This window comes from Pelophylax lessonae (genome assembly GCF_965119305.1).
Source record: "Pelophylax lessonae genome assembly, chromosome: 4".
NCBI classification, from domain to species: Eukaryota; Metazoa; Chordata; class Amphibia; order Anura; family Ranidae; genus Pelophylax; species Pelophylax lessonae.
Window position 1 is genome coordinate 9,817,568 of NC_138771.1, and position 72,089 is coordinate 9,889,656.

Below are 72,089 nucleotides of genomic sequence, written 5' to 3' on the forward strand. Positions count from 1 at the left end.
TCATTTATACTTGCTCGCAGCTGTAATGTATTGTCAGCTTCCAGCAATACAGATAAAAAAACATAAAAAAAACTGCGTGGGGTCCCCCCCCCAGTCCTTATCAGGCTCTTTGGGTCTAGTATGTATTATGAGGGGAACCCCACGCACAAATGTAAAAAACAAGGGCATGGGGTCCCCCAAAATCCATAACAGATCCTTATCTGAGCATGCAGGATAGGGCAGGATGAGCGGGTGCCCCCCCTCCTGAACCATACCGGGCCACTTGCACTCAACATGGGGAGGGTGTTTTGGGGTGCCCCCCCAAAGCACCTTGTCCCCATGTTAATGGGGACAAGGGTCTCTTCCCGGCAACTCCCGGCTGTGGTTGTGGGGGTCTGCAGGTGGGGGGCTTATCAGAATCTGGAAGCCCCCTTTAACAAAGGGGGCCCCCAGATCCCGCCCCCCCCCATGGGAATGGGTATCGGGTACATTGTACCCCTACCCATTCACCAAAAAAATAAACACAATAGCCAGTTTTGACAAGTCCTTTATTCAAAAGTAAAAGTATAAAAATAGTGTCCCCCCAATATAAATCCATCATCAATCACGTACCCGAAAAATAGAAGAAAACAAAAACGCTCCTGCCTCTTCTGAGGCCTCCCGGCGAAAGAGGCACTTGAGCTGTGACAGCTCTTTTGTAGGCAAGGGGCGGGGACACCCGGTTACATCACCCGGTGGTACCGCCCCTTCTGACGTCACGTGACGTCAGAAGGGGGGCGGTGCCCCTGGGTGACGTAATCGGGTGACCCCCGCCTCTTGTCTATAAAAGAGCTGTCACAGCTCAATCGCATAATTCAGCTGAAAATTATTACTCCAACTGTTTTAATGAAACCTTGAGGCAGTCATTAAGGGCTTTGGATATACCAGATGAGTGCAATGAAACACTACTGTCTAGACACTGTCTAGACACTGACATAAAGTACAATGGGCCCGTGAAGGAGTTGGTAGACTCAGAACTAAAAAGTGTTGTAGCAAGAGTCTTGCCTAATCCATACTACTTTGTGTGTGTAGAAAAGCAAGAAAAAGCCCGCCTCATAAAGCTAATGGTACCTGTATAACAGCAGAACTTATTTATGCCACTTGGCCTGTAAATATGTTGGAAATGTTAAAAGAACATAGGGGAGGTAGACAAAAGGGATCTACGGAGAGTAAGGTCTACTCAATAAGGGTTCTACAGATGACATGACTGACATTGCACAGAAGTATAACATATAATATTTGGGGAAGCATTTAAAGCATGGACTTATGCTCCATCCTTTTCTGGAAATGTTAGTACCTGAGGAAGACATAGACCTTGTGGGAATAATGGAAACTTGGTTTCGACCCCTCACATGACTGGCTGGCCAATATCCAAGGGTATTCGATGTACCGGAAGGACAGGGTAGGAAAAAGAGGGGGAGGGGTATGTCTCTATGTCAAGAATAGATAGGAGTGATATTAAGGAAGGGATGAGTATGGAGTTAGAATCCGTGTGGGTAGAACTCCATAGGGGAGAAGTAAAGGGAAAAGTAATTGTGGGGGTTTGCTATAGGCCACCCAACCAAAGGGAGGAGGTAGATCCGGGATATTAATATCACTGTTGGGTAAAGTGGGAAAAGTTGGGATCAGTCATCATATTGGGGGACTTCAATTATCCCGACATTGTCTGGGAAGAGGGGACTACACACTCACAGAAGGCCCGTCTCTTCATGGAAACCTTACAGGACAACTACATGTCTCAGTTGGTGGATTCTCCTACTAGAGAAAATGCAGTCCTGGATCTATTGATCACTAATGACCCAGACCTAATCTCGGAAGTAGGAGTTCAGGACAACCTGGGCTCTAGCGATCACAGGATGATCACATTTAGCGTAAATAACAATATAACAAGGCAAGAGGGGAACATAAGAACCCTAAAGTTCAGAAGGGCAAACTTTCCAAAATTGTGCTCAATGATGGAAAGGGTAAACTTGGACCAAACCCTGGGATCACTGACCACGGAGGAGAAATGGGAATGCTTTCGGAACATATTAAACAAATGCATCTTGCAGTGCATTCATATGGGAAATAAATTTAGAAGAGCCAAAGCCAAACCTCGCTGGCTAAACCGTAATGTTAAAAAATGTATTAGGGGTAAAAAAATGGCCTTCAAGAAATATAAATCAGAGGGCACAGTATCGGCTTTCGAGCAAGGAGGCAAATAAAAAAAGTAAATACGAAATCAAGATGGCTAAAATCAACTTTGAGAGACAAATAGCGGAGGATAGTAAAAAGAACCCAAAGAAATTCTTTAAATATATCAACAGCAAAAAACTAGGGCAGAGCATATTGCACACATAATTAGGGTTGAGCGGACACCTAGATGTCCGTGTTCGACGGGTTCGGCCGAACTTTAAAAAAAAGTCCGGGTCCGTGTCCCGGACTTTTACCGAACTTTTCCCGGACACCGAACCCCATTGAAGTCAATGGGGACCCGAACTTTAAGGCACTAAAATGGCTCTAAAACACCAAAGGAAAGGGCTAGAGTGCTGCAAATGGCAGCAAAACGTAATTAAGAGCATGGCAAGTGCTCTGCAAACAAATGTGGATAGGGAAATAACTTAAAACAACAAAAAAAAACAGAAAAATAAAACAATGTTCTTCTTCATCTCTGAAGGACGAGGCCCATATGGAGTAGGAGGGAGGTTGAGGTGGTGGTGGATGTGGCGGTGACATAGGCGTGCGCACAGGGTGTGCTGGGTGTGCCTGGGCACACCCTAATCACCTAGGGCACATAGCATTGCCAGTGAGGAGATGGGAAAGATCTCCCTGGGACCTGCTCTGCTCTATTTCTCCTTGCCTACAGGTACATGGCCCCGATACATTACTCTCCCTGCTGGCAAACACATGCATGTGTATTTCAACTTTGGGGTGCACACCTTAATGCAATAGGCTGCGCACACCTATGGGCGGTGTAGGTGGAAGCGGCGGTGGAGGAGGACCAGGGCCGGATTAACAGCATCATGGGCTTGGTGCTGAGGATTTTGAAGGGCCTTAAGGGCCGTGCCTTGCCATGCACCCAGAGGAGGAAGGGTGCAGCCATGCATGCCTAATTCAACATGGGATGCTGTCTCTGAAGCCCATAAACACATCCATGCATCGCCAACTGTCCCTCCTTGTCCGGCCTTCACGCTGTGTGGGGAGGTTCTGAGGGTGCTGCCTGGGGAAGCGAGCATAGAAGCCAGACTTCTGTGTTTACAAGTGACAGAAGAGCGGTAACAGTGAATATGGCCAACCCGGGGCCTATATAAAAGGTAGGGGCCTGGAGCTGCAGCTCCAATAGCCCCTACATTAATCTGGCCCTGAGGAGGAGGACGAGGTAGCCAACACTGCTTCTTTTCAAAAATTTTAAATGAGGGTACACCCCAAAAGAGTGAGAAAGAGCAAAAATGGAACAATGGGTGGGTAAGGTCGGTATCCATTGCTATTCTGCATAAGGTACGGAAAAGTCCCGTGGGATCCATGCCTGGTTCATTTTAATGAACGTGAGCTTGTCCACATTGTCTCTGGACAGGCGGCTGCGCTTGTCTGTTATAACGCCCCCAGCCGTGCTAAATACCCGTTCAGATAATACACTGGCTGCAGGGCACGCCAGCACCTCCAAGGCGTAAAGGGCAAGCTCAGGCCATGTGCCCAATTTGGAGACCCAGAAGTTGAAGGGGGCAGACCCGTCATTCACTACATGTAGGCGTGTGCACACATACTGCTCCACCATGTTGGTAAAATGCTGCCTCCTGCTAAGACGTTCCATCTGAGCTGCTGGTGCTGCTGTTTGTTGTGGCGTGCTGACAAAGCTTTTCCACATTTCGGCCATGCTAACCCTGTCTTCTGAGGTGCTGGCGGTGCCCTGGTTGCGTTGGCGACCTCCTCCTCCTCCTCCTCTGCCTTGTGCTTCCACTGTGGCCCCGCTGTCAGATGGGAATGCCAGCAGCATGGCGTCTACCAGCGTGCGCTTGTACTCGCGCATCTTGCGATCGCGCTCCAGTGAGTGAATTAAGGACGGTACGTTGTCCTTGTAACGGGGATCCAGCAGCGTGGCCACCCAGTAATCAGCACAAGTTAGAATGTGGGCAACTCGGCGGTCGTTGTGGAGACACTGCAGCATGTAATCGCTCATGTGTGCCAGGCTGCCCAGAGGCAACGAAAGGCTGTCCTCTGTGGGAGGTGTATCGTCCGTGTCCTCTGTATCCCCCCAGCCACGCACCAGTGATGGCCATGAGCTGGCCTGGGTGCCACCCTGCTGTGAACATGGTTCCATCTCCTCCTCCAGCTCCTCCTCCTCCTCATCCTCCTCATCCTCCAGAACTGTGCCCCTGCTGGACAATTGCGTCCCTGGCGTTTGCGTGTGCAGGAACCCACCCTCGGAGCCCCTTGCGAATGACTGCCCTGAAAGCCTTGGAAATGTTACCTCTTCATCCTCCTCCTCCTCCTCATCCTGTGCCACATCCTCTTCCATCATCGCCCGAATTGTTTTTTCAAGGAGGCATAGAAGTGGGATAGTTAAGCTGAGAACGGCGTCATTGCCACTGGCCATGTTGGTGGAGTACTCAAAACAGCGCAACAAGGCACACAGGTCTCGCATGGAGGCCCAGTTAAATTAAATAGCGGAATAGAAAATATGATCCAAAAAAAGTGTATGTATATCACACGTACACAACCACACTGGGCCCCAATTACTATTGTTTGTACCCCTAAAAGGCTAGATGAGGAGTAGGGGGAGTATGGAACAGGCAGCACCCTCAAACCTTCAGAAGTATGAGATGAACCCCAACAACTTGGAAAGGTGGATCTCTCTCACACGTACCAACACAGACTATCCCCCAATTTAACTGATCCCCAAAGGTTTTTGATTAAATAGCGGAATAGAAAATATGATCCAAAAAAAGTGTATGTATATCACACGTACACAACCACACTAGGCCCCAATTACTATTGTTTGTACCCCTAAAAGGCTAGATGAGGAGTAGGGGGGGTATGGAACAGGCAGCACCCTCAAACCTTCAGAAGTATGAGATGAACCCCAACAACTTGGAAAGGTGGATCTCTCTCACACGTACCAACACAGACTATCCCCCAATTTAACTGATCCCCAAAGGTTTTTGATTAAATAGCGGAATAGAAAATATGATCCAAAAAAAGTGTATGTATATCACACGTACACAACCACACTAGGCCCCAATTACTATTGTTTGTACCCCTAAAAGGCTAGATGAGGAGTAGGGGGAGTATGGAACAGGCAGCACCCTCAAATCTTCAGAAGTATGAGATTGTGTTCACTGTACCCCACAAAGATTGAGTTCACTGCACCCCACAATGATTGTGTTCACTGCACCCCACAAAGATTGTGTTCACTGCACCTCACATAGATTGTGTTCACTGTACCCCCCAAAGATTGTGTTCACTGCACCCCACAAAGATTCTGTTCACTGTACCCCACAAAGATTGTGTTCACTGCACCCTAAAAGGATGTTGTTCACTGCACCCCACAAAGATTGTGTTCACTGCACCCTAAAAGGATGTTGTTCACTGCACCCCAAAAAGATTGTGTTCACTGTACCCCCCCAAAGATTGTGTTCACTGCACCCCACAAAGATTGTGTTCACTGCACCCCAAAAAGATTGTGTTCACTGTACCCCCCAAAGATTGTGTTCACTGCACCCCAAAAAGATTGTGTTCACTGTACCCCCCAAAGATTGTGTTCACTGCACCCCACAAAGATTCTGTTCACTGTACCCCACAAAGATTGTGTTCACTGCACCCCAAAAAGATTGTGTTCACTGTACCCCCCCAAAGATTGTGTTCACTGCACCCCACAAAGATTCTGTTCACTGCACCCCACAAAGGATTTTGTTCACTGCACCCCAAAAAGATTGTGTTCACTGCACCCCAAAAAGGATTTTGATCACTGCACCCCAAAAAGGATGTTGTTCACTGCACCCCAAAAATGATTTTGTTCACTCCACCCCAAAAAGATTGTGTTCACTGTACCCCCCCAAAGATTGTGTTCACTGCACCCCACAAAGATTGTGTTCACTGCACCCCAAAAAGATTGTGTTCACTGCACCCCACAAAGATTGTGTTCACTGCACCCCAAAAAGATTGTGTTCACTGTACCCCCCAAAGATTGTGTTCACTGCACCCCACAAAGATTCTGTTCACTGTACCCCACAAAGATTGTGTTCACTGCACCCCAAAAAGATTGTGTTCACTGCACCCCAAAAAGGATGTTGTTCACTGCACCCCAAAAAGGATGTTGTTCACTCCACCCCAAAAAGATTGTGTTCACTGCACCCCACAAAGATTGTGTTCACTGCACCCCAAAAAGATTGTGTTCACTGCACCCCAAAAATGATTTTGTTCACTGCACCCCAAAAAGATTGTGTTCACTGCACCCCAAAAAGGATTTTGTTCACTGCACCCCAAAAAGGATGTTGTTCACTCCACCCCAAAAAGATTGTGTTCACTGCACCCCAAAAAGATTGTGTTCACTGCACCCCACAAAGGATTTTGTTCACTGCACCCCAAAAAGATTGTGTTCACTGCACCCCAAAAAGGATGTTGTTCACTGCACCCCAAAAAGGATTTTGTTCACTGCACCCCAAAAAGATTGTGTTCACTGCACCCCACAAAGGATTTTGTTCACTGCACCCCACAAAGATTGTGTTCACTGCACACCAAAAAGGATTGTGTTCACTGCACCCCAAAAAGATTTTGTTCACTGCACCCCAAAAAGATTGTGTTCACTGCAGCCCAAAAAGATTGTGTTCACTGCAGCCCAAAAAGATTGTGTTCACTGCAGCCCAAAAAGATTGTGTTCACTGCAGCCCAAAAAGATTGTGTTCACTGCAGCTCACACACAGAAAAATGGATGTGGATCACTGACACCTGCCTATCTCCAATCCCACACCACACAGCAATATCGATTGTAGTTTGTAGAACACAGTTTCCCTAAAATTCAGCAGACTCTGTCCCTAACAGGATTGAGAAGAGATCGTAGATCAGGATTGAGTGCAGATTCACCCCACCCCCCACACAGCAATATCGATTGTAGTTTGTAGAAGACACTGACCCTATAATTCAGCAGACTCTATCCCTAAAATGCCTACAACTCGCCCTGCCTAAACACTCCGACCTGTCCCTCAATTCTATCCGGACACAAATGTTTTTTTCCTGCCTATCTTTCCCTAATCAGCAGCCAGCACATTGATGTGTGCTCTGTCCCTTAGCTAAGCAGCAGAATGACGCTGCTGCGGCGGCTGCCTCGAACTTATAAAGACTTGGTCACATGCTTCAGACGGCCAATCACAGCTACTAAGACATTTGCAGGCATGGCTGGGATGGCTTAAGGCACACCAGTTAAACGATTGTTGATTGGCTGTTGAAAGCCCGCCATGAAAAGAGCGCCAAAGCATGCAAAACCCGGAAATAAAACGACCGAACACGGATTTTTACCCGAACATACAGTAAAGTGTCCGTGTCCGTGTTCGGGTAAAAAAAATCCAATTATTCGGTACGAACACGAATAATACAGTCCGTGTTCGCTCAACACTACACATAATTAACAATGATGGGAGGATGGTTACAGAGGACACTGAAAAAGCAACCGTGCTGAACGCTTTTTTCTCGTCAGTCTTTACTCAGGAAAAGGAGGGGTACACTGACCATGACTGTATGGGGTACACTGACCATGACTGTATGGTTAGTAGTAATACACAGGACTTGCCGCTATGGCTAACAGAGGGTAAAATCAGGGAAAGGCTGGATAAACTTAACACAAACAAATCACCAGGCCCGGATGGCGTACATCCGAGAGTACTCAAAGAACTCAGTAAGATTATATCTAGACCACTGTTCCTGATCTTTGCTGATAGTATTATGACAGGAAATGTACCAGGGGATCGGAGGAAAGCTAACGTGATACCGATATTCAAAAAAGGGCAGAGGCATGTCCCGGGAAATTATAGGCCTGTCAGTCTGACATCGATAGTATGTAAACTTCTGGAGGGGATGATAAGGGACTATATCGTAGAGTTTGCTGAAGACAACAACATCATCAGCAGTAATCAGCACGGGTTTACAAATGGGCGTTCTTGTCAAACCAATCTCTTAACATTCTACGAGGAGGTGAGCTGTGAGCTAGATAGGGGGAGATCAGTGGATGTGGTGTACCTGTATTTTGCTAAGGCATTTGATACAGTTCCCCACAAGCGCTTAATTTATAAAATAAGGTCTGCAGGCATCGACCGCAAGGTTTGCTCTTGGATACGGAATTGGCTAAAAGGGCGTGTCCAAAGGGTGGTAATAAATAGCGCATACTCAGACTGGTCTGAGGTGGTAAGTGGGGTCCCCCAAGGCTCAGTCCTGGGACCAACCCTGTTCAATTTATTCATAAACAGCATTGAGGACGGGATCAGTAGTTCGATATCAGTTTTTGCAGATGACACAAAATTGGGCAGGGCAATAACTGCACAGCATGAAGCAGATATCCTACAGAATGACCTGGACAAAATAACGGAGTGGGCAACGACATGGCAAATGAGGTTTAATGTGGAGAAGTGTAAGGTTTTGCACTTGGGGACTAAAAACATAAAAGCACAATACACTTTAGTGTAATGTTCTGGTACCTCTGGTACCCTTATTTCCACATTTCTCTCTTAATATTGCGTCCCATCTTGCGATCCAAATGGAACGCATACACCTTCAAGGGCAATGACGTCATCGCCGGGCGCCGCTATGAGCGGCTATTTCAATCGCCGGCTTTCTCTCACTCATTGCTCGTTCAAACCGCATGTTGCCTTGTCTTGTCCAATGCTGCCGGAGCTTCAAGCTATTCCCCTTGCCTGAACAAGACCGGAACCTCACTACCGATCCAGTATCTCGCTACTGGATTACTCCATTACTCTTGGACCTTGCTACTACTAACTCATCTAGTGATAAGTACCCCGCAGGGGATTCCTTCCTCAACCTAACTTTCACTATCTACTACGGCATACTAAAGGGACTATTACTATCTAAGCTATTTCTATCATCTGCATAGATTGCTAGCTCTTGGGACTACCATCACCTATCATTGCACTAGGTTACTCTCTCTTGCATACTTCATCTGCTGTCCCCTACCACCTGTTACTATACATGATTGCTAAAACCTATCTGCATACTATCATCACCTACCACTCTCCTGAATACTACTACTAAGTGCTCACCATTCTATTGCCTGTCTCTCGCCTCTATTCTATCATATACATTCTATCACTCCAGGAACACCATACTGAGTGTATGTATATTTGCATAACAGGCTGTACACAGTGATGAAGTCCTGAGAGTTGGATATGTTGTTCAACACATTCTCTACATGACTACTGAGTGTAATAATTCTGCAGCTGCAAATCCATTTACTAACAAAAAACGCATGAGCGTTACATTTAGGGGGGGAACCTTTGGGGGAATCAAAAATGGAGAAAGATCTGGGAGTCTTGGTAGAGAATAGACTAAGCAATAGCATGCAATGTCAAGCGGCAGCTGCCAAAGCAGGCAGAATATTAGCATGCATAAAGAAAGGGATGAATTCCATAGATAAAACTATAATCCTTCCACTTTATAAAACTCTGGTCTGACCGCATCTGGAGTATTCTGTCCAGTTCTGGTCGCCAGTCCTCAGGAGGGATGTGTTGGAGCTGGAGAGAGTCCAGAGAAGGGCAACTAAACTACTTAGGGGATTGGAGGACCTTAATTATGAATAGCGTCTGAAATCGCTTGATTTATTCTCCCTGGAGAAGAGACGCCTGAGAAGGGACATGATAGCAATTTATAAATACCTCAATGGTGATCTCAGAATAGAAAAAAAGCTATTCAGTCGAAAGGATTGCATGAGGACTCGAGGACATACAATGCCATTAGAGGAGAAGCGTTTTAACCTCAGGCAACGCAGGGGGTTCTTTACTGTTAGGGCTACAGGATTGTGGAATTCTCTACCACAAGAGGTGGTTTCTGCAGGAAGTATGGTTGCTTTCAAAAGACTCTTAGACATACATCTCAATGAACAAAAAATTCATCGGTATGAGAGATGATTACGGCCACACACACCTACACAGGTTGAACTGGATGGACTATTGTCTTTATTTAACCTCAACTACTATGTAACATGGGATGGCAAATCAGATTAACAGTTATGCAAATGTCACTAATAGAATGTTGGGTCAGGTCCTAGCAGCATTGAAAGATGAAGCAGCAGCAATAAATAGAAGTAAGAAGACAGGTGATTGCTAACCATATGGGTCTAGACATTCTATTTGCACAGTAATAAAGCAGGAATGTTGTACCTACATGGTTGACAATACTTATGACATAAAAGCTCACCTATCAGCAGCAGAGGAATTGCGAGGTGATGTGCATGACATCCTTAGTCACAAGTTATATTTATCTGAGTGGGGTGGAGGAGAACTGTCATGGACATCTTGGTTCAACCCAGCTAATTGGTTTAAGGGAATTGGTAAATTTTTTTAGACATTCCTAATAAGATTACTAAAAATAGGAGGAATCGTGTTGGGAGTGATAATATGTTTACTCTTATGCTATAAACTAAGCTTATGTGCGTGCAAAAATATTTCTAACCGATTTAAATCCAAGAAAAACTCAGATATGTTTGTCACTTCACTTCAAAGGAACGATGGAAAACAGCAGAGAAGAAAGTGAGATGCCTGAACTGTCACCCATTTCTGAGCTATCCCCTGATATAATCATCGATGTGTCCTTTGATATCATCTGTCCTGAGATGCCTACACTGGTAGCAATGTCACCTGCAATCCATGATGGGGAAAGTAAAGCCTAGTACACACGCAACGATTATCGGCCGACCAATCGTCCGTCTTTTGTCCAGAGTTGTGTTTTGTTGGTTGGAATGTGCTCTAGACTGCACACGAATTTTCCCGCCCAACAAAATTCTACTTCAGAATTGATGTCATGTGTTGGTTTGCTTTCTTTGTGTTCTTTCTTCTCTGAGCATGCCCAGTCTTGCTCATAAGATTTTTCCCTGTCTAAATCTGTACTGACTGACCGAAAATCGGACGTGTTTTGACGGAGGACAAAAATTTTATAGCCTGCACACCAGATTTTTTTCGGCCGAAAAGTCGGAGTCGGTTGTCAGAAGCATCATACTAACAAGCCGAAAACCGGCAGATCGGTCGTCGGACGAAAATTCCCTGCCGATTTTCGACGCGTATGTACGAGGCTTTAGCCTGACCATGATGAGACAACAAAAATTGAAGTAAAAATGGAAGAGTCTGTGTTTGAGGATGCCGGAAAACCTCTATTGCTAAAATCTCTTCCATCACCTCTTGAAACAAAATGTACTGTGCCTGCATTGATTGATCTTCCATCCACTAGTGGGGGACGGAGACGACAGGACCCTGATTCAAGATATGCTGAAGAAGCCCCAGGAGAAGCTCAACTCCCTCAGGGAGTTAAAAAGGGCATTTTGATTATTGGACATTCATATATATATTGGGCACATTCTAGAGCTATGTGGCGAGATATGGAAAATTTGGGGTTTACTGAACAAGGAATTAGACAGGGGTGTATTTTGGTTTTGTGCTGCCCTAGGCAAGACAAAAACTGGGTGCCCCCCATATAATTGTGCCCCACCCCCTTCCTGTTTAAGATCCACCCCTTCATCTGTTATTATTATTGAAGCCCCCAGTTCTCCTTAGCAGACTGGTGGACAGTCCCCTGACCCCCCATTTATTATACACTGCCTCCCCATCACCCCATGTATTATATATACACTGAACCCCAATATATTATATATACACTGACCCCCATGCATTATGTATACACTGACCCCCATTTTTTATATATACACACACTGACCCCCATTGTATTATATATACATTGACCCCCATTGTATTATATATACATTGGCCCCCAAATATTATATATACACTGATCCCATCACCCCATGTATTATATATACACTGAACCCCAATATATTATATATACACTGACCCCCATTTTTTATATATAAACACACTGACCCCCATTGTATTGTATATACTTTGACCCCCATTGTATTATATATACACTGAACCCCAATATATTATATATACACTGACCCCCATGTATTATGTATACACTGACCCCCATTTTTTATATATACACACACTGACCCCCATTGTATTATATATACATTGACCCCCAAATATTATATATACACTGACCCCCATGTATAATATGGGGCTTGATGGGGGTGCCAGACAGATTTTCCTCCCGACCCAGTCCACCCCATCAGACTCAGGGGCATCTTTTGGTGCTGAACCCCCCCCCCCCCTCTGCAAAGTGCCGCCCTTGTTGGCCTAGGCCAAGATACAGCATTGGAATTAGAGTCAGGTTGGTGGGGCATCGAGGGATGACCTGGCGACAGCTGAGACCGTTTTTACAAAAAGAGCCAACTGGTAATCCATTGTTTGCTATTATAATACACTTAGGAGTTAATGACATAAGGAGAAAGGGGCGGATGAAACAAGTGAAGAGAGGGGTGCAAGAAGACATCGGCCAAGAGGAGGGTTCCCAGACACACACCTAGTTGTCTCATTGATAATAGGCCGACCCCTATAGAGAGAGTAAAGGATTTCATGTGCACGAGAGTTTAATCAGGAATGTTGCAAGGCTGTAAGGGGAATTCATGGATTTGCAATTTATCATTTGGAAGGAAATACAAAGAATCCACGTGTAGCACTGCCCCGTTGAGGACTGCTGGATTGTTAACCTTAGGATCCCCCTGGGTTACCATTAGCATGCACAATTGAACTCTTTACTCTCTGGCTCAGTCAATGAACAGTACTAGGAATGTATTTGTTTTGGTGATTTTATTTAAATTAGGGATAGGAGAAGGGAACAGAAGGATACTCCAACTTGAACTATTTACAATAGGTGAGGACTCCTGTGTGAAGATGCAGCCAGGCTGCTGATTCACCTTGCCACTTAGATTAATTTAGGATTACTTGTTAGGATGAGTTATCTTCAGGATACACACCTATTACCCCGTTTAACTTGACCTGCTGACACTTGTCCTCTGACTATCCTACACCGGGGTGGCCCCCCTCAGGTCAGGCCCCTAGACACAAACCCCTGTACTCATGATACTGTTTTTCGAAGGTCTCCAGTGTCTCTACCCCCCCTTCCTCAGTCAACTCTCATGGACCCCTGGGTTCAGCTCCTTCCTTCCTGGTCCACAGGCCAATTGCCAGTGACCGCGTGCCATTACTACAGAGGAGGAGACATCGACCATCCTCCCTCCGGGACTCTGCTCACCAGCCAAAGACTCTGCAGCACATGTGCTCCTGGCTTTTATACCACAGGCCACAATGCACTGAGACAATCAGTCTGTGCCAATTACTGGGGCTGTATCAAAGCCTGTGTACCCATTGGTCAGATTTCCTGCACTGTCCAATATGCCTCCCTATTGGACCAGTGTGAAACAGTTCCTAGACCAGATGAATCACACACTGAGCACAATGAGCAGACCTAACTCACAGATCCTGCTCTCTGGTAGGCAGAAAGCAATATACAGTAGATTTGCCTGCTGCTCCTCTAATAGGCAGACAGAGACAAAAACTATACTCTCTCACTAGCACCTACCTAGGAGGGTGCTACACTCACCCCCCCCCCCCCCCCAAACGAGCCATGTCCTCACTAGCACCTATCAGGGCCAGGGAGCTTTGACCGGTGCTGGATTAAAGGTGAGTGTAACACCAGTTAGAGCAATTTGATGGGGCGACACCTCTGGACCCCTTTACATTACACAGCACGCCCCCCCCCCCCACACCTCTGGACCCCATTTGCATTACATAGCCCCCTCCCACACCTCTGGACCTCTTTACATAACACAGCCCCCCACACCTCTGGACCCCTTTACATTACACAGACCCCCCCCCCACACCTCTGGAACCCTTTACATTACACAGCCCCCCCACACCTCTGGAACCCTTTACATTACACAGCCCCCTCCCACACCCCTGGAGCCCTTTACATTACACAGCCACTCCACCCCACACACCTCTGGACCCCTTTTGCATTACACAGCCCCCCCAAACCTCTGGACCTCTTTATATAACACAGCCCCCCTACACCTCTGGACCCATTTTGCATTACACAGCCCCCCCAAACCTCTGGACCTCTTTACATAACACAGCCCCCCCCCACACCTCTGGACCCCTTTACATTACACAGGACCCCCCTACACCTCTGGACCCCTTTTGCATTACACAGCCCCCCACACCTCTGGAACCCTTTACATTACTCAGCCCCCTCCCACACCCCTGGACCCCTTTACAGTAAACAGCCACTCCACCCACACACCTGGACCCCTTTTGCATTACACAGCCCCCCCCCCCCACACCTCTGGACCCCTTTTGCATTACATAGCCCCCCCACCTCTGGACCTCTTTTGCATTACACAGCCCCCCCCCCCACCTCTGGACTTATTTTGCATTACATAGCCCCCCCACACCTCTGGACCTCTTTACATAACACAGCCCCCCACACCTCTGGACCCCTTTACATTACACAGCCACTCCACCCACACACCTCTGGACCCCTTTTGCATTATACAGCCCCCCCACACCTCTGGACCCATTTTGCATTACATAGCCCCCCCCCCCAAACCTCTGGACCTCTTTACATAACACAGCCCCCCCCCCCACACCTCTGGACCCCTTTACATTACACAGCACCCCCTACACCTTTGGACCCCTTTTGCATTACACAGCCCTCCACACCTCTGGAACCCTTTACAATACACAGCCCCCTCCCACAACCCTGGACCCCTTTACATTACACAGCCCCCCACACCTCTGGACCCCTTTTGCATTACATAGCCCCCCACACCTCTGGACCTCTTTACATAACACAGCCCCCCACACCTCTGGACCCCTTTACATTACACAGCACCCCCCACACCTCTGGACCCCTTTTGCATTACACAGTCCCCCCCCCCCCACACCTCTGGATCCATTTTGCATTACACAGCCCCCCCCCCACTCCTCTGGAACCCTTAAATTACACAGCCCTCCTCCCACACCCCTGGACCCCTTTACATTACACAGTCACTCCACCCCACACTCCTCTGGACCCCTTTTGCATTACATAGCCCCCCCACACCTCTGGACCCCTTTTGCATTACACAGACCCCCATACATACCTCTGGACCCCTTTTGCTTTACGCAGCCCCCCCCCCCCCACAGTTCTGCCCCTTCCTACCTGAATAATGCATGCAGAGGGGGAGACACAGGAGAGCGGAGCAGGGATCAGGACTGAGGCAGAACTGGAGAGAAAAACACCAGCGCTGAATAGAGAGCGGGAGTTGCCGGAGTTAACCTTCCAAGTTACCCAGCAGGTGACTGGTTGCTAGGTGGCCAATATCACCTGCTGGGTAACTTGGAAGGTTAACTCCGGCAACTCCGGCTCTCTATTCAGCGCTGGTGTGCAAACTGCATACTGTAGCCCCATACCTCACAACCTTTGAACTTCAGAATGAGGGACACTTGAGAGAGTACAATCATTAAAAATAAAAAAGAATAAAAATGCTTCCGTTACAAATGGTTTTGCACAAACTGTGGAAGAGTGCGTTACGCTAAGTATGGAAGCATTTGTGCATTTGTGTGTACAGAGTGCAAAGTTCAGGAGTGCGTTGTACAGAGTGCAGGGTTCAGGAATGCATTGTACAGGGTAAAAGGTTCAGGAATGCATTGTACAGGGTAAAAGGTTCAGGAATGCATTGTACAGAGTGCAGGGTTCAGGAATGCGTTGTACAGGGTAAAAGGTTCAGGAATGCATTGTACAGAGTGCAAGGTTCAGGAATGTGTTACACAGGGTTCAAGGTTCAGTAATGCGTTACATACAGAGTGCAAGGTTCAGGAATGCGTTACATACAGAGTGCAAGGTTCAGGAATGCATTGTACAGGGTGCAAGGTTCAGGAATGCGTTACATACAGAGTGCAAGGTTCAGGAATGCGTTGTACAGGGTGCAAGGTTCAGGAATGCGTTGTACAGGGTGCAAGGTTCAGGAATGCGTTGTACAGGGTGCAGGGATCAGAAGTGCATTGTACAGAGTGCAAGGTTTGAGAATGTGTTGCACAGAGTGCAAGATTCAGGAGTGCGTTTCCTACAGGGTGCAAGGTTCAGGAGTGCGTTTCGTACAGGGTGCAAGGTTCTGGAGTGCGTTTCGTACAGGGTGCAAGGTTCAGGAGTGCGTTGTACAGAGTGCAAGGTTCAGGAGTGCGTTGTACAAGGTGCAAGGTTCAGGAATGCGTTGTACAGGCTGCAAGTTTCAGGAATGCGTTGTACAGGGTGCAGGGATCAGAAGTGCATTGTACAGAGGGCAAGGTTCAGGAATGTTTTGCACAGAGTGCAAGATTCAAGAGTGCGTTTCGTACAGGGTGCAAGGTTCTGGAGTGCGTTTCATACAGGGTGCAAGGTTCTGGAGTGTGTTTCGTACAGGGTGCAAGGTTCAGGAGTGTTTTGTACAGACTGCAAGATTCAGGAATGTGTTGTACAGGGTGCAAGGTTCAGGAGTGCAATGTACAGAGTGCAAGGTTCAGGAATGTGTTGTACAGAGTGCAAGGTTCTGGAGTGCGTTTTGTACAGGGTGCAATGTTCTGGAGTGTGTTTCGTATATGGTGCAAGGTTCTGGAGTGTGTTTCGTACAGGGTGCAAGGTTCAGGAGTGTGTTGTACAGACTGCTAGGTTCAGGAATGCGTTGTACAGGGTGCAAGGTTCAGGAGTGCAATGTACAGAGTGCAGGGTTCAGGAATGCGTTGTACAGACTGCAAGGTTCAGAAGTGCGTTTTGTACAGGGTGCAAGGTTCTGGAGTGCGTTTCGTACAGGGTGCAAGGTTCTGGAGTGCGTTTCGTACAGGGTGCAAGGTTCTGGAGTGAGTTGTACAAACTGCAAGGTTCAGGAATTAGTTAAAAGACAACAATTAGTTAAATATAGCACACTTATCTTTAAATCTTGATTAGCAGCACACAGGAGCCGAGGGAAGAATGTCACTGGGCAGAAGTACGAAGTATGATAGAGGTAAAGATTAGCATCACCTGGGGTTTGGTGATCATCAGATGATCAAAAGAGGGTGGGAATGTAGAGAATCCTAACATTATCTGCAGCCTTCCCTGATGGTCATGTGTGGGCCTACATTTCCTTAACCACTTGCTGACCGCCTGCTGCAGATATACTGCGGCAGGCTGGCCCGGCTGCGCGAACCATTGTACCTGTACGGCAGTGCACGGGAGTGCTCATGGCCCCCATTGAGTAGTGGGCAAGCTGATCCACAGGGCCGGCGGCTGCGATTGCAGCCGGGCACCCGCGATCGCTCCCCATGGAGAGAGAATGACGGTCTGCTGTTGTAAACACAGCAGACCGTTGTTCTCTCTGGAATGAACACAGAGCGTCTGTCATCCTCCTATTTAGGAACACAGATCTCTGAGTTGATTCCACAAGTCCCTCCCCCCCACAGTTAGAAAACACCACCTAGGCTCACACTTAACCCTTTGATCGCCTCGGGTTAACCCCTTAGGCACAGTAACAGTGCATATTTTTAGCACTGATTACTGTAGTAATGTCACTGGTCCCCCCAAAAGTGTAAAAAATTTCAGTTAGGGGTCCAATCTGTCTGCCAACAATAATATTCAATACACAAATGTTGGGAGAAATATAGTGTGAGGGAGGGGTCAGAGCTAACACAATCTAAGCTGATAGATTAACCTATAAAGACATAAAAAAATGGGATTCTATTTACAGGATTCACTGGGAGGGTGCTACATCGGTAATTTCAAATGATACACGGTGCTTGAATTGAATGTTATCCAATCAGGTTTTATACAGTATCTCACAAAAGTAAGTACACCCCTCACATTTTTGAAAATATTTTATTCTATCTTTTCATGTGACCACACTGAAGAAATGAGACTTTGCTACAATGTAAAGTAGTGAGTGTACAGCTTGTATAACAGTGTAAATTTGCTGTCCCCTCAAAATAACTCAACACACAGCCATTAATGTCTAAACCGCTGGCAACAAAAGTGAGTACACCCCTAAGTGACAATGTCCAAATTAGGCCCAATTAAACATTTTCCCTCCCCGGTGTCATGTGACTCGTTAGTGTTACAAGGTCTCAGGTGTGAATGGGGAGCAGGTGTGTTACATTTGGTGTTATCGCTCTCATTCTCTCATACTGGTCACTGGAAGTTCAACATGGCACCTCATGGCAAAGAACTCTCTGAGGATCTGAAAAAAAGAATTGTTGCTCTTCATAAAGATGGCCTAGGCTATAAGAAGATTGCCAAGACCCTGAAACTGAGATGCAGTGGTTTACCAGGACAGGTTCAACTCAGAACAGGCCTCGCCATGGTCGACCAAAGAAGTTGAGTGCGCGTGCTCAGCGTCATATCCAGAGGTTGTCTTTGGGAAATAAATGTATGAGTGCTGCCAGCATTGCTGCAGAGGTTGAAGGGGTGGGGGGTCAGCCTGTCAGTGCTCAGACCATACGCCGCACACTGCATCAAATTGGTCTGCATGGCTGTCATCCCAGAAGAAAGCCTCTTCTAAAGATGATGCACAAGAAACAGTTTGTTGAAGACAAGCAGACTAAGGACATGGATTACTGGAACCATTTCCTGTGGTCTGATGAGACCAAGATAAACTTATTTGACTCAGATGATGTTAGCGTGTGAGGAGTACAAAGACAAGTGTGTCTTGCCTACAGTCAAGCATGGTGGTGGGAGTGTCATGGTCTGGGGCTGCATGAGTGCTGCCAGCACTGGGGAGCTACAGTTCATTGAGGGAACCATGAATGCCAACATGTACTGTGACATACTAAAGCAGAGAATGATCCCCTCCCTTCATAGACTGGGCCGCAGGGCAGTATTCCAACATGATAACGACCCCAAACACCTCCAAGACGACCACTGCCTTGCTAAAGAAGCTGAGGGTAAAGGTGATGGACTGACCAAGCATGTCTCCAGACCTAAACCCTATTGAGCATCTATGGGACGTCTTTAAATGGAAGGTGGAGGAGCGCAAGGTCTCTAACATCCACCAGCTCCATGATGTCATCATGGAGGAGGGGAAGAGGACTCCAGTGACAACCTGTGAAGCTCTGGTGAACTCCATGCCCAAGAGGGTTAAGGCAGTGCTGGAAAATAATGGTGGCCACACAAAATGTTGACACCTTGGGATCAGTTTGGACATTTTCACTTAGGGGTGTACTCACTTTTGTTGCCAGCGATTTAGACATTAATGGCTGTGTGTTAAGTTATTTTGAGGGGGCAGAAAATTTAAACTGCTAGGGTCCTTTCACACGGGCGGTCCGTATGTCCGTTTTTGATCCCATCCGATTGTGGATGAAAAACAGACATAATGCATGTCAATGGGATTGCGGATGTCAGCGGATGACCATCCGCTGAAATCCGATTTGCGTCCTTTTCTATCAGTTCCGTTTTTTGGAACGGAAGAGAACCCTATTTTTCTTCCGTTTAAAAAAACGTAACGGACGCAAAAATGGATGTCAGCGGTGTTATCCGCTGACATCTGCAATCCCATTGACATACATTGCCTCCATTTATCATCCGCAAATGGATGGGATGATAAACGGACATACGGAACGGACACTCCAGAGTGTCATCCGTGTCCGTGTAAAAAAAAAAAAAAAAGTGCATGAGCGGAGGAAAATATGGTCTGCTCCATGTGAAAGGACCCTTAGTGTCGATTCACACTGATCCGACTCGAAGTCGCCTGACTTCGGGCGACTAATGAAGTCGCCCGTGCAGCGCGACTTCGGCGCAGCTTGCAACGACTTCACATAATGGAAGTCAATGCAAGTCGCTCCAACTTTGCAAAAAAAAAAGTGCAGGAACCTTTTTCTAAGTCGTAGCGACTTGAGTCGCTCCTATTATAACGGTTCCATTGCATAGCATGGAGCGCTACTTGTCAGGTGACCAAGTCGTCTGACAAGTCGGATCAGTGTGAACCGGCACTTATACAAGCTGTACACTCACTACTTTACATTGTAGCAAAGTCTCATTTCTTCAGTGTTGTCACATGAAAAGATAGAATAAAATATTTACAAAAATCTGAGGGGTGTACTTACTTTTTGAGAAACTGTAATTTCACATATATCTGTATTGCCTCTTTAATATAACAATTGCAAAACTCAAATCACACTGCTTGTATGTCAGCTTGTTTAAATACCTTTATATCTTTTCACAGTTTATTGTGACCCCCCAGGGAGACGATCCTTTTTATCATATGTATGGGTGGTTCCTGCGCTATCTGAGGATGTGTGTGTTTCCCTTCTTGCTGCTGCGCCACAGTACTGGTACCAGGAACCAGTTAATACAATGTATACAATTTTGGTTGGTGGTGCGCTTCAGAAGTGGACATAAAGTAAAATAAAGTGAATGTATAAACTGAAGTGATAAAACGTGTTCTAGTGATAAAAAGTGTTGTCACTGGATAATACAAGGTGATCAAATTAATTCATATATAAATATCAATATAAGTAAACCATTCCAGTATATCTTCTATACAATAAAGTGCTGAGTATTAAACTTTCCTAAGAGATGTCAATAAATATGCCGTAGACAAGATGTAAATATAAATAAACTTCAAAAAAGGTACAAAGTGCTATGTGCTATTTTTCTTCAATCAAGAATAAATAAAAAAATCAAGTGCTGTGTTTATAGTGTCCATATATCCAAAAATCCAGAATCAGGTGTAATTCCCTTCGATATCATCAAATAAAACAAGGTGCTCTCATGCAAAATAAGGGTGTTGTGACTTGTTGCCTCCACCAGGTGTCACATCTAGGTGCTCTATATTCTCACCTCAATAAGGTGACTCCCTGAGGAAGTCACGTGATGTGACGTAACGCGTAGGAGGAGCCGCCAGACTACCGGAAGTGACGTTAGAGATCGGAGCGATAACGCTCCCCACGCTGTATTGATACTTTATCTGCAAACAAATGATCTACAAATTGTAAGTGCAACTACGTTTTTAATAATAAATCTGATTTGACATACTGCACCATGATTGCCCTCTGTTTTCACTGAGCCCGAGGCCACGATAAGAAGTTAAGGACGTAAAGTTTATGCACCCCAAAATACTAACAGGACAGGACAGGAAACACTCGGAGGTTGGAACAAGATACCGGAATAAGTAAAAGCCTATATGATACTCGGAGGCTAAGCTTTGTATACAGGCGCAATACACACCTTATTGAGGTGAGAATATAGAGCACCTAGATGTGACACCTGGTGGAGGCAACAAGTCACAACACCCTTATTTTGCATGAGAGCACCTTGTTTTATTTGATGATCCTTTTTATCAGCCTCTATGTAATATATGTGGTTAACATAAACCTCAAAGCCTCCGAAATAGGAATTCTTACATTTCTCTTACTGCGGTTATTGCTAAGCTACCAGCGTCTGCAGCACAGTCACTGAAAACCGCTATAATTGACTGCAGACTTAAATAGCTTAATTAACTTAACAGCCTACACGATTCCTGCCAAGTGTGCTGAGGATTGCTCATCCCTGAAGGTTACAGTCATACAACAAATGCTGATTTTATTTGCATAATATGATGTGTTTTAATTACTCTGCAAAATGCTGAAAGCTGGCTGACGGCTGGCGCAGATGTAGTAGCAGCTTTTTTTTTTCTTTGAAGGGGGGGGTTATGTGTAAGATAGCCAATGGCAGACGTGTGCTAGAGGCTCTCCGCACATCCCAAGTGCAGACATCTACCTACCAGCAATAAAATGTAGAATCAACAGCTGTATCTAAGCTCTGCGGCAGCAACAGTCAGTGTCTGGCTGAGATTGTCTATTCTGGACTAAAAACAAAGCAAAGGCCAGAAAACTTTCTCCTCTCATGTGTCCCGACTCCCGACCAAGATGGAGCTCGCAGCCTCTTCTCTGGATAATATGGTCTATTCTGGACTAAAATAACTGGACATGCTTTTTTTTTTTGGAGTATAATTATTTTATTTGGACTAAATGACAAAAAAGTTTTAAAATAGATGTCTCCACTCCAATAATTTAGGTTGAAATAAATGAAGCTTGATAACAGCCCAGTTTGAGTTGGCCATAAGACTTTAACCACTTGCCGACCGGTCACGTTGACTGTACTCCGGCAAAGTGGCTCGTTCCCGTCCAGCGACGTAGACCTACGTCGCTGGACTCCTCCACTTGTGGGCGGCGTGCGCGCGCCGCCGGAGGCTCGTGTTGCAGAGTGTGATCACTGGGTGCAGCGGAGTCCATTCAGATCAGACATTGTGGAGTAAACAGGAACTGGCTTCTTTATTGGAACATAACACAGAAATCAAAGATGTCACCTCATTGTAATAAGAACAACAGACAGGAAGAGATAACCAACAAGTTCAGTACAGTGTACAGGAAATTACAACACATCATAGAAATGCATAGCATATCAATGAGCATTAGGGACACCTAGTGTCCTATTTGTGAACTGCAGTTAATCTGCTAAGCTGAAAGCTGTTGTATCTCCAACAGCTCGCTCCCGCTGTATTCAGTCACAGCGGGAGTCGGGCCAAGGGAGGAGCGGCGGTGATCACCGCCGCCTCTACCCCGGTCGTCGGGGAATCGAGTGTGGAGATCCGCCCGCTTGTGTAAACAAAGCGGGCGGATCTCCTAAGTGACAGACAGGGTCAGATTGCAGAGTTCAGCATAGCTGAACATGCGATCTGTCCCTGTGTCACTCAGTCACCTCTCCCCACACATGTCAGTAAGCACCAGGCATACATTAACCCCTCCCTCTCCAATAAAATTAACCCCTTCCCTGCCTGTGTCATTTTTACAGTAACGGGGCATATGTATAGCACTGATTACTGTAGTAATATCACTGGTACCCCCAAAAGTGTCACAAATGTCAGTCAAGGGTCCGATCTGTCCGCCGCAATGTCGCAGTCCCGCAAAAAAAAATCGCAGATCGCCGCCATTACTCATTAAAAAAAAAAACACCAAAAATTACAGAAATCTTTCCCTTAGTTAGTAAACGCAATAACTTTTGCGCAAACCAATCAAAATTTTTTTGTGATTTTTTTTACCAAACATAGGTAGCAGAAAACAAATTGGCCAAAAATGTAAAAAAATTTAGATTTTTACATTTTTTTGGGGGGGAATTTCATATAAAAAAAATGTGAAAAATATTGTTATTTTTTCAAAATTTACGCTCTTTTTTTGTTTATAGTGCAAAAAGTAAAAATCGCACAGGTGATCAAATACCACCAAAAGAAAGCTCTGTTTGTGGGAAAAAAGGACATACATTTAGTTTGGGTACAGTGTCGCACGCCCGTGCAATTTTCAGTTAAAGTCGCACAGTGCCGAATCGCAAAAAGTGGCCTGGATGTAAGACAGCAAAATCCTCCGGTGGTAAAGTGGTTAATCCTGGTGTGGTATGAATGAATCAGCAGCAATTGGTTGCATCAAATGATCCAAATGGTTAACATTTTTAACTTTCCAAGCCATCTAAGAAGAAGGTCATGAAGGGGGTTATACCATCCTCGCGATAATCCAAAAAGCCCACCGTACCCTCTGGGTCCATTGACTCTCCTGTGAAAAACTGCAGGTTTTTGAAGTTGCCAAGAATTTCTTTGACTTTCTCTGCTGCTCCAGTCATGAAAGGTTGCACTCTTTGAGGATTGTTCTTTTCTAGGTGACTTTTAATTGCTTTCATATAGTCTTTAATATATCGTTTGAATGCATCCTTCGTGAAACCAGTTTCCTGAAGATGGTGGTTCATCACAATGTCAACTCCTGATACTGTTACACCGTTACCTCCTTCCTCTACGGAATCAGCAGATGCATTTCCACCAATAAGAGCGTCATCAATGTCACCTTCTCTTCGGGTTATGGTCTTTCCTTCAACTTCAATACACAGCCCATTGCAGACTTCTTTTGTTGGGTAGATGTCTGAGAACATTTCGTCATTTCTGATGACACACTTGTAGATAATCATAGTGGCCATGAATTGGGAGTCGGCGTCCCGGAGCGGTGTATGGGAGCTTCAGGGTGGGGAGAAAAAAAGGGAATAACTGGACATACTTGATGATGAAAAGACAAGAACTCACTGCTCAAGGTGGTGGGATTGCCTGATGACTCACACAGGTGCATGCCCCGGCTCGCCTCCGTGAAAACTTGATAAAGGAAAAGGAATTGGCAGCACTCCAGGTTGAGTCAAAATCCAGATTTATTGACTGGACATCCAAATATGACAATCGTGACAAGGTAGACGCATTTCACACACTGACTGTGTGCTTAATCATTAATACTTGATGATGAGCAGAGACCTAGATACACTAAACTATTAATCTCTTACTTATTGTAATATGTGAAAAAGGAAATACTCTTCAAGTGGGCTACCCCCTCCCCTCTTATGTTATCCCCTTGGGAATTTACCATTAATGGGGTATTGCCTATGTATAAATTGACATACACTATATTACCAAAAATATTGGGGCGCCTGCCTTTACACACACAAACGTTAATGGTATCCCATTCTTAGTTCGTAGGCTTTAATATTGAGTTGGCCCACCCTTTGAAGCTATGATAAGCTTCAACTCTTCCGAGAAGGCTGTCCACAAGGTTTAGGAGTGTGTCTATGGGAATGTTTGACCATTCTTCCAGAAGAGCATTTGTGAGGTCAGGCACTGATGGTGGATGAGAAGGCCTGGCTCGTAGTCTACACTTAAATTCTTCCTAAAGGTGTTCTATTATGTTGAGATCAGGACTTTGTGCAGACCAGTCAAGTTCCTTCACCCAAAACTTGCTCATCCATGTCTTTATGGACCTTGCTTTGTGCACTGGTCCAAATCATTTGATGGAGGGGGGATTATGGTGTGGGGGTTGTTTTTCAGGGGTTGGGCTTGGCCCCTTAGTTCCAGTAAAAGGAACTCTTAATGCATCAGCATACCAAGACATTTTGGACAACTTCATGTTCCCAACTTTGTGGGAGGAGTTTGGGGATGGCCACTTCCTGTTCCAACATAACTGCAAACCAGTGCACAAAGCAGGGTTCCTAAAAATGTAGATGAGCTAGTTTGGGGTGAAGGAACATTACTACTGTATGGCTCTTCTCTGTATGAGATGGTCTATTCTGGACTAAAAATGAAGCAAAGGCCAAAAAAACATCCAAGAGGCCCTCTCACGTGTCCTGGTCAAGATGGAGCTTGCAGCCTCTTCTCTGAATGAGATGGTCTATTCTGGATTAAAAATTAGGCAAAGGGCAAAAAACATCAAAAAGGCCCTCACATGTGTCCTGGGCTGGCCAAGATAGAGTTGGCAGCCTTTTCTCTGAATGAGATGGTGTATTCTGGAAATAATGAAGAAAAGGTAAAAAACCCTCCAAGAGGCCCTCATGTGTGTCCCAACCTAGATTGAGCTTGAAGTCTCTTTTCTGGATGAGATGGTCTATTTTGGACGAAAAATGAAGCAAAGGGCAAAAATCATCAAAGAGGCCATCTCATGTGCCCCAGCCAAGACTGAGCTTGAAGCCTCTTCTCTGAATGAGATGGTCTATTCTGGATTAAAAATGAAGCAAAGGCCAAAAAACCCTCCAAGAGGCCCTCTCATGTGTCCCAGCCAAGATAGAGTTGGCAGCCTCTTCTCTAAATGAGATGGTCTATTCTGGATTAAAAATGAAACAAAGGCCAAAAACCATCCAAGATGCCCTCTTATGTGTCCTGACTAAGATAATGCTTGCAGCCTCTTCACTGAATGAGATGGTCTATTCTAGACTAAATATGAAGCAAAGGCCAACAAAACATCCAAGAGGCCCTCTCATGTGTCCCAGTCAAGGTGGAGCTTGCAGCCTTTTCTCTGAATGAGATGGTCTATTCTTGATAAAAAAAATGAAGAAAAGCCCAAAAACCCTTTAAAGAGGCCCTCTCGTGTGCCCCGGCCAAGACTGAGCTTGAACCATCTTCTCTGAATGAGATGGTCTATTCTGGATTAAAAATAAAGCAAAGGCCAAAAACCATCTAGGATGCCCTTTTATGTGTCCTGACCGAGATACAACTTTCAGCCTCTTCCCTGAATGAGATGGTATATTCTAGACTAAAAATGAAACAAAGGCCCAAAAAAAAAAAAAACATCCAAGAGGCTCTCCCATGTGTCCCAGCCAAGATGGAGTTGGCAGCCTCTTCTCAGAATGAGATGGTCTATTCTGGATTAAAAATGAAGCAAAGGCCAAAAAACATTTAGGATGCCTTCTTATGTGTCCCAGCCAAGATGGAGCTTGCAGCCTTTTCTCGGGATGTGATGGTCTATTCTTGACAAAAAAATGAAGCAAATGACAAAAAACCATTCAAGAGGCCCTCTCATGTGTCCCAGCCAAGATGGAGTTTGCAGCCTCTTCTCTAAATGAGATGGGCTATTTTGGATTAAAAATGAAGCAAAGGCCAAAAACCGTCCAAGAGGCCCTCTTATGTGTTCTGACTAAGATTGAGCTTGAAGCCTCTTCTCTGGACAAGATGGTCTATTTTGGACTAAAAATGAAACAAAGTCAAAAACCATCCAAGAGGACCTCTCATGTGTCCCAGCCAAGACTGAGCTTGCAGCCTTTTCTCTGGATGAAATCGTCTATTCTGGACTAAAAATAAAACAATCCAAGAGGCCAAAATCCCAACCAAAATGGAGCTTGTAGCCTCTTCTCCACTACTAAGTCTGATGGTGACAAAATATCTGCAGATGTCTTCCAGCAAACAGTTTGCAGGCGATTCACAGTGTCAATCCTTGGAAAAGATTTAACACTATGCTCTAGAAGGCCCAATGATCTACTTCCTGACAACTACCAAACCAACTGACCAAGGAGATCCGGGGGATCAGCCAGCGTACTCTGGACCTAGGGGACAAGATGGAGGTCCTTTGCTCAACAGTAGAGTTCCGTGACTATGAATTTTCAGCCCTGCAATAAGAAAATAAAGCAAATCCTGTATACTCCAAGAAAGTATACAGGATCTAAACTCAACTGTTACAGCTCTTTTACAGAAGCTAGCACCTTTGATCTCTCTCAAACACCTTGAGTTTGATCAGTGCACAGAGCACTTCTACCAAAGGAGACTTTCCAGCTAGTGGTCAGAGACCATCTTTAGATGTCCTTTCAGGGGCATACTTACCGGTTGTTTTAAGACCTTGCCCCACAAACAACTGCTAAACAGAGAGCCATGAAGTTGTACTTTCAGGCCCTCTGGAAATGCCAAATAAAATACAAACAGGACTAACGATATAACCTTCATTTCACCTACAAAGCGAAGCAGTATAGCTGCTATACTCCCAAGCAGGGCTGCTATTACAAACCCGATTCCAAAAAAGTTGGGACGCTGTACAAATTGTGAATAAAAACAGAATGCAATGATGTGGAAGTTTCAAATTTCAATATTTTATTCAGAATACAACATAGATGACATATCAAATGTTTAAACTGAGAAAATGTTTCATTTAAAGAGAAAAATAAGTTGATTTTAAATTTCATGGCATCGACACATCTCAAAAAAGTTGGGACAAGGCCATGTTTACCACTGTTTGTCCTCCCCTCTTCTTTTTATAACAGTCTGCAAACGTCTGGGGACTGAGGAGAGAAGTTGCTGAAGTTTAGGAATAGGAATGTTGTCCCATTCTTGTCTAATACAGGCTTCTAGTTGCTCAACTGTCTTAGGTCTTCTTTGTCGCATCTTCCTCTTTATGATGCGCCAAATGTTTTCTATGGGTGAAAGATCTGGACTGCAGGCTGGCCATTTCAGTCCCCGGATCCTTCTTCTACGCAGCCATGATGTTGGAATTGATGCAGTATGTGGTCTGGCATTGTCATGTTGGAAAATGCAAGGTCTTCCCTGCAAGAGACGACGTCTGGATGGGAGCATATGTTGTTCTAGAACTTGGATATACCTTTCAGCATTGATGGAGCCTTTCCAGATGTGTAAGCTGCCCATGCCACATGCACTCATGCCACCCCATACCATCAGAGATGCCGGCTTCTGAACTGAGCGCTGATAACAACTTGGGTTGTCCTTGTCCTCTTTAGTCCGGATGACATGGCGTCCCAGTTTTCCAAAATTCTGATTCGTCTGACCACAGAACAGTTTTCCACTTTGTCACAGACCATTATAAATGAGCCTTGGCCCAGAGAAAACGCCTGTGCTTCTGGATCATGTTTAGATATGGCTTCTTTTTTGGCCTATAGAGTTTTAGCCAGCAGCGATGAATGGCACGGTGTATTGTGTTCACCGACAATGTTTTCTGGAAGTATTCCTGAGCCCATGTTGTGATTTCCATTACAGTAGCACTCCTGTATGTGATGCAGTGCCGTCTAAGGGCCCGAAGATCACCGCCATCCAATATGGTTTTCCGGCATTGACCCTTACACACAGAGATTGTTCCAGATTCTCTGAATCTTTGGATAATATTATGTACTGTAGATGATGAGAACTTCAAACTCTTTGGAAATTTTCTCTGAGAAACTCCTTTCTGATATTGCTCCACTATTTTTCGCCGCAGCATTGGGGGAATTGGTGATCCTCGGCCCATCCTGACTTCTGAGAGACACTGCCACTCTGAGGGGCTCTTTTTATACCCAATCATGTTGCCAATTGACCTAATAAGTTGCAAATTGGTCCTCCAGCTGTTCCTTATATGTGCATTTAACTTTTCCGGCCTCTTATTGCTACCTGTCCCAACTTTTTTGGAATGTGTAGCTCTCATGAAATCCAAAATGAGCCAATATTTGGCTGACATTTCAAAATGTCTCACTTTCAACATTTGATATGTTATCTATATTATATTGTGAATAAAATATAAGTGTATGAGATTTGTAAATTAGTCCATTCCTTTTTTACTCACAATTTGTACAGTGTCCCAACTTTTTTGGAATTGGGTTTGTAGAAACCATGGGGCCACATACAGCCAACCAGGCAGCCCCCCCCCCCCCTTCAATTAAACACAATTTAAAATGCTTAAATTAATGAATGAATACAGTGAGTGATCAGTACCCATCACTCATTGTTTTCATTCAACAAAGAAAGGGGCTGGTAAATATGACATATTTACCTGACTTTTTCCCCCCTCTCCATCCTAAAGGATCCTATTGTGCTTGCAACTGCCAGCAGGAAGGTGAGGAGGGAAGCTGGTAACATTGCAGGGGTGGGGGTGGGGGGCTTACATGGGGGCCTGGGTAGCAGGAGAAACCTATGGTGCAGAGTGAGGATGATCAATGTGGCAAAGGGAATTACTGGAACAAATCCCCTGTATGGCTCTCTTTGCAGCAGCTGAAAGCTGGTGGGAAGGAGAGGAGAAAAATCCATCTTTCAGCTGCAGATCACCCTCCCTGCCTACAAATGATTCACCCTGCTGGTCTGGGCCCTGTACAGGAGGACCAATGGTATCCCCTTATCCATGGCCCTGGTCCCATGTAAATACAAGAGCACCTGGAAACCCTGCAGCTCTACCCACCAGCAGAACCAGGGCTTTTTTTCAGGGGAACGCGGGGGAACGCAGTTCCGGCACCTCCAACACTGAATGTATTTAAGTGCAAGGGGTGCTGGGGTGTGCTGGACGGTCTATTGATGATGGCCCCTGGGAGATCTATTGTCGCCAGTGGGAATCTATTTTTGCATGGGGGTCTATTGTTGCTGGACCAAGATCTATTGTTGCTGGGTGGGAACTTATATTTCCGGGGAGTCAGTTGTTGCTAGAAGGGATCTACTGTTGAGAATAGAGGTCTATTGTTGCTGGCTGCTGGAGAATTTAATGTTGTTGCTGGTGGTCTATTATCTTTGGGGTGGATCTATTGCTGCTGGGGTGGTATTTTGTTGTGGGGGGGGGGAATTGTTGTATAGGTGATCTCTTGGTTCTGGGGGTCTATTGTTGGCTGCAGGGGATCTATTTTGCTGCTTTTCTTGATATAATTAACAAGTTCAATACAAATGACTTAGCACCACAGAATGATACTTGGTTCTGTGTTCTCTAAAAGGGGCGATACTCAGAGGTGGGTAGGGGGTGAGACCAAGGGATGTGCTTGGGGGTGGGTAGGGGGCGGAGACAAGGGGTGACTCAGAAGGGGGGGAGTTCCTGCACCTATTCTCTGAGAAAAAAAGCCCTGAGAAAACCTATGGGTGGAACAGCATGAATCTCCACACCACCCTCCTAAGCACACCTCCAGGCAACAGGGTTCCAATACACATATCTCAACAACACTCAACAGGGGTCACGGTGGGCTTAAGGCAGCAATGCAAAATAGAGAGAGGATAGGGATATTTGCTCTCCATTTTAAATGTGTCCCCAAATTCCAGGTTTTTGCCAAGAATTGCTAACAGGCCCTTTAACCACTTCCATCCAGCCAGCCGTCATATGATGTCCTGGGCTTTCAGTGGAGATATCTGGGTGATGGGTGCAGCTGCAGGCATCATTCGGATATCTTTTTTTTTTTTCTGCCGGTGATTCCCTGCACCGTAAAAACAATCAGCCGCTTGACTGTTTTTACAGGCGGCGGGAGAAGGGGACACCCCCCCCCTCCCACCGCCCTCCGGGGCTTCTACCGACTCCACCGTGCGATCTGCGAGCCGGAGAAGGAATCTGCCAGAGGCAGAAGTTTACAAAAGAGCTGACCGAGGACCAGATGGTCACCAGTCACCAGTTATCTCTATGACTCTCGGAGGCTTGGTGCGGCGTTATGACGTCACGCCGGGCCCAGCAGATGTAAACATGGCTGTGTGTTCAGCTAGAAAGCCTGAGATCTTTTTTTTTATCTCAGGCATTCCAGGCAAGAGGAGAGATGTGGAGTCTTTATAGACCCCACATCTCTCCATAAAGAGGACCTGTCATGCCCTGTTTCTATTATTCCTATTAATTCCTTGTAATAGGAAAAAAAATGTGATAAAAAAAGTTTTTAAAGGGAAAGTGTAAAAATCAAAAAATTAAAATAAAATAAACAATAAAAAAAAATATTTAAGGCCCCTCCCACTCGCAAGCAGAAGCGAACATATACGCAGGTCCCGTCCACATATGTAAATGACATTCAAAATACACGTGAGGTATCTGCAAACGTTAGAGTGAGAGCAATAATTCTGCCACTGGACCTCCTCTGTAACGCTAAACAGGTAACCTGTAAAAATTTTAAAGCATGGCCTATGGAGATTTTTAAGTATTGAAGTTTGTCGCCATTCCACGAGTGTGCGTAATTTTAAAGCGTAACATGTTGGGTATCTATTTACTCGGCGTAACATCATCTTTCACAATATACAAAAAAAATGGGCTAACTTTACTGTTTTTTTTTTTTTTTAATTCATGAAAGTGTTTTTTTTTTTTTTTTTTTTTTTTAAATCGCGTTTGAAAAATTGCTGCACAAATACCATGTGACATTAAAAATTGCAATGACCGCCAATTTATTCTCTAGGGTCTCTGCTAAAAAAATGAGATTATATATATATATATATATATATATATATATATATATATATATATATATATATATATATATATATTTATAAAAAACAAAGAGCTGTGGGGAGCACACCGTGAACATGCATTTCTGAAGCTGGTGCAGCTATGAACCAAGCAACATGTATATTTACAAAAAATAGCGCACACATGCAAAAGAAATGACTATCAAGTATAAAGGCAATCAATGAATAAAAATGGGGATATATATATATATAATGTTTTGGGGTTCTGAGTAATTTTCTAGCAAAAAAAAATGATGATTTTTACATGTAGGAGAAGAATGGCCAAATTCGCTGGGTATGGAAGGAGTTAACCACTTCTGGACCGGAAGGATTTGCCCCATTAATGACCAGGCCATTTTTTGCGATTCGGCACTGCGTTAGTTTAACGGACAATTGTGCGGTCGTGCGACGCTGTACCAAAATAAAATTGACATCCTTTTTTTTCCCACAAATAGAGCTTTGATCACCTGTGCGATTTTTATTTTTTGCGCTATAAACAAAAAAGAGCGACAATTCTGAAAAAAAAAAAAACAATATTTTTCACATTCTGCTATATGACATTCCCCAAAAAAATGTAAAAATCAAAATTTCATAACATTTTAGACCAATTTGTTTTCTGCTACATATTTTTGGTTAAAAAAAAAAATCGCAATAAGCATATTTTGATTGGTTTGCGCAAAAGTTATCGCGTCTACTGACTACGGGAAAGATTTATGTCATTTTTATTGTTTTTTTTATTTATTTATTTTTACTAGTAATGGCGGCGATCTGTGATTTTTAGCGGGACTGCGACATTGCAGCGGACAGATTGGACCCCTAACTGACATTTTTGACACTTTTGGGGGGACCAGTGACATTACTACAGTAATCAGTGCTAAAAATATGCACTGTCACTGTACTAATGACACTGGCAGGGAAGGGGGTTAACCCAAGGGGCGATCAAAGGGTTAAATGTGTACCTAGGGGAGTGTTTCTAACTGTGGGGGGACGTGGCTTGTGAAATGACCATAGAGACATGTGATCCTATATAGAAGGATCACAGGCGCTCTGTGATCATTCCAGGGAGAAGAACGGTCAGCTGTGTTTACAACATCCGACCGCCCTTCTCTCTCAGCGGGGAGCGATCACGGGTGTCAGGCGGCAATCGGAGCCGCCGGCCCCGTGCATCGGAGTCTCTGCTGCCGAGTGGGGGCCGTAGCGCGCCACCGGTGGTGCGCGCTCGCCCCCTAGCTGCAGGTGCACAAACTGACGTATACCTACGGCGATTCGCGCAGGAGGGCCAGCCTGCTGCAGTATTTCTGTGGCGGGCGGTTCGAAAGCGGTTAAGCGTATTTACACAATGCTGCTGTCCAAGGGGGTCTCGGTTGCTCCTCTATCCAAAGTTCAAACACCGTAAGGCAGGAAGTGTGTCACTGGCTGGATCACTGGCTGAATCACTGGCTGGATCACTGGCTGAATCACTGGCTGGATCACTGGCTGGATCACTGGCTGAATCACTGGCTGGATCACTGGCTGAATCACTGGCTGGATCACTGGCTGAATCACTGGCTGGATCACTGGCTGGATCACTGGCTGAATCACTGGCTGGATCACTGGCTGGATCACTGGCTGGTCACTGGCTGGATCACTGGCTGGATCACTGGCTGGTCACTGGCTGGATCACTGGCTGGATCACTGGCTGGTCACTGGCTGGATCACTGGCTGGATCACTGGCTGGTCACTGGCTGGATCACTGGCTGGATCACTGGCTGGATCACCAGGTGAAATCAAGGGAAAAAAAGGCTAAAAAAAGAAAATGAATGCAGCCACCAAATTTAAGAATTGGTAAAGCTGCAATATATTACATATTTCCTTTGGCTCTCGATATGTTTTATTTGAATGATGAGCATGCATGATGCAGGAAACCCCCCCAGCATAATATACAGCTCTGTGCACAGCCGGGGTATCACAGCTTGTGTTGGGGAATAAGTAGCGTGAAGATTATTTAATATCCATTAAATATAGAGAGAGTCTGATCTCTGCTCTGTGAAGGGTCAGTCATCCGTACAGTTATAAATCTATATATGTACTAAAATGGAGTATTTATTGCTGACCCGGGGTCACTGACAGTTCTATTAAACATAGAAAATCCTCCATGGTGGTCCAACATGATCCAGCTGTTCAGAGATTAAGGCGGCCAGGCGGGAATACAAATATCCGTCCGCCATCGATTCCTGGATGTATAATAATTATGAGGGTCTCTTTATATATATGGAATCTTTCAACGATACATGAGGTTTGCATCTATTTCACATGTACATATTTTTATTTTTTTTTTCACATGCACATATTTTTTTTTCTTTTTTTCACATGCACATATTTTTTTTTTTCCACATGCACATATTTTTTTTTTTTTCCACATGCAGATATTTTTTTTTTCGCATGCACATATTTTTTTTTTTTTTTTTAACTTGCACATATTTTTTATTTATTTATTTATTTTTTTCACATGCACATATTTTAGCTGGGGCATTTTTTAGGCCATATATATATTGGGGTTTTTTTTTTTTTGCTTATGTATGATTTGTATTATGTATTTAATGACATGTATTGAGCAGACATTGATAAATGTACAATACTTGTATTTGTTCTGTCTTTCTTTTTGAAAAATCAATAAAAACTATAAATTAAAAAAAAAAAAAAATTATGAGGGGCTTTCAAGTTAAACCGGGGACTTTTGACTTTATATAAAAAAAGAACAAATTTCAAAACTGCATTTATTTTCTGACATACTCCCCTGCTACAGGTATACACTTATCCCAGCGTTTAACCACTTCTGGACCGGAAGGATTTACCCCTCTTAACCACTTAAGCCCCGGAAGATTTTACCCCCTTTCTGACCAGGGCTTTTTTTGCGATTCGGCACTGTTTGACTTTAATGGACAATTGCGCAGTCGTGCGACGCTGTACCCAAACGAATTTGACGTCCTTTTTTTCCAACATACAGAGCTTTCTTTTGGTGGTATTTGATCACCTGTGCGGTTTTTACTTTTTGCGCTATAAACAAAAAAAGAGCGTCAATTTTGCAAAAATAACAATATTTTTCACATTTTTTTATATGAAATTCCCAAAAAAAAAAAAGTAAAAATCAAATTTTTTTTAACATTTTTGGCCAATTTGTTTTCTGCTACATATGTTTGGTAAAAAAAAAATCGCAAAAAGCGTATTTTGATTGGTTTGCGCAAAAGTTATTGCGTTTACTAACTAAGGGAAAGATTTCTGTCATTTTTGGTGTTTTTTTTAACGCGTAATGACGGCGTTCTCTGATTTTTTTTTTGTGGGACTGCGACATTGCGGCGGACAGATCGGACCCTTGACTGACATTTTTGACACTTTTGGGGTTACCAGTGACATTACTGCAGTAATCAGTGCTATACATATGCACTGTTACTGCAAAATGACACTGGCAGTGAAGGGGTTAACTTTATTGGGGAAGTGTGTCCCTAGGGGCGTGTTTCTAACTGTGATTGGCTGTGGCTACTGGTGTAGGAACAGTGATCAACGGTCCTACATAGTAGAACTGTATGATCACCAGTGATGGTAGTAACTGCGTTTAAGTAAACGGCGTTACTTAACGCAGTTACTTTTGAGGGTAACGAGTAATCTAACTGAATACTCGTTCCCTCCTTGTAACGCGGCTGCCGTTACTTTCGGCTGCGTTACCGCAATTACATCTACCGCCACTAGATGGCAGTAGATGTAATTGTAATTCCCCCTCTCCTCTATGACCGCTGTCTGCGGTACAGGAAAGAGAAGAGGAGGAGACGCAGACAAGGTCGGTTGTTCGCCGCTGTGCACGGGCATGGACTCTTGCGGCCAGGCATTGCATTGCAAGTTCCATTGGAAGTCTCCTAGCCGCCGCCGTTATCCTAGCCAATCAGGTGCAGTGCTGCTCAGGTTGCCCTGCCCCCCAGGCTCTGAGTCCTCCGCTCTGAAGGAAGAACGGAAGCAACTTCCAAGTTCTTCCTCTAACCTGCTGCCCGTGCCTGCCATGCCCGCCGCCCGTGTCAGCATTGCAGTGTGTCCAGCCCGCCCGGGTCCCAGCTGAGTCATGAGAGATGTAAGTCAAATCTTCATTCGTTCTGCACTGTGAGTGTGTGTCCTCCTATAACAGCAAAACCAGAACTTTAAAAACGTTCATTAAAGGAGATCTTTGTCAGCTCTAAAGTGAGATATATGGGGGACCCTGCGTTGCCTGCTCTAAAGTGAGATATATGGGGGACCCTGCGTTGCCTGCTCTAAAGTGAGATATATGGGGGACCCTGCGTTGCCTGCTCTAAAGTGGGATATATGGGGGACTCTGCCTGGCCTGCTCTAAAGTGGGATATATGGGGGACCCTGCGTTGCCTGCTCTAAAGTGGGATATATGGGGGACTCTGCCTGGCCTGCTCTAAAGTGGGATATATGGGGGACTCTGCCTGGCCTGCTCTAAAGTGGGATATATGGGGGACCCTGCCTGGCCTGCTCTAAAGTGGGATATATGGGGGACCCTGCCTGGCCTGTTCTAAAGTGGGATATATGGGGGACCCTGCCTGGCCTGCTCTAAAGGGGAATCTATGGGGGAGCTTTGGGGACGCTGGCTTGCTCTAAAGATGGATCTATGGCAACCCTGTTCTAAAGAGGGATCTGTGCCATAGATCCCCCTTTAGAGCAGGGTCCCTTATAGATCCCCTTTAGAACTCGGTCCCCCTAGATCCCCTTTAGAACAGGCCCTGGGGCCCTATAGATCCCCCTTTGGAGCAGTGTCCTCCATATATCCCACTTTAGAGCAGGGTCCTCATAAATCCCCCTTTAGAGAAGGGTCCTCATAGATCCCCCTTTAGAGCAGGGTCCCCATAGATCCCCCTTTAGAGAAGGGTTCCCATAGATCCCCCTTATAAAGGGTTCCTCATATATCCCCCTTGAGAGCAGGGTCCTCATAAATCCCCCTTTAGAGCAGGGTCCCCATAGATCCCCCTTTAGAGAAGGGTCCCCATAGATCCACCCTTAGAAAAGGGTCCTCATAAATCCCCCTTTAGAGCAGGGTCCCTTTAGATCTATGGGGACCTTGCTCTAAACAGGGATCTATGGGGACCCCTCCCTAAAGGGGGATCTATGGGGAGCATGGCCTGCTCTAAAGGGGATCTTTGGGGGACCCTGCTCTAAAGGGGGATTTATGAGGACCCTGCTCTAAAGGGGGATTGATGATGACCCTGGCTAGAGATGTACCGAACGGTTCGCCGTCGAACGGTTCCCGGCGAACTTCGAACGTTCGCGTTCGCCGCTGCGGGCGAACATATGCGATGTTCGGTCCGCCTCCTATACATCATCATTGAGGCAAACTTTGACCCTGAACATCACAGTCAGCAGACACATTCCAGGCCAATCAGCATACCTCCCTCCCACACCCTCCCACCTCCTATAAATTAGCAAGGGCAGCATCCATCTTAGATCATTTCTGTGTTACTGAGAGCAGGGAAAGTGCTGCTGCTGCTGTTATAGCTAGGGACAGTTCCCGGTCTTGTTAGCCAGTGTTCTTGGTACACTCCTGCTGTAAGGACAGCACCCCAAAAAGCCCTTCCTAGGGCTGGTATTTGAGGGTTTTTTTGGATATATATATATCTATTGTCCCCAAAAGCCCTTTTGAGGGCTGGTATTTGTGTAATTTTTTTTGTTCTGTGATATATATATATATATATATTGTCCCCAAAAGCCCCTTTGAGGGCTGGTATTTGAGTATTTTTTTAATATATATATATATATATATATATATATATGTAGCATGTCCAGAACCAGAAAAAAAAGATCATATAGGGGTAAAAGGGGTTCCCACCATCCCTGCTCTACTGAAAAATTATCTTTTTTTCTGGTTCTGGACATGCTACAGAGCTGAAACTTCACAGGTACACCTTTTAGACCCCCTAGACACTGAATCACACAAAAAAAGTTCTTAAAAATTGTCATTTTTGATAGAGAGCCAATTATTGGGAAAAAAAAAAAAAACTTAACAAAAAAAAATTTCTTTGGATTTAGTGTCTGGGGGGTCTAAAAAGTGTACCTGTGAAGTTTCAGCTCTGTAGCATGTCCAGAACCAGAAAAAAAAATAGAATCAGGGTTAGGGCTAAGGGTTAAGCATCTATTGTTTTTCAAACATATATTGTTTTTTGCATAATCCCCTTGATATGCCTAAACCGATTTCTAATTAGTTGCTGTCTGCCTATCTTTCAGACCGGCAGTACCTATACTGGATAATTATTCCATCCAGGAGACTGCACCTGGCTTCCCCCCTTTCTGAGGACTTCAGATGCCCAGTTTGATTGTTGGTCACGTCCGTGATTTAACAGCTGTGATTTTCCTCTAAATACCAACATCAATTTACAACTCATACTGCCACACGTGTCTGCCAGATCAATCCACATCACCAGTTGTTTTTAACCCTTGTGCAGGCTATTTAAACTCAGCTATGATATAACTCTGTAAGTACTCACTATACATGCTATATACTATGTGAACTGTATTAGTCACTCTGTATTATGAAAGAATCTCTACAAATGTTGGTTTTTTACACGCCCATATTCTTATACCACCAGAGTACCGCTTGAACCTCCCCTGAAGAAGGAGCAAGTATCTTTAGCTCCAAAACATGTCGGGTCATGTTCTAGCACCATGAGTTATGTCCTCTCTGTTCGTTTTTTGCTTGCACATTGTTCTTAATCTTTGATTTGTATTTGTATTGAATAAAAATTTTTTTCATTAATACTATCTATCTATCTTTCTAATTTTCTAATTTTGTGTGCCTTAAAAGTCCCAATTTAGGGGAACCTTAAATTTTCGCATATTTATTAGGGATGTGGCACAACAGGCTCTAGGTCTCTAGCACACCCTCCATAGGGCTAGGGTTAGGACTAGGGTTAGGGTCAGGGCTAAGGTTAGGGTTATTTTTAGTGCTTAGGGTTAGAGTTAGAGGGGTAGGGGTAGGGCTACTAACTCTAACCCTAGCCCCTAACACTAAACCTAACCCTAACCCTCTAACCATAACCCTAACCCTCTAACCTTAACCCTAACCCTCTAAGCCTAGCCATAAAAATAACCCTAACCCTAAACCTAACCCTAACCCTAACCCTAACCCTAACCCTAACCCTAGCCCTAACCCTAACCCTAGCCCTAACCCTAATTCGTATTTTTTTCTGGTTCCGGACATGCTACAGAGCTGAAACTTCACAGGTACACTTTTTAGACCCCCCAGATACTAAATCCAAAGAAATTTTTTATTTTTATTTTTTTTTTAATTTTTCCAATAATTGGCTCTCTATCAAAAAATTACAATTTTTAAGAACTTTTTTTTGTGTGATCCCTCTCCGGCATGCCACAGTCCAGGTGTTTGTCCCCTTGAAACAACTTTTCCATTACTATTGTGGCCAGAAAGAGTCCCTGTGGGTTTTAAAATTCGCCTGCCTATTAAAGTCTATGGCGGTTCGCAATGTTCGCCGGTTCGCGAACATTCGCCGATGTTCGCGTTCACCGTTCGCGAACAGCGAATTTTATGTTCGCGACATCACTAACCCTGGCCTGCTCTAAAGTGGGATCTATGGGGACCCTGCTCTACTGTCCCAGTACCAGTGTGCCACACCGCCACCACCACCAGTGTGCCACACGGCCACCACACTGCCACCACCATTTCAGGCAGCAGGTACCAAAAAACAAAACAAAATACAGTTACTCACAGTTAGGAGGACTCAGGACTCAGACCCCCACAGTGTGCCACACCGCCACCACTATTAAAGATCTTATAGAACGTAATTGCATTATAGAATAGTAAAAAAATTCACAGTTACTTTGCTGAGTAACTAATTACTTTTTCAATGTGGTAACTCAATTACTTTTTGGGAGAAGTAATTTGTAACTGTAAGTAATTACTTTTTTAAAGTAAGATGAGCAACACTGATGATCACCATTCCTACACAGGGGAGAATGACAGGCGGCTTGTTTACATCAGCCGCCTGCCTTTCTCCCACTCTAACGGACAATTGCGAGTGACCGGCGGACAACGGGTCCACCAGTCACACGCACTGACTTCCCAGGGAAGGAGAATTGACAGGCTAGTGACGTACCGGTACGTCACTTTGCCTGGCCGGGGCTGACCGCCGCAGTATATGTACTTATGGCGGTTGGCAACCGGTTAATGACATGTATTGAGCAGACATTGATAAATGTACAATACTTGTATTTGTCCTGTCTTTCTTGTTTGAAAAATCAATAAAAACTATAAATTAGGGGGCATGGCTTGGACATGGCGGTGTGAGGTCGCTTTCTCTTGGTGCTCCCGCTCTCCAGCCTCCCTTCTCGGCCTTTAACTACCGACTATCGCTATTATGAGCGTCCACAAGAAGAGGAAAACTAAGCCTGCTTCCTCCGCAGCGCAGCTACCCCCATCCGTGCTTTCTTCCCGGACTCTGCCAGCCCTCCGCCGAGGGCCCTACAGCTAACGCCGCGTGGCGGCATAGGAGCGCCGGCCGCTTCCTCCCCAGGACAAGGTACCTCGCCTCTGCCCCCACCCGGCACTATGGCAGCCTCTACCCCGGTGCCTGCTTCCCAGCCCCCGCTGCCGGTTCAGATTGGGGACAACACGGAGCTATGGACTCTTCTCCGGGCCCTTCCCACCAGAGCGGACATGGAGTCCATTGTGGCCCAGGTGGCGGAGCAACACCGGCGGGATTTCCAGCAACTAGGCAGCGAGGTGGCCCTGTTGGATGGTCGCTTGGCGGCGGGTGAATCGGCGGTCAGCGATCTTCAGTCCAAGGTGGCGGCCCTAGAGCGGACCCAGACGTCCCACGGAGAGGCCCTTGCTGCTCACCAACTCCGCATGGAAGACCTGGAGAACCGGAGCCGCCGTAATAACTTGCGGCTCCGGGGTATCCCAGAAGCGACGGGTGTCGAAGACCTAGCAGAGACAGCAAGGGCTATACTTTCCCGCATCCTGCCGCCTGAGCCGCCGGTGACCCTCGAATTTGACCGGATCCATCGTGCCCTGGGTGCCCGCTCGAATGATCCCGCCAGGCCTAGAGACGTGATATGCCGTCTCCACCGGTATACCACCAAGGATCTGATCCTGCGGGAAGCCTGGTCTAAGGGCCCTGTGGACTTTGATGGTGCCACTGTTCACATTTTCCCTGATGTGGCCCGTGGAACTTTGCAGCGCAGGGCTATGCTAAAGCCCCTACTGGAGCGGCTCCGAGCCCCAGAGGTCACCTACCGATGGGGGTTTCCCCTACAGCTTACGGTGCGTAAGCACAGATCTTCCTTTACCTTGCGGAGACACTCCGACTTGCCGGCCATGTTCGAGTTCCTGGACCTGACCCCGATTGCCCTCCCGGATTGGATGGCGCTGCTCCCTGACCGTGATCCCCGTCAAGGACCCGGGAGCTCTGTCCGTGCTTTGTCCCGCAGGCAGCGCCAACGCCAAAGGAGCAGGAGGCCGCAGCGAGATTTTTGGGCTCCTGAGACCTGAGCCTGCGGCGGCTGTGGTCCATGAGTATGGCCCCGTCCCTCCATCCTTCCCTTGTTCTCCCTCTCCCATATCCGCTGCTTCCCGCATGACCCCGCACCCCGATCCTGCTGCTTGCCCTGCGATGCCCCCCCCCCCGGTGCTCTGTCCGCCCTCCTGGACGCTGGTATGTGTGCTCTGCAATTGAAGGTTTGTGGACTGCCCTGCTGGACTGCCCGCTTCTGCCTCCTGCTTGCGGGTACCTCTGCCTGCTTGTGTCTTGCTCCCTGCAGGTCGACCCCCCCTACATGCTTTGACCCCCGACCCTGGAGATCTGTATCTCTGTTGCCCCTGCTGCTTGCTCGCCCAAGTGACAGTCGCTGCTTTCTTCAATGCATGGTGCTGTGGCTTTGACTTTTCGTTCGTTCTGCGAGTCCCGAGTGCTTACAGTGGTCTGCATGTGCGGACCGACCTCCTTACAGACTATCTAACTATGGGCTGCTCTGGGGAGCTATAGGCCATGTGTATGAGGGTTGCGAGACACTGCTGTGTGGCCTGCCTTGACCATTTACCTGGCGGGGATCGGGGGGATGCTCTGCCATGGGTTCTGTGCCTCTGCCCTTTCATATTTATGTTTCCCATTACCGGTTTCTGCCTCTCCCCTCCTCCTTCGCCTGGTGTTTGTCTTGGTTCCTGCTGGATTCTCTCATTAGTGGCGTTCGGAGGAGGAGACGGGCCGTTCCGCATCTGGCGGGGCTCCCCCTGCTTCTATGGCCGGTCCCGGGTGGGGGGTGGTGGCTCTGGGGCCCTGTAGGGGTGGGGGTCCCGGACGCCTCTCCCGATAGGGGTGGGTGTCTTGGGTCTCTCCATACCATTTTCTGGCTTCTTCCCTTCCCCCTCTTTGGTATATGATGTTTGATTTTGGACGCTCATTATGTCACATGCTTTGATCTCTATGGGCCGTGTGGGGGTTGGCAGGGAGCGGTCACCCTCCTCTGCCTGTTGTGACCTTTCCCGTAGCCCACATAGGGTTTGTTTTCCGCGGAGTTCCTTTCGCTCCACCCTGAGTTGGGGTGGTGGGTCTGGGACTCTGGGAGAACGGTGACTTGTTCTCCTGTGCGCCTCTCGCACAGTAGCTCTCCCCCCTCTCTTTCTGTTCGCACGGTCTACGTGCATTCTAGCTCTCTTCCCCTTTTTCTGATTTCTCTCTTCCTGTTCTTCCTTCCGGACTTCGACCGGTCCACTTCCTTGCCCTTGCTTTTCCGCTCTACGTGGGCGGTTTTTCCCATCTTGCTGCCTTTACCTTCCTGATTTCGGACTCTTCTCTCTGTATTTCCCCGCCACTCTTCCCTCTCCCCCCCCCCTTTTTTTTTTTGTTGTTGTTGTTGTGTGTGTTCGTGCTCCGTGTGGGGAGATGGCCATCCCCCGAGCTGACCCCATCCGCTTGGTCACGCTGAATGCCAAAGGGCTTAATACCCCCGAAAAGCGCTCCATCGTGTTGACCGAGCTCTCCCGCCTTCGGGCCCACGTCGGCTTCCTTCAGGAAACCCATTTCAAATCTACCAATATTCCTAAACTGGGCAACAGACGATTCCCCACGGTCTACCATGGTTGCTTTTCTGAATCGAAGTCCAGAGGCGTTAGTATCCTGATTGCTAGCCGGACTCCGTGGTCTTTTTTGGATTCATGGAGCGATGACTCAGGTCGAGTACTATTTGTCAAGGGTCGCTTTGGCTCTGTGCTCGTCACTTTGGCAAACTTATATTTGCCTAACTCTGACCAGGTGTCGTTCCTTGAACTGATGTCCTCCAAATTACATGACTTTATGGAGGGGCAGGTCCTGCTGGGTGGCGACTTCAATCTAGCCTTGGATCCGGAACTTGATGCCTCCCGGGGTTCCTCCCACATCTCCTATGCCGCGTTGCGGCGCATTAAGAAGACCTTTCATGCTTTTCGGTTGGTAGATGTGTGGCGGGCTATGCACCCGACGGACAGGGATTACACTTTTTACTCTCCTCCACATGACTCCTACTCGCGCATTGACTATTTTATGGTACCCCAGGCCCTTCTGAGCAGATCTGTGTTGGCTTCGATAGGCAACATCACGATCTCGGACCACACCCCGGTGGTCCTTGAGCTGGATCTGAGGACCCCCAAGCAATGCCAATGGCAATGGCGGCTCAATGACAGTCTCTTGCAGGACCCTTCCATCCTATCTGAGCTACGCTTGGAACTGGGTGGGTTCTTTGCTTCTAACGCCCTCCCGGATAGTCCCCCCTTGATGGTATGGGAGGCCCACAAAAGCTACATGCGGGGAATTCTAATTAAAATCGGCTCGCGCCGCAAAAAAGAAAGGATCCGCCAAATGCAGGATCTTATCTCGCGCATCGGTAAGCTGGAAGCTGCTCATAAGAGGTCTTTGGCACTAGCTGCCCTCCAGGAACTGACGGTCCTCCGTGAGCAACTGCGATCTCTGACCCTCTTTAAAGCGAAGGCCTCCCTCTCCAAATGCAAACGTATCTTCTACGAGCATGGGGACAAATGTGGTAAGATCTTGGCTCATGCGCTTCGTCAGCAACGGGCGCAGACATTTATCCCTGCGGTGCTTTCTCCCTCCCAACAAAAGGTCCAGGCTATGGAGCATATAGCAGAGGTGTTTCGCCGCTATTATGCCTCTCTGTACAATCTATCCTCAGATTCCTCGGTCTCTGCTCAGGATGCTCTTCGGACGCGCATTCAGGAGTATATTCGCGCATCGGGCCTCCCGAGTCTCCCACAGGAAGCCTTGGAGCAGCTAGACGAACCGCTTCGTCCAAACGAACTTTCCTGCGCGTTGGCGGGGACTCAAAGGGGCAAGGCCCCGGGTCCCGATGGCTATTCGCTCTCATATTATAAGAGCTTTGAGGATGTCCTCTCCCCTCACTTCCTAGCTGCTTATAATGCGGCGGGTCTGGGTGCAGACTTTCCATTGGACTCTCTCCGAGCTCATATTGCGGTGATTGAAAAGGAGGGCAAGGACCCCCTTCTTTGCCAGAATTATCGTCCTATATCGCTCCTCAATATCGATCTGAAGCTTTTTACGAAAATCTTAGCATCACGTCTAGCCCCCTTTCTCCCACAGTTGATACATGATGATCAGGTGGGCTTCATACCGGGAGGCTCGCGATAACACCACGAAGGCGATTGATCTCCTTCACCTGGCCTGTTCCCGGGGGACTCCAATGCTGCTTCTCTCGACGTACGCCGAAAAGGCGTTCGACCGAGTGAATTGGCGCTTCCTCCTGGAAACCATGGAGCATATAGGCTTGGGACATCGTATGATGGCTTGGATCCGGGCGATTTACTCGCGACCGTCTGCTTGTGTTAAGGTTAATGGTCTCCTCTCTGATCCCTTGGAGATCAGGAACGGTACGAGACAGGGTTGCCCCCTCTCTCCCCTGATATTTGTGTTGACCCTTGAGCCCTTCCTGCGCTCCGTCAGAGCGAATCCCGATGTCGCGGGCCTACCGCTTTCAGCGTCGCTCACCCCTAAGGTGGCGGCCTATGCGGATGATCTTCTTTTCTTCCTTGCTAGGCCGCTGCTCTCCTTACCGAATCTTATGCGTGAATTTAAGGTGTTTGAAGCATTGTCCTTGTACAAAATTAACTTCCAAAAATCGGAGGCCCTCCCGGTAGCGATGCCACCCACTATGTCGCAGCTTCTCAAAAGCGATTTTCCATTTAAATGGAGCTCCTCTCACATCACATACTTGGGCATATCCCTCCCCAACTGCCCCAATCGCATCTTCGAATGCAATTTTCCTCCTCTTCTTGCCCGCATCCGGAAAGACCTGGACGGTTGGCAAAAAGGCATGTTTTCCTGGTTTGGGCGCTGTAACATTATTAAGATGACTGTCATGCCCCGTTTGCTTTATGTGCTTCAGGCCCTCCCGATAGTTGTTCCTCTGCCCTTCCTCCGTAGGGTGAACGGGGCGTTTTGCAAATTCCTATGGACTCGAGGCCCCCCCCGGTTGGCCTTGAAACTTCTTCGCTTGCCCAAGCTCAGCGGCGGAATGGCTTTCCCGGATGCCACCATGTACTCTGCTGCATGCCATCTGGCCAGGATTCTAGACTGGCATCTGCATAGCTCACTGAAACAGTGGGTGCGGATCGAACAGCTTTGCGGGGGTTCTCCCCCGGAATCTCTGCTGTGGGGCTCATCCCCCCTGACAGGGGGGATCTTGGATCACCCAACTGTTGGAGCCACTTTGCAACTGGGCCATAAGCTCTGTAAAGAAGGCCTCATCGCATCTTTGCCGTCCCCTTTGCTCTCGATCGTGGGAAACCCAGATTTTTCCCCGGGCCTCAATGACCCGGCCTTCCGTATGCTGCAGGCCAACGGGGTCTACCAGGCCAGACATTTTCTCAGCGGGGATAGTTGGATGTCTCGCCGGACGCTGCTGTCGAGTAACATGTTTGCCGCCCTGTCGTTTTGGCAGAGGGTACAACTTGCCCACTTTCTGCAATCGCTGTCGCCGGCGACCTCTTTTGCCAGACGCCTCACGCCGTTTGAAGAGTTGTGCACATTGGATGCTCCGGTGCGCCATGCTATTTCCCTGCTCTATCGTATCGTGACGTCATCCGGACAATCTTCCAGGCCCCCCTATAAATCTCTATGGGAACGTGATTTGGGTATCTCCCTTTCGGACTATCAGGTGGAACGTATCCTTTTCTTCACCTACAAAACCTCTACGTGCTCTAAGTACCAGGAGATGGGTTATAAGCTCTTGACCAGGTGGTATTATACCCCGGTTAAACTTCATAGGATGTTCCCCTCCTGTTCGGATCTTTGCTGGCGATGTGGTGTGGAGGTGGGTTCCCTTCTCCACATCTTTTGGTCTTGCAGGATATTGCAGCCCTTTTGGTCGGAGGTCCTACGTATTATCCAAAAATTTACAGACCACACCCTTACCCTGCAACCTGCCCTGTTCCTTCTTCACCACCACAGCTTCCCAAGGGCGTCCTATCGGAAGTCGATCTTGCCGATACTGCTGACAGCGGCCAAGAGCTGTATCCCTCTCTTATGGAAGCAATCCCGCCCTCCTACTGTGGCGATGTGGTTGCGTAAAGTGGCGTTTATTAACGAGATGGAGGACTTGCTGGCGGCCGATCGGGGTACGAGGGAGGAGTTCCTCAAGCGCTGGTTTTACTGGCATGAGTTCAGCTCGACCACTGAATACCGGGACCTTGTAGCATAGCTGACTCGCTCACACTGGCTGGCCTTCTCCCCTGTTGGCCCCCTTTCCACCCCCCCCCCTTGTCCTCTTTTCCAGTGTTTGTCCTGTCTTCCCTTCCCCCCTTCCCTGCCTTCCCCCTCTTTCGATGTGGCACTTCCTGCTCTTTGTTCTATCCCTCCTCTACCTGTTTTTTTTTTTTTCTCTCTCGTTTCTTTTTCTTCCCTTTCTTTTTTCTTTTCTCTTCTTTGAACAATTTCTCCCGTTTTTGTAAGGCATACATGACATTAAGACCTCTTGTGGTTTCTTGGATTGGTGCCCCGTCAGATGCCCTCCGCACTCTGATATGCTGGCCATGTGATAGATGCCGGTTGGAGCGTTGGTCTATCTGGGGATCTACCGTCCTGAGACATACTTTGATACACTGTGTATTCTCATTTCTCACATACGGCTATGTTTTTATGATTTACGCCTCATGTTACGCTGTTCTCTTGTTACTCGGCTGTATTTCAATTCACTGCCTTTGTTGACTTGTATGCCTTTATCTCCTCAATAAACATTGAATTTGAAAAAAAAAACTATAAATTAAAAAAAAAATAATTATGAGGGGAGTTCAAGTCAAACCGGGGACTTTTGACTTTATATAATAAAAAGAACAAATTTCAAAACTGCATTTATTTTCTGACATACTCCCCTGCTACCGGTATACACTTATCCCAGCGTTTAACCACTTCTGGACCGGATTTGCCCCCCTTAATGACCAGGCCAATTTGGCACTGCGTTACTTTAACAGACAATTGCGCGGTCGTGCGACGCTGTACCCAAATAAAATTGATGTCTTTTTTTCCCCACAAACAGAGCTTTCTTTTGGTGGTATTTGATCACCTCTGCAATTTTTATTTTTGTGCTATAAACAAAAAAACAGCGACAATTCTGACCAAAAAAAATATATATATATTTTTTACTTTCTGCTATATAACATAATAATAAAAAAAATTAAATATCTATTTTTTTCATCATTTTAGGCCAATTTGTATTCTATGGAAGAGAATTTTTTTTAAAGATTTTTAATCTCAGAATTCTGTAAAAAAACAAAAAATGTTTTATTCAAACTGAGAAATCTTTGATTTTTTTTTTTTTATGATGGCCCCAGGGCTCTTCCATAGTATTCTGCTACATATTTTTGGTATTAAAAAAAAAAAATCGCAATAAGCATATTTTGATTGGTTTGCGCAAATGTTGTCGCATCTACAAACTACAGGAAAGATTTTTGTCCTTTTTATGTATTTATTTATTTATTTTTTTACTAGTAATGGAGGCGATCTGCGATTTTTAGTGGGACTGCGACATTGCAGCGGACAGATCGGACCCCTGACTGAGATTTTTGATGGTTTTGGAGGGACCAGTGACATTACTACAGTAATCAGTGCTAAAAATATGCTCTGTCACTGTACTAATGACAATGGCAGGGAAGGGGTTAACACCAGGGGTGATCAAAGGGTTAAATGTGTCCCTAGATTCCAGTAATGTCTTACCGCCTCAACATGTTTTGATATTATGTTATTGGATGCGTTGCCGTTCTGCACGATTGTTGTACGGGTCTGGACTTGCCTTTTCCTGAATTAAATAAAATATTTGAAAAAAAAAAAGTGTCCCTAGGGGGTGCTTTCTAACTGTGAGGGGATGGGCATTCTGCATGAACACAGAGACCTGTGCTCCTAAATAAGAGGATCCCTGTGTTCATTACTGACCGAACAGCGGTCTGCTGTGTTTGCATCAGCAGACCGCCGTTCTGTCTCCCCGAGGAGCAATTGCGGGTGCCCGGCGGAAATCGCGGCCGCCGAACCCGCTGATCGGCTTCCCCTTTGGCGAATGGGCGCGCGCGTGCCCCCCGCTAGCTGCACCGCGAAGTGACGTACAGTTACATCGTTCCCAGGGCAGAGCTGACCTGCAACAGTAAAACTGCGGCGGGCGGTCGTTAAGAGGTTAAAGGAGTTGTAAAGGCAGAAGGTGAATTCTGTGCATTAAGATAAAAAAAAAAACCTTCTGTGTGTGGCAGCCCCCCTCAGCCCCCCCCCCCCCCCCCAATACGTACCTGAGCCCCCTCGCGATCCAGCCATGTTGTAGGAGTATCTCAGCTTCCCAAGACTCCCCTCCTTATTGGCGGAGACAGCAGTGCAGCACCATTGGCTCCCGTTGCAGTCAATCAAAGTCAGTCAGCCAATAAGGAGAGAGAGGGGGCAGGGCCGAACCGCGGCTCAGTGTCTCAGTGGACACAGGGATCTGTGGCTCGGCTCCGGTGCTCCCATAGCAAGCTACCTGCCATGGGGGAACTCAACAGGGGGGGGGGGGGCAGGAGCACCAAAGAGGGACCCAAGAAGAGGAGGATGTCTGAATTTCTCAGATGTATTTTTATACAATGTTTTTTTTTGTGTTGCCCTTCAAAGGAAGTTTTTTACTTATCTATATATAATAAACTTTTGTATTTTTATAATACTTTCACATTGTGAGTTTATACGGTACCATGAAAGCTCTCAGCTTCAGTTTGCTCATTTATTGCTTTGTCCTCTCCTCATTGGCTAAGACACAGCAGTGGCGCCATTGGCTCCAGCTGCTGTCATTCAAAGCCAGTTAGCCAATGAGGAGAGAGAGGGGGTGGGGCCAAACTGCAGCTCCGTTTGTCTGAATGGATACACGGTGCTGTGGCTCGGCTCGGGTGCCCTCATAGCATTCAAAGGGAGGGAGGGGCCAGGAGCACCAAAGAGGGACCCGAGAAGGGGAGGATCCAGGCTGCTCTGTGCAATACCACTGCACAGAGGAGGGAAGTATAACATGATTGTTATTTTTAACTAAAAAAAAAAAACTAGACTTTACTTTAAATTACTTTAACCGGTTCTGGACCGCCCACCACATATATACTGCGGCTGGCTGGCCCTCCTGCGCAATCCGACATAGAGCTACGTTGGTCGCACGCCTGCAGCCAGGGGGCGAGCGCGCGCCACTGGCGGCACACTCCCGCCCCGACTAGGCAGCAGGGACTTCGATGCACGGGGCAGGTGGCTAGGATTGCCGCCTGACACCCACGATCGTTCCCCCGCTGAGAGAGAAGGACGGTCGGATGTTATAAACACTGCTGACCGTTCTTCTCCCTGGAATGATCACAGAGTGCCTGTGATCCTTCTATATAGGAACACAGGTCTCTATGGTCATTCCATAAGCCCTGCCCCCATACAGTTAGAAACACTCCCCTAGGCTCACATTTAACCCTTTGATCACCCACTGTGTTAATCCCTTCCCTGCCAGTGTCATTAGTACAGTGACAGTGCATATTTTTAGCACTGATTACTGTAATATTATCACTGGTCCCCCCCAAAAGTGTCAAAAATGTCAGTTAGGGGTCCGATCTGTCTGCCGCAATGTCGCAGTCCCGCAAAAAATCGCAGATCGCCGCCATTACTAGTAAAAAAAAAAAAAAACAATAAAAATGACAAATCTTTTCCATAGTTAGTAGACGCGATAACTTTTGCGCAAACCAATTAAAATACACTTATTGCGATTTTTTTTTTTACCAAAAATCTGTAGCAGAAAACAAATTGGCCTAAAATGTTAAAAAATTTTGATTTTTAATTTTATTTTTTGGGGAAATATTATATAGCAGAATGTGAAAAATATTGTTTTTTTTTTTTTTTTCAGAATTGTCGCTCTTTTTTGTTTATAGCGCAAAAAATAAAAATGATCAAAAAAGTGCAATACCACCAAAAGATCAAATACCACCAAAAGAAAGCTCTATTTGTGGGACAAAAAAAGGACATCAATTTTATTTAGGTACAGTGTCGCACGACCGCAAAATTGTCCGTTAAAGTAACGCAGTGCCGAATCGCAAAATGGTTCCTGGTCAGGAAGGGGGCAAATCCTTCCGGACTTAAAGTGGTTAAAGAAAAAAATAAAATAAAAATCCCATGCAAGGCAATGTCATAATGTACTAATGAGCACCCTCCTGGGTAGGTGCTAGGCAAAGCATAGAGTGGCCCTGTCTGCTTATCAGGAGGGTCTGATCTGTTAGTTAGCCTGTCACATGCTTTCAGGTGTAACCTGTTGAGTCTGGGGAGTCTCCCCACTGTTTCCAATGAGAGACCTTGTTGGACAGTGGAGGAAACCTGGCCAATAGCACACCAGGGTTTCTGACTGTCCCAGTGGATGGGCTTTGATGCAATGCATCCTGGGATTGGGAATAAATTCAGAGGTGGCATGTGACAGGGTGTCTTTTGGGGGGGAGCAGGAGGAGGTGGACGGCTGTCTCTCCTCCTGCTGTAGTGAGGAAGGTGGTCCAGCAGTCGGCCTAGGGACCAGGGGTTGAGCTGAGAAAAAAAGAGAAAGGAGGCGCAAACACCTAGTCCATTACCCGTGGTCACTGTTTGCAAAATGTTTAATAAAATGCCAAATGCATACTCACAGACATAAAGATGATAAAATCATGTTACAAGCATCCACCATGTGTGAACTGGAACAAGTCCTTCAGTCAGGACCGCTAACGTGTTTCGGGGGTCAGGCCCCCTTCTTCAGAGCTGCTGAGGATCCAGTGTGCTGACTGAGTGGAGCTGCTGGGCAGAGGACTTCTGGAAAAAGAGTGTCGTGAGTACTAAGGGATCTGCCCAGGAGTCTGCCTACGAGAGGAGACTACTCCAATGGGTCAAGGGGATCAAGGAGCCACCTAACCCAGAGTGATACAGTAAAGGGGGTGCCAAGTAGTCAAGCCCTGAAGATTAGGGGGTAAAGGGGGCGCCAGGAAGGGCCCTGAAGTCTCAGCAATAAAGTCTACCTTAAAGATTTGCTACCTCAGGAACCTTTAACCACTTGCCGACCGCCACAAGTACATATACTGCGGCGGTCAGCCCCGGCCAGGCAAAGTGAAGTACCGGTACATCACTAGCCTGGGAGCCAATAGCGGGTGAGCGGGCGCCGCCGGAGGTGCGCTCCCACCTCGGCCGAATCGCAAATACCCCCTGGTCAGAAAGGGGGTAAAATGTTCCAGGGTTTAAGTGGTTAAGGACTCTTTCTCCCACCCCCATGACAGTCTCTCTAGAATCGACTATTTTTTCTCTAATCGCCCCATCCTCAATTTTCTGTGCAGGCCAGTCAGGTTCCTCCACCCAAAACTCGCTCATCTGTTTTTATGGACCTTGCTTTGTGCACTGGTCCAAACCATTTGGTGGAGGGGGGATTATGGCGTGGGGTTGTTTTTCAGGGGTTGGGATTGGCCCCTTAGTTCCAGTGAAGGGAACTCTTAAGGCGTCAGCATACCAAGACATTTTGGACAATTTCATGCTCCCAACTTTGTGGGAAGAGTTTGGGGATGGCCCCTTCCTGTTCCAACATGACTGCGCACCAGTGCACAAAGCAAGGTCCATAAAGACATGGATGAGTGAGTTTGGGGTGGAGGAACTTGACTGGCCTGCACAGAGTCCTGACCTCAACCCGATAGAACACCTTTGGGATGAATTTGAGCGGAGACTGCGAGCCAGACCATCCAGCATCAGTGCCTGACCTCACAAATGCACTTCAGGAAGAATGGTAGAACATTCCCATACACACACCTAAACCTTGTGGACAGCCTTCCCAGAAGAGTTGAAGCTGTTATAGCTTTAAAGGGTCAACTCAGTATTGAACCCTACGGACTAAGACTGGGATGTCATTAAAGTTCATGTGTGTGTAAAGGAGGCGTCCCAATACTTTTAGTAGTATTGTGGCCATCTATAGGAAGCCGCCAGACACTCAGAAGACTTGCCTAGAGTTTTATATGGGCACCACATCCACTCTCATGCAGATAATTGTTGTACTATTGATTGTGGGAGGAAACCTCCATATGCCGGGAGCACACATATCCTGCAAGATTTCATTGTCGCTCTCTGGATCGATATTTAGAAAGGTCAGGAAAAGCTTAGAAGAAAACAAGAAAGTTTAGGCCTTTTTTCCATCAAATGCTGCAATCTCGCATAGAGTTCTCAGCTTCGACCTCATATATGCGATCTTCTTCACAAATGTCCGTCTATTTTTAATTCTTGAAGGTGAATAATTACATTGTTCCAGCTTGGACCAATATACAGTATCTCACAAAAGTGAGTACACCCCTCACATTTTTGTAAATATTTTATTCTATCTTTCCATGTGACAACACTGAAGAAATGACACTTTGCTACAATGTAAAGTAGTGAGTGTACAGCTTGTATAACAGTGTAAATTTACTGTCCTCTCAAAATAACTCAACACACTGCCATTAATGTCTAAACCGCTGACAAAAAAAGTGAGTACACCCCTAAGTCACAATCTCCAAATTGGGCCCAATTAGCCATTTTCCCTCCCCGGTGTCATGTGACTCGTTAGTGTTACAAGGTCTCAGGTGTGAATGGGGAGCAGGTGTGTTAAATTTGGTGTTATCGCTCTCACTCTCTCATACTGGTCACTGGAAGTTCAACATGGCACCTCATGGCAAAGAACTCTCTGAGGATCTTTATGCTCTTCATAAAGATGGCCTAGGCTATAAGAAAATTGCCAAGACCCTGAAACTGAGCTGCAGCACGGTGGCCAAGACCATACAGCGGTTTAACAGGACAGGTTCCACTCTGAACAGGCTTTGCCATGGTGGACTAAAGAAGTTGAGTGCACGTGCTCAGCGTCATATCCAGAGGTTGTCTTTGGGAAATAGACGTATGAGTGCTGCCAGCATTGCTGCAGAGGTTGAAGGGGTGGGGGGTCAGCCTGTCAGTGCTCAGACCATACGCCACACACTGCATCAAATTGGTCTGCATGGCTGTCATCCCAGAAGAAAGCTTCTTCTAAAGTTGATGCACAAGAAAGTCTGCAAACAGTTTGCTGAAGACAAACAGACTAAGGACATGGATTACTGGAACCATCTCCTGTGGTCTGATGAGACCAAGGTAAACTTATTTGGTTCAGATGGTGTCAAGCGTGTGTGGCGGCAACCAGGTGAGGAGTACAAAGACAAGTGTGTCTTGCCTACAGTCAAGCATGGTGGTGGGAGTGTCATGGTCTGGGGCTGCATGAGTGCTGCCGACACTGGGGAACTACAGTTCATTGAGGGAACCATGAATGCCAACATGTACTGTGACATACTGAAGCAGAGCATGATCCCCTCCCTTCAGAGACTGGGCCGCAGGGCAGTATTCCAACATGATAACGACCCCAAACACACCTCCAAGACGACCCCTGCCTTGTTAAAGAAGCTGAGGGTAAAGGTGATGGACTGGCCAAGCATGTCTCCAGACCTAAACCCTATTGAGCATCTGTGGGACATCCTCAAACGGAAGGTGGAGGAGCGCAAGGTCTCTAACATCCAACAGCTCCGTGATGTCATCATGGAGGAGGGGAAGAGGACTCCGGTGGCAACCTGTGAAGCTCTGGTGAACTCCATGCCCAAGAGGGTTAAGGCAGTGCTGGGAAATAATGGTGGCCACACAAAATATTAACACTTTGGGCCCAATCTGGACATTGACAGTTAGGGGTGTACTCACTTTTGTTGCCAGCGGTTTAGACATTAATGGCTGTGTGTTGAGTTATTTTGAGGGGACAGCAAATTTACACTGTTATACAAGCTGTACACTCACTACTTTGCATTGTAGCAAAGTGTCATTTCTTCAGTGTTGTCACATGAAAAGATAGAATAAAATATTTACAAAAATGTGAGGGGTGTACTTTCTTTTGTGAAATACTGTAACTATGTATACACTGATCAGCCAGAACATTCTGACCACTGACAGGCAAAGTAAATAAGAATGATTATCCCATTACAATGGTCCCTGAAAGTGGATGGGATATACTGTATTAGGCAGCAAGTGAACATGTTGTCCCTGCAGTTGGTGTGTTAACAGCAGAAAATTGTACAAGTGCAAAAATTTCAGGGACTTTGACAAGGGCCAAGTTCTAATGTCTAGACAACAACTCTAAAACATCAGCTTGGTCTCTGGTCTGCAGTGGTCCAAGGAAGGAAGCCCGACCAACCGGTTACAGAGCGATAGGTGGCAAAGGCTCTTTAAAGGAGGTGGGGAGGGAAGGCTCATTGATGGAGATGGAGTTGGAAGTGGAGGGAAGGCTCATTGATGGCGGTGGGGGGGGGGGGGTTATTGACGGAGGTGGGTAGGGAAGGCTCATTGATGGAGGTTGGGGGGGGGGCTCGTTGATGGAGGTGGGATTGGTTCATTGATAGAGGTGGGGAGTGAAGGCTCATTGATGGAGGTGGGGAGAAAAGGATCAACAATGGAGGTGGGGAGGGAAGGCTCCTTGATGGAGGTGGGGATGGCTCATTGATGGAGGTGGGGGGGAGGCTCATTGACAAGAGTGGTGAGGGAATGCACATTGATTGAGGTGGGGAGGGAAGGCACATTGATGGAGGTGGGGAGGGAAGCATTGATGGAGGTGGGGAGGAGGCTCACTGACAGAGGTGGGGAGGGACAGCTTATTGATGGGGGTGGGGAGGGAAGGCTCATTGATGGAGGAGGGGAGGGAAGGCTCATTAATGGAGGTGGGGACGAAAGGCTCATTGATAGAGGTGTGGGGGGAGGCTCATTTATGGATGTTAGGGGGAGGCTCAATGATGGAGGTGGGGAGGGAATGCTCATTGAAGGAGGTGGGGAGTGAAGGCTCATTGATGGAGGTGGGGAGGGATGGCTCATTGATGGAGGTGTAGAGGGAAGACTCATTGATGGAAGTGGAGAGGAAAGGCTCATTGATGGAGGTGGGGGGAGGCTCACTGATGGAAGTGGGGAGGGACAGCTTATTGATGGAGGTGGAGAGGGAAGGCTCATTGATGGAAGTGGGGAGGGAAGGCTTGTTAATGGAGAAGGCTCATTGATAGAGGTGTGGGGGTGAGGCTCATTGATGGAGGTAGGGGGGAGGCTCATTGACGGAGGTGGGAAGGGAAGGCTTATTGATAAAGGTGGGGGGGGAGGCTCATTGATGGAGGTAGGGAAGGGAAGGCTAATTGAGGGATGTGGGGAGGTAAGGCTTATTGACGGAGGTGGGGAGGAAAGGCTCAATGCTGGAGGTGGGGGACTCATTGATGGAGGTGGGGAGGGAAGGATCAATAATGGAGGTGGGGAGGGAAAGCTTATTGATGGAGGTGGGAAGAAAAGGCTCATAGATGAAGGGGGGGGGAAGGTCATTGATGGAGTTGGGGAGGGAAGACTCATTGATAGGGGGGGTCACTGATGAGGTGTGGAAGGAAGGCTCATTAATGGAGGAAGGGAGGGGAGGCTCATTAATTGAGGAAGGGGGGAATTATTGATGAGGTGTGGAGGGAAGGTGAAAGATTGTATTAACATGCCTTATTACATTTCATATATATTTCAACGTATGCCCATTCTGTGATGAAATATGGGCCCTTGCATTTACATAGTAACGAGCTAGACTGACACCCATTCATCCACCTTGGACAGCAGCCAGCTGTATTTTGCATTTAGACGACATGTTAAACCACCTCTCCATTCATTCATTTGAACACTTGACAGTTGGATATTTAGCATTTAGATTACAAGACATTTTGCATAAGAGATTACTGACACCACCCATAAACAATTGACAATTGCTTACATTAACACATGACAACTGAATGCAGACGGGGCGACTCTGCCACAGGACACAGATTCAGATACAAAGACACCTCATATTGACACAAATGCATAGGGAAACCAAAGCCATTCATGTACAGTTTCTGTGAGACACGTTCTATTGTCAAATTGACCAGTAAATTGTAAACCAGTTAAAGCAGTTTTTTCCCGCTTAAACGTGCCTTAAATATGAGCTACACTTGCAATAAAATCAGTTGTGACTGCGCTAAGTTTGAGTGCTATGTGTCGTCATAACTCCCAGCCGGACGAGAGGGAATTCACTATCTATTGGGGGGTTAGCAACTGAAGGACTGTATATCATCTTGTAATTGCCTCCTGACTAGGGATGATCGAACGGTTCGGGTCGACCATCGGTTCGACCCGAACATTGACTGTTCGAGGTTCGGCCTGAATTTAGAACTTTTTGGTGAAAAAGTTCGGAATTCGGCAACCAGAACCGACCAAAATGCAATGGGCCAGGAAATGGGCTTTAAAAGCTTGTAATTGGACCAGAACCATTAGCAAAAGCCAATTGAGGGGGCAGGAGAATGCTAGGAATGTGATTGGAGTGACTAGGGGGTCCATAGTCCAATCATTAGTGAATATGCCCCCCAGTATATAAGATAGCCCCCGCCAAATTCCTAGCATTGTTATACAGGGACATGGAAGAGAGTGGAAGCAGTTCTGTTAATTTTACTTTAAAAGTGTCATTTAGCATTTATTAGTGTGAGGAAAGGGATATCTAGTGTAGTTAGGGTGCTCTTTTACACTTTAGTTAGATGCAAAAATTTAGTTTCTGTAGGGAAAGTGTGAAGTGTCAGGGTGACCGTAATGTAGTTTAGGGTTAACTGACTGCTATGACAGGGTGACCAAACCCTTCCATACCAGGGTGACCGTAATGTAGTGTAGGGTGAACTGACAGTGACTGCTATGGCAGGGTGACCAAACCCTTCCATATCAAGGTGACCGCTATAGAGAAAAGCTAGTTTCTCTCAAGTCACTTTCGCTGCAGTAATATGGCTTCGCCCCTGTCAGCTTGCTTTTTGGCTGCAGGCGTCTAAAGGGATTTTTTGAGCACATGTTTGGAGTCAGGCATGACATCTGAACATGTGTATAGGGGGTATATATACACACCCATGTATGTATATATACACCTGCACATATATAGGTGTGAAAGGAGCACAAAAAACTACTTGCGCTAATGAAATAATTAACACCAATATAGTTACGCTCCTATCACACCTATATATGTGTAAAATACATATAAGTATGTGCGTATATATACCACTATACACAAGTTCAGATGTTTTGCCTGCCTCCAAAGAACCCAAAAAAATGCCCAAAAAACGCTAGCGTCAAAAAAAAAACGCCCAGGTGTGTTGTTGCAGGCATTTTTTGGGGGTTTTTGGAGGCAGGCAAAACATCTGAACTTGTGTATAGTGGTATATATACACACATACTTATATGTATTTTACACTTAGACATATATAGGTGTTATAGGAGCGTAACCATATTAGTGTAAATGATTTCATTAGCACAAGCATATATTTCTGCTACTATCACACCTATATATGTCTAGGTGTATATATACATATAAGTATGTGTGTATATATACCCGTATACACAAGTTCAGATGTTTTGCCTGCCTCCAAAGAACCCAAAAAAATGCCCAAAAAAACGCTAGCGCCAAAAAAAAAAAAACGCCCAGGTGTGTTGGTGCAGGCATTTTTTTGGGGTTTTTGGAGGCAGGCAAAACATCTGAACTTGTGTATACGGGTATATATACACACATACTTATATGTATATACACACTGTAACAGGAAGTCAGCTAAATCTGTGAGTGTTGTCACAGATCGGAGATACAATTCACCAATTATTATAGGGAGTCGGCTGCAAAAGCCAGAAGAAATGTCTAAAGACGCTGAACAGACTACAACTGTTCAGAATGAGGGAGTTAAGGCTTCTATAATTATCCAAAGGAAGTCTGAGGATTGCTGCCTCCGGAAGCTGTCTCCTGAAGCCATGTGGGCTGGGAGAAGGAGGACAGTCAGCTGAGTGCCTCCCGACAAGCTGTGTGGGCATGGGAGAAGACCCCCTGAAGTGATGTGCGCTAAGGAGGGTAATCAAGTGTGAAGACGTCTCAAAGGTGAGAAGACAAACTATTTCTGTGTGAAAGAAATAAAGGAATGTTTGCCCTGTGAAGAGACAAGCAAAGGGACATTCTCAATGTGATGAGTAGAGCGACATGTTCAATGGACATTTGTGCTGTGTGAAGAGATTATAAATGGACTATTGAGTGTCCGCTGTAGGACAAGAAAGTCTGCCCAACAGTAGGTTGGAGACAGACTCTTAGGTAGGTTCCAGAGTGAGAAGGTAGCCGCCCACAGAGGCAAGGATTTATTTTCTGTTTTATTTTATTTTGGATGTTTTTGCTGCATGCAGTCTGGTGAAGAAAACACCATTAATAAACCAAACTGTTATTTGCAAGCACTTCTCGGCTATCTCTCTTGGAAAACGCACCCCCCAAGGGGTCATCTACGCCTACCACCGAGCTAATCCCTTACATATGGTGGAGGTATGCAGTGGGCAGAAGCAGAGATCCCTGCAAAGAAGTGCATATGTTTGATGAACTTTGTCTGGTGCACGAGATTGCACAATCTATGGGTGCAGGAAAGAAGATCCTGAAAGAGGAAAAAACGTGGTTTAAAGAGACAGCGATCTCAAAATTTTTTGATGAACTGTGTCTGGTGCAAGGGACTGCACAAACTGTGTGTACAGGAAAGGAAATCCTGCAAGAGAGAGAAAAACTACTAAGTTATTAAAGAGACAGTGGTCTTAAAAGTTTTTCTGGACTTTGAAACATTTTTGTGGAGTGACTAAAGATGGGGCGATCGAAACGCCTGAAAGATGCAAGGATCGCTGAAATGAGGGACCGGATTCTATGGATGGAGGGGATGTTACCGGCTGAACCAGCCCCATCCATGCCTGAAAAGAATCGGCTAAAGAGAAAGGTTGTTGTCCCTAGCAACACTGGGGCAAATGAAACCGCTATGGAGACGCAGTATTCTCAGATGAAAAGTAAACCCAAAATGGGGGAGATGCTGAACCAGCAGAGCTTTGCAGCTCAACAAAAGGCTCACCAAGAGAGCATGGCAGGCTGGAAACAGAGACGCCAGCAGCCAATGGAGGAAATCGGTTTGGAGAAAACCGAGTATGTGTGCAGGGCTGAGCTGGCTGCCGTGCAACGGAAAATGGAAGAAAAGGAAATACCCCTGGGGGTACAGTTACAGTGGGAAGAAACCACTGCTCTTCTTTTTTCCGAGTTGAAAAACCGTAGAAAGACTATAATGGAGAAAGATACCATCCTCATGGAAAAGGAAATTGAAATTCAGACTTTGCAGAAGCAAAGTATGTGTGAAATGTTGGAGTTGCGTAATCAGCTGGAAAAAAGTCTTCAGTCTTTGGAAGCTACCAAAATAGACCTGCAGGGGGCGCAGGAACAGAATGTCGCTCTGAAAACGACATTGTCGCTCAGTGACAAGGAGAAGAGTGAAAGAGAGGCTAAATTACTGAGTACTGTGTGTGAGCTCACCACTTTGAGAAGTGTGGTAGATGAATTGCGTATGGACTGTGAAAGTTGGAAAGATGAAGTCCAACGTGTCCAGCAGCAGTTAAAGGAGAAAGAAGCCTGTGTGGCAGAATTACAGTCTCATTCCCAGAAGCTAGCCAATGAGGTGCAAGCTCTTATGCAGGGAAAAGGAGATTCGGAACACAAGAGAAAAAAAGTAGAGGCACAGCTGCAGGAATCGCAAGTCAAGGTGTCAGAAGGTGACCGAGTGTGTGCTAAGCTGTCAGAGAAGGCAAACCGACTGCAGGTTGAGCTGGACAATGTTACAAATCAGCTTTCTCAAGCAGACAGCAAATCTAGAAAAATTGCCAAGGATTTCTCTATCTTGGAATCGCAACTGCAAGACACGCAGGAACTCTTACAGGAAGAGAGGTGTCAAAGGCTGAGTTTTAGCACAAAGCTCAAACAAATGGAAGAAAAACTACCACAAGAGGACACTGTTTTAAATTAGAGGGGCAAAGGTTTAAAAGTAATATGAGGAAGTATTACTTTACTGAGAGAGTAGTGGATGCATGGAATAACCTTCCTGCAGAAGTGGTAGCTGCAAATACAGTGAAGGAGTTTAAGCATGCATGGGATAGGCATAAGGCTATCCTTCATACAAGATAGGGCCAGGGACTATTCATAGGATTCAGATATATTGGGCAGACTAGATGGGCCAAATGGTTCTTATCTGCCGACACATTCTATGTTTCTATGTTTCTATGAGAACAATGGCTTCCTGGAACAATTTAAAGAGGAGGAGGAAGCAAAGAAAAACCTATCAGAGCAAGTCGCAACATTGCAAGCTCAGATAGCGGATATGAAAAAATGCATGGAAGAAAGCGTTTGTTCATTAGAGAGTGTGGAAGTTGTGAAAAAGAAACTGCAGAAAGACCTTGAAGTTGCTAATCAACGCTATGAGGAAAAAACAGCTGCTTATGACAAGCTTGAGAAGACCAAGACAAGACTTCAGCAGGAATTGGATGAACTGAGTGTGAATCTGGATCAGCAGAATCATATTGTGTCCAACCTGGAGAAGAAGCAAAAGAAGTTTGATCAGATGCTTGGTGAGGAGAAGACTCTGTCTGCAAAATATGCAGAAGAACGTGACTGTGCAAAAGCAGAGGCTCGGGAGAAAGAGAGCAAAGCCCTGTTCTTGGCTCGCTCCTTGGAGGAAGCTCTAGAGTGTAAGGTTGAACTAGAAAGAGTTAACAAACAGCCTTGTACAGAGATGGAAGAGTTGGTCAGCTCCAAGGATGATGTTGAGAAAAACGTTCAGGAGCTAGAAAAGTCTAAGCGAGCCTTAGAACAGCAAGTAGAAGAGATGAAGACTCAGTTGGAAGAACTTGAAGAGGAATTACAGGCGACAAAGGATCTTTCCTTTGTCACCAAGCTTAGTGAAGCAGAGGTTCTCAAAGTTGTGTGGAAAACCTTTATGGATTGCAGAGAGAGGCGACTCAAGACTAGCACAATTGAGTTGCCTATGGATCACGGTCCTCCATGGCAGATAGGACAGACGGTTATGCAGGACAAACTTGAAAAGGAGCTAAATGATGCCAAAAATGCAGTTGAGGAATATGTATATGAGAAATCTGTCAATGAAGATGAGAGAAGCAGTTTCATCCTGAAGCTTGAAAATACAGAGAATTGGCTATATGAAGATGGAGAGGATCAGCCAAAACAAGTGTATGTGGACAAGCTGACGGACTTGGAGAGAGAGCCACCCCTGCAGGCCTTTCAACAGAGGTTGGCAGTTGTAAATTCATGTCGGCATGGAGGACAATGGCTGGTGGAGAGAGCCGAGCGGATTGCTCAGAAGGATGTATCTCTGGCAGCTGAAGCAGACAAAGAATTGAATGGACTGAACATTACTTGGGAAGATACTGAGAGGCTTATCAGTGAGTCAAGAGCAATGCCAGACACATGCGTGTCTGGAAAACTGTGTCCCAACCCAAGGCTTGAGTCAAGGGGGGGGGGGGATATGTAACAGGAAGTCAGCTAAATCTGTGAGTGTTGTCACAGATCGGAGATACAATTCACCAATTATTATAGGCTGTCGGCTGCAGAAGCCAGAAGAAATGTCTAAAGACTCTGAACAGACTACAGCTGTTCAGAATGAGGGAGTTAAGGCTTCTATAATTGTCCAAAGGAAGTCTGAGGATTGCTGCCTCCGGAAGCTGTCTCCTGAAGCCATGTGGGCTGGGAGAAGGAGGACAGTCAGCTGAGTGCCTCCCGACAAGCTGCGTGGGCATGGGAGAAGACCCCCTGAAGTGATGTGCGCTAAGGAGGGTAATCAAGTGTGAAGACGTCTCAAAGGTGAGAAGACAAACTATTTCTGTGTGAAAGAAATAAAGGAATGTTTGCCCTGTGAAGAGACAAGCAAAGGGACATTCTCAATGTGATGAGTAGAGCGACATGTTCAATGGACATTTGTGCTGTGTGAAGAGATTATAAATGGACTATTGAGTGTCCGCTGTAGGACAAGAAAGTCTGCCCAACAGTAGGTTGGAGACAGACTCTTAGGTAGGTTCCAGAGTGAGAAGGTAGCCGCCCACAGAGGCAAGGATTTATTTTCTGTTTTATTTTATTTTGGATGTTTTTGCTGCATGCAGTCTGGTGAAGAAAACACCATTAATAAACCAAACTGTTATTTGCAAGCACTTCTCGGCTATCTCTCTTCTCTCTTGGAAAACGCATCCCCCAAGGGGTCATCTACGCCTACCACCGAGCTAATCCCTTACAACACCTAGACATATATAGGTGTGATCAGGGATGGACTGACAACTCATGGGGCCCCCGGGCAATCAGAGGTCATGGGGCCCCCTGTGTCCACACTCAAGCCACACAAAGCCCCACCTACAAATTGCAGCTCAGCCACATAGAGTGGGCATAGCCTGCATGGAAGTTCCTGGCTTCTTTCTGTAGTGTGTAGCCTCTCATGGGGCCCCCTACTGACCCTGGGCCCTCGGGCAGTGCCCTAATCCCCGAATGGTCAGTCCGCCCCTGGGTGTGATAGTAGCAGAAATATATGCCTGCGCTAATGAAATCATTTACACTAATATGGATACGCTCCTATAACACCTATATATGTCTAAGTGTAAAATACATATAAGTATGTGTGTGTATATACCACTATACACAAGTTCAGATTTTTTGCCTGCCTCCAAAAACCCCCAAAAAATGCCTGCAACAACACAGCTGGGCATTTTTTTTTTTTTTTTTTTTTTACGCTAGCGTTTTTTTGGGCATTTTTTGGGTTCTTTGGAGGCAGGCAAAACATCTGAACTTGTGTATAGTGGTATATATACCACTATACACAAGTTCAGATGTTTTTCCTGCCTCCAAAGAATCCAAAAAATGCCCAAAAAAACGCTTGCTACTAAACCGGCAAGGTGTGAAAAGCGAGAAGCCACTAACCTGTTCTATAAGTGACCTAATACAAACGATCTTTTTTTTTTTTTATTGTTCTGGACATGCTACAGAGCTGAAACTTCACAGGTACACTTTTTAGACCCCCATATACTAAATCCAAAGACATTTTTTATTTATTTTTTTTATTTTTTCAATAATTGGCTCTCTATCAAAAATGAAATTTTTTTAACTTTTTTTTTTGTGTGATTAATAGTCCCTGGGGTATGACCCAGAACCCTAGGAACTTTTTAGGGGCATTTATTGGGTTTTAGGGCTTCAAAATGGTGTTTTTTGATTACCGAAGTTCGGGTCCCATTGATTTCAATGGGGTTCTGAAATCCAGGCCGAACTTTCGGGAAGTTCGGATGTTCTGGCCGAACCGAACTTTTGAAAAGTTCGATCATCCCTACTCCTAGACGAGATTTGAGCTAACAGAAGGCCTATTGATGGAGGTGGGGAGGGAAGGCTCATAGTATGGCGGGCAATCTGACACTAACTGAAACCTTTGACACTTTGTGAGACCCAGTGACACTAATACAGTGATCAATGCTAAAAATGTACACTGTCATCTACTAATGACACTGACTAGTAAGGGGTTACACATCTAGGGTGATCAAAGGATTAAATGTGTGCCTAACCAGTGTTTATGTGTACTGTGTGCTGCTTTTAGTAAGGGATGTGCTTGGCAGGGAAAGAAAATCCAGCACATCCCTGCAGACAGGACAGAGGTCTGTATTGTTTACATACACAGAGCTCTATCCTGTCTTCATCCTTGCTGATCAATGACTGGTGGTCATCCATTGGCCATCACCTGTTAATTGGCTAGTGCTGTGAATAATCCCAGCACAGCCGATGCGCGCACACGTGCCCCCTAACCAGAAGTGCTGGATCACATTGCCTTGTTTCCACTGAGCGGAACGGTTCGGGTCGGTACAGTTTGGAAGGGTTGGAATGGTCCGGTCTATTCAGGTGAGCGTTTCCACTGTAAGTCGGGCCACCAGGGACCATGCGGGGTTTACACCAAATGAGGTGTTTGTTTTGCTCTTTCATTTGACGTGAGCATTGAAGTTTTCCTGTCCGCCAATTAGTGGGATGTATCATGTGACGTCAGTAGCTCCGCCCTAACCGTACCGTACCATTTCCTATGGCCCTACATCTGAAGCAGGACCAGGAATGGTGCGGTTTGGTTCGGTTGTATGGGCCACTTTTATAATGGAAACACTCAAATTAGCGCACCGTCCCGAACCGATCCGCTCAGTGGAAACGAGGCAATACTAGGTACTCCCGACACAGGAGAGCCATCATACTCCTAGGTGAGGCGGTCGGCAAGCGGTTAAAGACAACACAGACTATACATACAGAACAACCCGCACACAATAAAGAGAAGGAGGAAAAAAAAAATAATAATTGGCCCCAAACCAAAAATGCAGAGGCCTGAAACGCATCAAAATATTATAAATGAAACCAAGTTGCACTACATAATCACATTGATAATCTGATCAAATCCCAGCGGCAGTAGTGTGAACCCAGCCTTAGGCAGTACATATAATATTCACTTATTTTGATTCAACCACTACATTGAACGAAAAAAAAAATGAACCAACTCCCCGATCCAGAGATTGGATGTGCATGGGGGAATAACTTCTGCTGAGCTATTGTTTTCAGATAGCGAGGAGCAATCCACACCAGCACAATATAATGATCGCTGTTGCTGGCTATAGCTGGCAGCACTGATTGTTCAGGAAAAACCAGACAGGCTGGTCGTGCACAAGCCAATCAATAGATCAGATCAACTTGTGTACAACCAGCTTGCCCATACATGGATCAGATAGTCACCCAGTCCCTGCTGATCCAGCCAAATTTCAATCCATGTGTGACCGGCTTCAGTTAGCCGTTATTTTAGGGCTTTATTTGGGGTATATATTCAATTACATATATTAGAGCAGATAAATACACTATATTGTCAAAAGTATTGGGACGCCTGACTTTACACGCAGATGAACTTTAATAGCATCCCAGTCTTAGTCCGTAGGGTTCAATATTGAGTTGACCCACCCTTTGCAGCTATAACAGCTTTAACTCTTCTGGGAAGGCCGTCCACAAGGTTTAGGAGTGTGTTCAACTACAGCACATACACTATATTGTCAAAAGTATTGGGACGCCTGCCTTTACACGCACATGAACTTTAATGGCATCCCAGTTTTAAGCCTCGTACACACGCAACGAATTTCCGCCGACCGGTCGTCCGTCTATTGTCTGTTGGTTGGAATGTGCCTAGACTGCACACAAATTTTCCCACACGACAAAATTCTACTTCAGAAGTGATGTCATGTGTTGGTTTGCTTTCTTTGTGTTCTTTCTTCTCTGAGCATGCCTAGTATGGCTCATAAGATTTTTCCCCATCGAAATCTGTACTGACTGCACGAAAATCGGCCGTGTTTTGACGGAGGACAAACATTTTATAGCCTGCACACCAGGATTTTTTCGGCCGAAAAGTCGGAGTCGGTTGTCGAGAGCACCATACTAACAATCCGAAAATTGGCAGATTGGTCATCGGACGAAAATTCCCTGCCAAATTTCCACTCGTGTGTACGGCCTTTAGTCTGTAGGGTTTGATATTGAGTTGGCCCACCCTTTGCATCTATAACAGCTTCAACTCTTCTGGGAAGGCTGTCCACAAGGTTTAGGAGTGTCTATGGGAATGTTTCACCATTCTTCCAGAAGCGCATTTGTGAGGTCAGGCACTGATGTTGGACTAGAAGGCCTGGCTCACAGTCTCCGCTCTAAGGCTGGATACACACTATACAACTTTTGTTGTTCCATTTCCTTTAGCTTTTCCTTTTCTATGTAGTGCGAGGGCCTGCCTGATTGCATACAAATCGAAAGTGTTTAGGTTTGACCTCATATTATATGGTTTTGATAAATCTAAAGGAAAAAATCTAAAGACAATTGTATAGTGTGCATCCAACTTAAATCATCCCAAAGGTGTTCTATCGGGTTGAGGTCAGGACTCTGTGCAGGCCAGTCAGGTTCCTCCACCCCAAACTCGCTCATCCCATGTCTTTATGGACCTTGCTTTGTGCACTGCTCCGAATCATTTGGTGGAGGGGGGATTATGATATGGAGTTGTTTTTCAGCGGTTGGGCTTGGCCCCTTAGTTTCAGGGAAGGGAACTCCTAAGGCGTCTGCATACCAAGACATTTTGGACAATTTCATGCTCCATAGTTTGTGGGAAGAGTTTGGGGATGGCCCCTTCCTGTTCCAACATGACTGCACACCAGTGCACAAAGCAAGGTCCATAAAGACATGGATGAGCGAGTTTGGGGTGGAGGAACTTGACTGGCATGGGAAAGGGGCCATCCCCAAACTCTTCCCACAAAGTTGGGAGTATGAAATTGTCCAAAATGTCTTGGTATGCTGACGCCTTAAGAGCTCCCTTCACTGGAACTAAGGGGCCAAGCCCAACCCCCTGGAAAAACAACCCCACATCATAATCCCCCCTCCACCAAATGATTTGGACCAGTGCACAAAGCAAAGTCCATAAAGACATGGATGAGCGAGTTTGGGGTGGAGGAACTTGACTGGCCTGGAGAAGGGGCCAATGGGGAAGGGGCCATTCCCAAACTCTTCCCACAAAGTTGGGAGCATGAAATTATCCAAAATATCTTGGTATGCCGACGCCTTGAGTTTCCTTCACTGGAACTAGGGGGCCAAGCCTCCCCCCTCCACCAAAAGATTTGGACCAGTGCCCAAAGCAAAGTCCATAAAGACATGGATGTGCAAGTTTGGGGTGGAAGAACTTGACTGGCCTGACCTCAACCCGATGGAACACCTTTGGGTTGAATTAGAGCGGAGGCCTTCTCTCAACATCAGTGCCTGACCGCACAAATGCTCTTCTGGAAGAATGGTCAAACATTCCTATAGACACTCCTAAACCTTGTGGACAGCCTTCCCAGAAGAGTTGAAGCTGTTATAGCTGCAAAGGGTGGACCAACTCAATATTGAACCCTACGGACTAAGACTGGGATGCCATTAAAGTTCATGTGTCCCAATACTTTTGACAATATAGTGTATTTTGTATAATGTTCTAAGCAAAAACTTCTTTACTTTTCCTCCAGTTTTCCATTCGATTAATCAAAAGTTTTTTACATTCAATAACTTTTGTAAAGTTCTGGTGTAAGCAGCGACTTAGCTCAGCGCCAGGACGCCATCTTCTCCCTTTGGCTCCATTCCTGCTGCGTCTAAGTACCCTGTTTGTCATTTCACTCCCTTCTTCCAGAGAGCAGAAGCTCAAAGAAATGCTGTTAGGATTCTTTTTTTTTCTTCTTGTCAGCAAGTTTAAGGGTGGACGTTGGTTTCAGCACCTTGTAAAAGGAGGATTTATTTGCCGTTATAGGACCCACGCATCAATGAATCGAGCATAAACCAAAGAGATGACAGACAATGAGATGACGGATCTGCACTCCGCTCATTTCTATTACAACAGAAATTTCCACAAGAACAAAGAGCATCGCATAATGCGGATTTCTTATCCACTTCAGCTCCGGAAGATTTTATCCCCTTCAAGACCAGGCAATTTTTTTGTAATGCAGCACTGCGCTACTTTAACCACTTGCTGACCGCTCACATTGCGCGTACTGCGGCAAAGTGGCTCGTTATCGTCCAGCGACGTAGGTCTACGTCGCTGGACTCTTCCCCTTGCGGGCGGCGCGTGCGCGCCGCCGAAGGCTCACTCCCGCTGTATTCAGTCACAGCGGGAGTCGGGCCAGGGGAGGAGCAGCGGTGATCATCACCGCTCTTCCCCGATCGTCGGGGATCGAGTGAGGAGATCCACCCGCTTGTGTAAACAGAGCGGGCGGATCTCCTAAGTGACAGACAGGGTCAGATTGCAGGGTTCAGCATAGCTCAACATGCGATCTGTCCCTGTGTCACACAGTCCCCTCCCCCACACACGTTGTAAGCACCAGGCATACATTAACCCCTTGATCACCAATAAAAGTTAACCCCTTCCCTGCCAGTGTCATTTTTACAGTAACAGTGAATATTTTTAGCACTGATTACTGTAGAAATGTCACTGGTACCCCCAAAAGTGTCAAAAATGTGTCAAGGGTCCGATCTGTCCGCCGCAATGTCGCAGTCCCGCAAAAAAAATCGCAGATCGCCGCCATCACTGGTTAAAAAAAAAAAACAATAAAAATGACATAAATTTCCCGTAGTTAGTAGCTGCGATAACTTTTGCGCAAACCAATCAAAATACGCTTTTTTTTTTACCAAAAATATGTAGCAGTAAACAAATTGGCCTAAAATTTTAAAACATTTTGATTTTTACATTTTTTTTTTTTTTTTGGGGGGGGGGGGGATTTCGTATAAAAAAATGTGTAAAATATTGTTTTTTTTTCAAAATTGTCGCTCTTTTTTTGTTTATAGCGCAAAAAGTCAAAATTGCACAGGTGATCAAATACCACCAAAAGAAAGCTCTATTTGTGGGGAAAAAAAAGACATAAATTTAATTTGGATACAGCGTCGCACGACCGCACATTTTGTCCGTTAAAATAACATAGTGCCGAATCACAAAATATGGCCTGGTCAGGAAGGGGGTAAAATCTTCCGGTCTTAAAGCGGTTAAAAATACGCTCATTGAGAATTTTTTTGTCAAAGACATGTAGCTAAATACATTTTGGCCTAAATATATGACAAATTTTGAATATATTGGATATTTTTTAACTGTCAATGTAGAAAAATATTGTTATTTCTTCAAAATGTTTGCTTTATTTTTTTATTAATATCGCAAAAAATAAAAAGCGCAGAGGTGATCAAATACCACCAAAAGAAAGCTCTGTTTGTGGGGAAAAAAAGGACGTCAATTTCGTTTGGGTACGGCGTTGCATGACCGCGCAATTGTCAGTTAAATTCGCACAGTGCCGAATTGAAAAAAGTGGCCTGGACGTACAGCAGGAAAATCCTCCGGTGGTAAAGTGACAATAGCGCGGTCATGCAGCGCTGTACCCAAATTAAATTTATGTAGTTTTTTTCACTCAAATAAAGCTTTATTTTGGTGGTATTTGATTACTTCTGCAATTTTTTATTTTTTATTTGTAGCACTACTCCCAAGGAAGCTGCTGAGTGGGGTAACCGCTAGCAACAACAGTACCTTTAAGCATGATTTTTCAAGTGTGAGCCCCTCAGACAAGAACCAGTCCAGCTTCTTTGGGTTTTTGGGTTTATTTGAGAACTTGGATGGGAGAAGGGAGAAGTGGGATACTCCAACAACTGAACTATGCACAATTAGGCAGGGACAGTGAAAAATGCTGATTGACGCTGGTTAACGCTTCACTGATGCTGGATACGGCTAGGCCGTTTACTAGAACTTCACCTCTGACTGTGGAAAAGTCCAGGGGCATAACTACAGGGGTTGCAGGGGTTGCAATCGCAACCGGGCCCAATGCTCCAGGGGGCCCGGCATTGGATAGGAGAGGCGGCGTGGGCAGCATGTAGAGAAATCACTGTCCTCCTTTTTCCTCCTGTAGCTGCAGAAAGAAAATGGAGGAGATTGGCTCCTCTGTATGCTGCCCCCGCCACTCCTCTTATCCAGTTCACTTGTGTTATGCTGTCTCTGGGCCCCTGTGTGCTCCCCTGGTTCCCCCCCCCCCCCCCACTGTGATCCCTCCCCTCTCCTGCCGGCTGCTGCAGGGGGTGTGTCACAATAGAGAACCAGGAAGGGGTCGGTAAATATGTAATTTACCAGCTCCTTGCTTCTCTAAATGGACAGAGTCATAGTCAGTGACATTGTAAAAAAAAATAAATAAAAAAGATAAAACATAATACAATTAAAATACCAAAAAATAAAAACTACTGACACCAGTAGGTGAACTTCCAGGATGGCAAAGGTCACACTTGCAACCGGGCCCTGGCATTCCACCACTGTGGAGAGGCCCCAAGATGGCAGGAAGGGGGCCCACTGCAAAACTTGTGAAAGGGACCCGCTGTGGGACCATAATAAAGGGCCCTGCAAGGGGAGTAAAGGGCCCCAGGATCAGTGGGAGGAGCCCGGGCTTGAAGGGAAGGGCCCCGGCCAGGGGTCGAGGGGGCCCTTCATGGTTTCTTGCTCCGGGGACCTGAAGGTTCTAGTTACGCCTCTGGAAAAGTCCCTTGGATCTCCCCGAAGTACTCCTTCCTGAGGTAGCTGACTTCAATGCAAACTGTATTGCTGAACACTTCAGGGCCCTTCCTGGCACCCTCTTTACTCTCCAAACTTCAGGGCTGTAATGCTTGGTCTTGCTTAGTCTATCATCTACTAAGACTCCCAGATCTTTCTCTACTTTTGATTCCCCCAGAGGTTCCCCCCCCCCCCAAAGCGTATTTTGTGTTTATGTTTTCAGTCCCCAAGTGCATTACCTTACACTTCTCCACATTAAACCTCATTTGCCATGTAAATGACTATTACAAAATTTTTAGTAACATCCTTTCTGCATAAATGGTCAAAATGTTTCATGATGCTGTCTGGTTGATCGTTCCCACAGGAAATGGTGAAGGCATATGTTGTGACATTACCAAAACCCAGTAAGGAACCTACTTTGCCAGCAACTGTCACCCTTTATCCTTACTCAACACGAATGTGAAGATTTATGCTAAGTTGCAAGCACACCGTTTAACCAATATTATCCCCACATTAGTTGAACCAGACCAAATGGGCTTCACCAAAAATAGACAGACCACAGATGCCACCAGACGTATTATCAATATCCTACACCTGGTAGAACAGTCTAAGATGCCTTCTCTGCTTCTATCCATTGATGCAGAGAAGGCGTTTGATAGAGTTCATTGGCACTATATGCAACTAGTATTGGAGAAATTTGGTTTTCAGGGCTCTGTTTCCTCTGCTATCTTGGCTCTCTATTCCCAACCATCTGCCCAGGTGTACACATCTGGTTTACTATCAAAATCCTTTGAAATATCGAATGGCACCTGTGACGGACTCCAGACATCCCGACTGGGTATCTCCGCCAAGAAGCTGCTTCCTAAGCTCGGGAACACGAGATCCATGAATCTGGTTATAATTACCCCAATAACTCGAAAGTACAAGTTTTGGAGTCAACCAGAAAATAAACTGTTTATTCACACACAGGCACAAAGAGATATACACTGTGGGACAATCTCCCCTCCCCCTTAGCAGCCAATTCACATACACATCCCATAATAGGTCGATTTAAAGGCAGACAGAAACAATAGAACAATGGGATACAGGTACTTAACAATAACAAACCCCACCCCACCTCATTATCTAGCAAGGGTCTATGAGACACTCCTGCAATAGTCTAGCAATCTGAAAAGTCAAATTGTCTATCTCTATATATCCCTTGAAGGACATTGTCCAGAAATTTTATTGTCCGAAGTGAAAGAGGCCCTTCACTCTTTCAACACAAACCACACATATAGAACCCAGGATTACTGGGGTAACACAAAATGCTGAGTCCAGTGTGGTTGTACAGCGAGTCTGATTAGTGCAGACCCGACTGGGTTTCTTGGTCACCCTGTGTCCCTAATAGACACAGGGTGACTTACACATAAGAGGGGCCGGGGAAGCTGGACAAGGAGTTTCCTGACCGCTCTAAAGTAATCTGGGTTCCCCCAGCCAAAGGGACTCCTGTCACAGCACCCACCAGGGATGTCCCCTCTCACCTTCTATTTTCAATCTTATGATTGAACCCCTGGCTGAGGCCATCCGATCACAACCTCTAATCTCAGGGTTTCGCACTCGCTCCATCTCCCATGTTATCAAACTGTTTGCTGACGACGTGGTCCACCTACAGGGCCGGCCCTACCATGGGTCCCGGTGGGACCATGGGACCCAGGCGGCACTTAGAGAGGGGCGGCCCCCGGCCGCCTCTTCTCTTCTTCGGCTTTTCCAAAAAAAAAAAGGTCCTCGGCCGCCGGCCGGCCTGACATGCACACTGCGCAAGTGCGCATGCCCTGCCGCCGCTCGGAAAAGCAAACGTTCGGCTATTTCAGGATCGGCGCAGACTCGGTTCATTCAGTTCTTTGGGCAGTGGAAGCGGGCGGCGCCCCTGGAGGGGAAGCGGGGGAAGGTCCAAGCCGTCACGCGGAGCCACAAGCTGGAAGAGCTGCTGAGGACCCCAGAGAGACCCCCCGAGACCGGAACCCCCTCCCCCCATCA

At 46.1% G+C, this 72,089-nt stretch overlaps 2 protein-coding genes across 2 annotated transcripts in view; both read right to left on the bottom strand.

Annotated features, from left to right (window-relative positions):
• Positions 1 to 23,511: 23,511 nt before the first annotated feature.
• On the bottom strand, positions 23,512 to 24,129 carry LOC309551933 (translationally-controlled tumor protein homolog). The gene has a single exon (XM_082252659.1). It carries the CDS (start codon positions 24,088 to 24,090, stop codon positions 23,575 to 23,577), a length of 516 nt encoding a protein of 171 aa, XP_082108785.1. The 5' UTR covers positions 24,091 to 24,129; the 3' UTR covers positions 23,512 to 23,574.
• A 46,721-nt stretch (positions 24,130 to 70,850) lies between these two features.
• LOC309554516 (zinc finger BED domain-containing protein 4-like) overlaps positions 70,851 to 72,089 on the bottom strand; it is a gene marked incomplete at both ends in the record, with an annotated part of 7,491 nt that continues 6,252 nt past the window's right edge. Inside the window, one exon of the mRNA XM_082256266.1 lies at positions 70,851 to 70,961. Within this exon, the coding sequence (XP_082112392.1) occupies positions 70,851 to 70,961 (111 nt within the window). The remainder of the gene's footprint in view (positions 70,962 to 72,089) is intronic.

What these genes read in the sequence shown, in the direction of transcription:
- LOC309551933 (XM_082252659.1), bottom strand. Translation starts at nt 24,090, where the DNA reads ATGGCCACTATGATTATCTACAAGTGTGTCATCAGAAATGACGAAATG.